The 72,089-nt window shown below is 37.8% G+C and overlaps 2 protein-coding genes across 7 annotated transcripts; both read right to left on the reverse strand.

The window, feature by feature from the left end:
- Positions 1 to 898: 898 nt before the first annotated feature.
- On the reverse strand, positions 899 to 34,122 carry GTF2A2 (general transcription factor IIA subunit 2). Of its 3 annotated transcripts, none has more exons than XM_082847786.1 (5): positions 33,655 to 34,122; positions 8,521 to 8,641; positions 7,462 to 7,566; positions 3,724 to 3,850; positions 899 to 1,203 (listed from the first exon to the last, which is right to left on the reverse strand). In XM_082847786.1, exons 2-5 carry the CDS (start codon positions 8,590 to 8,592, stop codon positions 1,178 to 1,180), a joined length of 330 nt encoding a protein of 109 aa, XP_082703912.1. In that variant the 5' UTR covers positions 8,593 to 8,641; positions 33,655 to 34,122; the 3' UTR covers positions 899 to 1,177. The 3 variants fall into 3 exon arrangements, with proteins under 3 accessions (XP_082703912.1, XP_082703910.1, XP_082703911.1); XM_082847784.1 differs by lacking the exon at positions 33,655 to 34,122 and adding an exon at positions 31,077 to 31,223; XM_082847785.1 differs by lacking the exon at positions 33,655 to 34,122 and adding an exon at positions 31,070 to 31,153.
- On the reverse strand, positions 8,567 to 56,863 carry BNIP2 (BCL2 interacting protein 2). Of its 4 annotated transcripts, XM_082847748.1 has the most exons (13): positions 56,717 to 56,805; positions 50,151 to 50,257; positions 48,962 to 49,029; positions 48,302 to 48,478; positions 46,289 to 46,465; positions 42,617 to 42,719; positions 41,814 to 41,945; positions 40,341 to 40,427; positions 40,125 to 40,223; positions 39,359 to 39,394; positions 36,695 to 36,742; positions 33,655 to 33,706; positions 8,567 to 8,641 (listed from the first exon to the last, which is right to left on the reverse strand). In XM_082847748.1, the coding sequence occupies exons 2-12, from the start codon at positions 50,198 to 50,200 to the stop codon at positions 33,697 to 33,699; spliced, it is 987 nt and encodes a 328-aa protein (XP_082703874.1). In that variant the 5' UTR covers positions 50,201 to 50,257; positions 56,717 to 56,805; the 3' UTR covers positions 8,567 to 8,641; positions 33,655 to 33,696. The 4 variants fall into 4 exon arrangements, with proteins under 4 accessions (XP_082703874.1, XP_082703875.1, XP_082703876.1 ...); XM_082847749.1 differs by lacking the exon at positions 39,359 to 39,394; XM_082847750.1 differs by lacking the exons at positions 8,567 to 8,641; positions 33,655 to 33,706; positions 39,359 to 39,394 and having other exon boundaries at positions 36,184 to 36,742.
- Between the last annotated feature and the right edge of the window lie 15,226 nt (positions 56,864 to 72,089).

A 72,089-nucleotide genomic window follows, 5' to 3' on the forward strand; every position in this document is an offset into this window, starting at 1 on the left:
ATTTTGCTGACGATTACTGCCAACTCTATTATCTCTCAGCAGAGTGAGAGTGAAAGGACGGCTTCACATTGAAAGGGTTGAACTGGGAATGACCGCAGGATGGGGCTGTAAAAGCCTACTTCTACTAAATGATAAATGTTCTCCCTCTGTGACATTTTAGAAATGCCACTTTTTTCATCATATATTCCTAGATTGACAAAGGAAACTTTTTCCTTCAAGTACACAAAGATACGGGATACATTTAATAGGACTTTTTTTTTTTTTTTTTTTTTTTTGCAGTACGCGGGCCTCTCACTGTTGTGGCCTCTCCCTTTGTGGAGCACAGGCTCTGGACGCGCAGGCTCAGCAGCCATGGCTCACAGGCCCAGCAGCTCCGCAGCATGTGGGATCTTCCCGGACTGGGGCACGAACCCGTGTCCCCTGCATCGGCAGGTGGACTCTCAACCACTGCACCACCAGGGAAGCCCTTAATAGGACTTTTTATTGAAAGTCTAATAACTGGTAAGATGTAGAATATTCTAAAAAATGAAACCTGACTCATTGAAAGTCTAATAACTGGTAAGATGTAGAATATTCTAAAAAATGAAACCTGACTCATATGGACAATTTAAGAAATAATTTACATGTAAAGACTACATGTTTAATTTTTCCTAGTTGAGTTCTACTTAGATTTTTCACACCAATAATTACCCTTGGTTTTGTACTTAAGTTCTAGTCTGGAATTTTGGTCTTGCCCCTGCTAATGCTTCATCAGTTAAACTAACAAACAATTGATAGAAACTAACTTTACTGAAATGAATGCATTTTCTAATTTCCTTTGCAAGGAACACGGTGCTCTGTCAAAATGCTTATCTAGTATCTCCATATTGCTCAGTAGCTCTAGCAGTTATTACTCACATTGAGTTTTAAAATGAATTTATTAAAGAATGGTCTTAGGAAGGCCACAATGTTTGATTTGTCATTAAAAAAAAGTTCTGTTTCTTCATGCTGTATAATAAGGTAATGTAACAAGGTACAGAATTATAAGCTTCTTTCTACTGGAATTCTCTGATAGTACGGCACAGTGTAGTCATTTCTGCAATGCTAGAATAAATTAAAAAAAAAGTCTCTTCTATGCTTCTCTTCAAAAAGCGATGAACAATAACAGGATGGCATTAAAAAGCCATTTTTTTCCTATTCATTCTGTAGTATTGGAGCCAGTATCTAGGAAACAGAGGAGAGACACAGTAAATTCAAGCAGCAACTTAAATTTAAATATGTTGAGAAAAATCTTTCTTTCAAAAGTAAAACAGGAAGTAATGGTGGTGAAGAAGGGGACACAAGGGTGGAAAAGAAAAGCTGACCACAGTAATATCTTGTGCACGTAAATGTCTTTTTACCTCTGCCTTAAAAGGCAAGTTAACGCTTAGTCTCCACATTTATGTTAAGAGAAATCAAGTTATACTACATTTGGTTCATACAGCTGCTATACTTTTTTTCCAGTCCTCTACTGTCCACAAATTTAAGACCACAAAGGACTATAACATAGAACAGAATTGTTTTAATTCCTGGTGAGAAAAAGACCAAAATTCTAGCCACTATCAATCACTTTCTCTGCTTCTCTATTTGGAATTGAACTTTATTTCAGAAAGCTGACTTTTAGAAGAAATGGGCTTATTTTGCAGTAGTACTGCATTTATCTGGCTACTAAGGAATGGTATTAATTATTAAGCTTCTACCTCTAAATGCCACAACTATTTATACTTTAATGATTGATTGTATTTTCTGCTGACACGAGTGCATGGAACACAATCTAAGCTTTTCTTGAATACTCAACAATCGTTTCTTTGAAGAACAATGACTGAACAATGACTGTACTGTGCTGTAAGTGGGGCAAGTTCCTCAGAAGCCACTGCAGTAGGTAAGGCTGATTTGTACTTTATATACACTGAAGTGTGAAAAAACAGACAATCTTATATCTTTAAGAAGCAAGAGAAATACACTCTAAAGACTACCTCTAAGTAAAATACATATGTTTACACGGACTCTTTGATATTATTAAGCTTGCTGAGGGGCCTTCACTGACTTTTTGGTTCTTAGCTGTTTCAAATGATTGATCGATTGATACTCTACTAGTCTACATCTGTGCTGTCCAATGTGGTAGCTACTGGCTAACCACATGTGGCTATTTAAAGTTAAGAAAATTAAATAAAAATTAAAACATTAAATTTCTCACTTGCCCTAACCCATTTCAAGTGCTTAACAGTCAGATGTGGCTATTGGAGAGTACAGACAGGAAACATTTCCATCAGCATGCAAGTTTTATGAACAGTACTGATCCATATCATTATTAACTCATTTTGATAGTGGTCTAGAAATTATACATTAATGCTTAAATTCTATAGTCTAGTAAAAATCTGAAAACCTAAGGGTTATAAGGGTACTATTAGCCTAAACTATAAGAAAGACATGAAAAAAAGCATACATTTATCTGACATACAGGAATGTTATCTGTGATCCAGGAACTATAAAATTATAAACATAGATTTTTTGTTGTTGTTACAGCAAAGAACAAGCTATTTGGTAATTATATAAAAAAGTCATCTTAAAGTTCTTAGAATGATTATCCCTAGTTAACCTTCCGAAATGAAATGTATGAGCCACTGTAACATTGCTAGTTTCAGAGACTCTGACATCTGGAAGATATGATTTCTTTAAAAAGGGATAAAGGTATATAATTCTAGGCGGCTATCAAAAATCAGGTTTAAGAGAACAGTTAATGACTTATGTGTAAAAAATTATATATTTGCAAATGAGTACGTGCATACATATATTACTGTAAAGATATGTATAAATAAAGACTAGAAGGTTTCACATTAAAATATTAAGTGATATGTTATCTCCAGATGATGTTACAAATGACGTTTTTCTTCTGTGTGGTTTTCTGTCTTTATAGCTTTTCAGTGATAGGGCATTTCTTTGAAACCCAAAACACAAAAACCAAAAAACCTAACCTACAACCTGAGAAACGGAGGGTCCTGCTTTCTACATTTCTCTTTCTCTTGCTTTTCAAAATTCCCCTTCTTGGAAAGTGACAGTATTCTCTATTTAATTTCAGGAATAGCTGCTTTAAACACAAATTGTTCAGATTACAAAGTAAAAGTAAGTATAATTTATATATTTAAAATTCAATTAGTAAAAAGAAAATAATCATGGAACAGAAAGCAGAGAAGTTCTTAGGTTTGCTGTAAAAATATCTGCATGTAACAGATCAGAGGACTAGATATTTACCATTATGACTGATAAGGCTCTTATGGTTATTTAAAGTCTTTTAAATAATCATTTTTAAAATGTATAGGTCTCCAACGAAACAGAAACCATAGGATAAAACTGTTGAAATTAAACACTTCATTAAAGAAAAAGAAAAGCTTTAGAAACACTTCAACTCTGCAACTGAAATAGGGAAGAAAAGCTTATTAATATGCTTCCCCCCCGACCCTGCACACAAAGTCAAGCTGTGGAAGTAGTCTATGTGTCATATGAAATGTTTATACCTAAAGTTAGTAAGAGGACTATGTGAGATCTGGAATCCAGAATCTAGCTGAGAAAGAAGCCTGGTCTCTCTATCTGGGAGTGGATCACTGGCCATTTTCTCCCTTAATGTCAGATGAAAGTTTTCTAAAGACTCATGAAAACAAGATTTCAAGTAGCTTTGCTTTCACAGTAATTAGGGCAAACACTTACTTTTACCATCACAGGCTACAATTTTCACTTTATCCACTTTAATAAGTTCTGTCACCTCTCTGAATTCAACATCATTCAATACAAAAGTCCACACATTATCGCAGAATCTGTATGTATTTAGAGAGCCCTTTAAAACAAAACATTTAGACAAACCATGAAAAGTCATTTTTTTCCCCCTCACATTTTTCTCCAGACAATTTAAGAAAACCTAGCTACAAGTACATAATTCTCAAAATAGGATGAAAATTAAGGAAAATCTTAAGCAAGCAATCTTAAGTGTTAATCACTTAAAGAAAAAAATTCTAGATAAATTTGCTAAGGGAAGAGTTAAAAAATATTTTAGTTAGCAGACTACTTTCAGCACTGGAAAAGCCTGCAAATTACTTACCTGAAATCTTAAGAAAAATTGAATGGAAATCTGAATCTGTATTTCTACTGCCCTCATGTGGCTAAATTATGGAAATGCATTTGAATTTTTTATATAAATACTTTCAAAAAATACTTTTTAAAAGCAACCAATTTTACTGTGTATGTTGATTCTCTGAATTTGTACAAAAGCAGGGAATCCCTAGAAACATTCATTTTCATCCTGTGACTTATAGCTCAGATGAATTACTGTATTAGCCACTAAAATTACAACATTATTGTCCTCTGCAACTCACATTCTTATAATTAATACCTATTCCTCCTAAAAATTTTATCTGAACATTAAAAGGAACTTTTTGCAAGGGTGGACACCAACAGAATATAATCAAAACCTGAGAGATATATACATGCACAAGTATTTACATATGAAATTTAGTATTCAATGAGACATTTATATGCCTTCAGAAAAAAAAATTCAGCACAAAACTGTTCCCTGCAGTGTTACTTGTAATATCAAAAACTGAGTTCTCATTAATGGCTTAAGTTAGAATGATTATGGGAATTATAATGGCTATGAATGAATAAATTTAATATATATGAATAACTACTATTTCTTAGACTATACTAGGCACTGAGGATACAACGGTAAGCAATCCACATATGATCCAATTTAATATATATGAATAACTACTATTTCTTAGACTATACTAGGCACTGAGGATACAACGGTAAGCAATCCACATATGATCCCTGCCATCCAAGAAGCTTAGGTTAGCAGGGGAGATCACTGAAACAAGTAAATACATAGTGTAACAGTGCTATGAAAGATTGTCACTGGGTACAATGGGAGTACGGTAGAGGCATCCAAGTAGGACAGAGAAAGCTTGAGTCCCAAAGAATGAAAAAGAGTCAACGGAAAGGTGGGACAGCAGAAAGGAAGACAAACACTTGGAATGGGAGTACGGTAGAGGCATCCAAGTAGGACAGAGAAAGCTTGAGTCCCAAAGAATGAAAAAGAGTCAACGGAAAGGTGGGACAGCAGAAAGGAAGACAAACACTTGGAATGGGAGATAGTAAGTTCCTGAAAGGAGAATATGACAGGAGGTCCTAAGGTGAAAGAGATCATGGAAAACCTTGGGAAAGCTTTTCCGTATTGTGAGGGCATTAGGACGTCAATGAAGGATTTCAAGCAGAGGAGTAACATGATGAGATTTGCATTTTGCATTTTTGGTGATAACATGAACAGACTAGAGGGGAGTCTGACTGAAGGAAGGAGAGAAGCTAAGAAGCCGATAGCTTTTAGCTGGCTGAATCAGACAGGTGAAAGTGGCTGGGCGATAACAGAGGCAAGGGGGTCCCGGGAAGTGGAGAGATTTTAAAAGGTAGATCTGTCAACGCTTGATAACCAACCGGATACGGTAGGGTGGGGAACAGAGAAATCTTTGATATTCCCAAGTTTCTGGCTTGTGTAACAACGCATTCATAGAAAAAACTGGTTTGGGGGAAAGTTAAATTTGAGTTTCAGCTACATCTTACCATATCCAATAAGCAGCTGGAGTGTAGAAGCAAGCATGGGAGCATATCAATTTTAAAGCCAAGGACTGGATGAGATCATTCAAGGAGAATATGTGGAGCCCTAGATAACCCTTAAGGAAAACCAGCAATTAAGTGATACAAAGTAGCCTGAGAAGAGGGGCCAGAGAATAGAAGAAAAAAGCCAAAATAGTAAGATTTCAAGGGAAGTATGCGTTTCAAAAGAGACTAATCAATAGTATCACTAATTATGCATTAGATTTAGCAATAAATAACTTGGCAAGAGAAGTTTCAGTGGAGAGGTGGGAGTAATGCATAGAAAATCACTCAGGACATATTAAGTAAAAAGATGCAGAGTTGTAAATGTAAAAAAAAAAATTTTTTTTAATTAGATCTCTTCCTTGACTATAGTTTGAGCCGTTGGAAGGCTGAACAACCAAATGCCAACCTCAATGTTCATTTCTGGCTTGTGTATAATCAGAGATCTTATAAGTGTGTGGGTTACTGTCATATCCAGTTAGTGGCAGATGTGTCAATGACTTGAACCAGGCAAGTCACTGCTATTTATGATTAGCATGTGAACATTCAACTATGCTGAAATTCTGTTCTTTATATTAAAAATTTCCTTCTATATGATAGATAACATGTGGCTAAACTGTATCTTTAACGCACCTCTAATAAATACATATATTTTTTACATATATCTACTGAATAACACTTTTTTACAGTTAATTTACCTTTAGCTAAAGAGATCCAAACTAGAAACCTACAATAATACAACTAGAAGACCACTCAGGCCTTGTGAATCCTACGACTCTGATAAGTAGTCAAACAAATTTTCTACATGGGCAAGTATGTATCAACATGGATCAATTTAGAATTAAAGGATCAGGTTCTGAATGACAAAGTAGGCACATTTGTATGTATGGTTGTACAAAAAGGAAGCTTTGCCAGCATTATTACTGTTAAAAATTCAAGAATCCACTGATAAAATTTTATAAAGCCACGTTTTACTCCAGATAATTGTTAGGCATGTGAAAATCATGTGACTTATTTATATGAACATAAAATACATGCAGATTTTACCCCTTCACTAAAATAAGTCAAACGGGGCCTGTCTTCTTTTGCCCTGTATACCCAATATCCAGAACAATGCCTCGTATTTAATAGGCATTGAAATGTTCGTTGAATAAATGATAAATTTTTCTTTTGTGCTTTTCATCACAAACTAAAACCAAAAACCCCAAACACTGATGTTCTCTTAAATGCAAATTAACATCTATATTCTTTTCATTTGTTGATTTTCCTATCTTGTAATCTGAATTTACCATCGAATTGAGAAAGACAGTTTTGTTCAGTTTGGGATTACTGTTCAAAGTACAAATGATTCAAATGAGACCAAGCTACCAGAAGAGACCATTATCTGCCAACAGGTCAGGTCTCTAAGAGTACGTGGGCGGCAACGTGAAGTTTCTAGAAATAACTCTGAACTTCCCTGGTCAGAGTTTAAAAAACATAACTGATCCTTAGAGATTACTCTCACTTACCTTCAATCCTGCAGATAATGTTTCAGACATTTGAAATCTCAGTAACTCTTCAGGGAAGGTAGCCAAACACACATAGGCTGATTTGTGAAAAACAATGGAATAAGAATCTAAAAACAACTCTGTATCTAACATTAAGTGGATGAACTTAGTATACAGATTTAAACATCAAGCAAACAAGTTCCGAAGTTTGATTAAGCCATCTCTTTTTATGATTAATAAATATGTAGGTGTCCTAAAAAGCACTATTGTAACAACCATGGTGCAGCTTCTAGATTTAAGAAAATATCCTTACCCTGAAATTGACTCGGTTCCTGACCCTCTGTGCCAACGCTGAATTTATAGCCTTATCAAACTGAAGTAGAACTTGAAGGGCAAGCTGGGGGGTAATCTGTTGAGACTGAGAAAAAATAAAGGTCATGAATCTTCTTAGAGAAGAACATTAAAGAAAAAATAAAACAAAAATACATGAATTATAGGGCTTCCCTGGTGGCACAGTGGTTGAGAATCTGCCTGCCAATGCAGGGGACACGGGTTCGAGCCCTGGTCTGGGAAGATCCCGAGCCCTGTCTGGGAAGATCCCACATGCCGCAGAGCAACTAAGCCCGTGAGCCACAACTACTGAGCCTGCGCGTCTGGAGCTTCTGCTCCATAACAAGAGAGGCCGCGACAGTGAGAGGCCCGCACACCGCGATGAAGAGCGGCTCCCGCTCGCCACAACTAGAGAAAGCCCTCGCATAGAAACGAAGACCCAACACACCCAAAAATAAAATAAAATTTTTTAAAAAGCTAAAAAAACAAAAAATCATGAATTATCATCTAAAATTTAACTGAGGTTAACCAGAGCCTCTAAACTAGAATCCCTTAAACTAGAATCCCTTATTCTTTTTGCCATAACTGACAACTAAGAAGCAAAGGCTGACAATATTTTCTTGCATTATCTTGACACAAACATAATTTTGAAAAGAAAACATGCAGTGATGTTACAACACCAGGACAAAACTTTGTCTACCACTCCTTCACAGTATCTGGAAAGAAGTGTTCGATAAATTGAAGGAACCAAGTTTCTTTTAAATAAAAAACTTGGGACCAAATAATACGTTAAAAAAAAAAAGTCTAATCTTATCAAAGCTCAAAATATATGAAAATAAATGGAAATATGAGGTTTACATAAAAAGGTTAATTTTCCTAAAATTAAAATATAAATTCAAAATTCTAATTTAAATCTCAAGACTTGTGTTAACTTATCCAAAGTTATCTCAAAGCTATGTAGACCATGCCATTCTCATAAGTATGAGAACAAGAATTATTATAGATCCATCTAAATAAAAATGTTAATTTTTTACTCCCTCACCTGTATAAGCTCATCGAGGCTCTCCTGAAGACTGTTTCCCAAAGTGGTATTTCTGTACAACTGATATGCCATGGCTTAGGAGGGAGAAATTCTTTTTCTTATTCAGGCTTGCATTGATATCCTAAAAATTTAATATGAAAGTATTAAAAAAATTATAAATTACATATGTAACACAGTCTACTTCATATTTTCTAATATATACTATTAGCATACTATATAATAACTGAGGAATTGCAAGGAATAGTTAAAAATAGTTTTTCTATATATTTTTTCTATTATTTCGACGTAGGCATTTATACTCCTTTGTACAAAGTATAGATATATATATTAAAATGTACATCTTTACCATTTCTTTCAAATATCTACCTTTTGACCTAGTCTAGAATTTACCATGTACCATTCTTTTCTACTTACTGTCAAGTCACTGATCCAGACAATCTTCAGCTCACATTTGAATGCCTTCCCCTTCATTTTCCTGTTCTCTTAAAATTCAGTATTTAGAGTGCCTACCCAGAAGATAGCACTGTGACAGGTACCATGGAGAGGAAGATAAAGAAAGATACACTTCTGACCCTAAAAAATTTATACTTTAGAAAACGTAACAGACACATAAAAAAGTTAGAGAATAAGAAATGTGATAGAGATTATATACAGTTATTATAAAGGCTGCCTGTGGACTGAATGAGTTGGCTCACAAAAGCTTCCTGATTCTTCAAGCTAGACTTTAGCCAAGCAAAGGAGGAAAGTCATCTTAGGCTGAAAAAATAAATAGAATGAGTAAAGCCATAGAAGGATGAAATAATACAGTCTGTAGACAGAACTATAAATTGTTCCATATTAGGGTATAGGTATGAATAGGAAGTGGTAGGAGATGAGGCTGAAAAAGATGACATGGATGGATTTGTCAGGAGAGGTGCCAGGATTGTATAATGCAGGTAATGGGGAGCCCCTGAAGCTTTCTAGACAGGAAAGGTCAGACAGATGGGCAGCAATGTAAACAATGTACTCAAGTGCAAGATTAGAAAGAGATGAGGGCTGGAAGAGGGTGCCAGTAGCACATATTCAGCAAATACTGAGCTTTTACTACATGTCACGTATTAGATACCTGACCTCATGGCACTTTCAGTTTGAAGATGGACAGAAGGAGACAGGTGTATTCAGGAGTAAACATCAGGGAAAACTCAGCAAAAATAACAGTTATCAGTCTTCACATTACACACCTAGTGAGCATTTGATACACTTGATCATGTCTGCCTTCTTGAAGTCTTTTCTTTGGCTTCTGGGACCCCACACTCAGTGTTCTCCTCCCACCTCACTGGATAGTACTGTTTCTTGTTTCCTTCTGTTGGTTGCTCCTCAGCAATCTAACTTCTAACTAACTACTTGAGTGCCCCAAAGCTTCTCATGTCTTCTCTATATGCTTTACTCCCTTAGTTACCTCATCTAGGCTTATGGCTTTTTAAATATGTTCTATTTATCTGCTGATGATGTGCAAACTTACATTGCCACTCCTGACCTTTTATATGCCCGTGTTGCCATGTATAAAACTGCCTACTTGACACACTGGATGGAAACATAAAGTGGTAGATCAAATTAAATTTGTTACAAACCAAATTCTGGATACTCCTCCAAACCTTTTCTGCCCTCGGTTTGTCCACCTCAATTAACAGTAAATCTAGTCTTCCAGTAAGACGGCCCCAAAACCTTATAAGTCAAATTCTCTCTCACCCTGCATGCAATCTGTCAGCCAATCCTTTCAGTTCTTCCTTCTGAATATAACCAGAATTCAACAACTTTGACCATCGCCACTGCTAGCACTAAGTCACCATCAACCTGTCACTAAGATTTATGGTGATAGCCAAGTAAGGCGTATCCTTCTTTCTACCCTTGTCTATCCCACCCCTGCCCCCAGAGAAGCCACGCTGAGCCTTTTAAAACACAAATAAAATCACATCACTCATCTGTTCAAAACCTCCCAAGGCAGCATCCTATCTCAGAGTAAAAACCAAGGTCCTCCTAATGGTTTATAAGGCCTGCATGATCTGGGCCCCCCTCCCACCACTACCTCTCTGAACTTGACTTCTTCCACCTACTCCCTCATTCACTCTGCTTCAGCCATACTAGTCCCTTGCTCCAATATGGCAAGATGTTCTTGCTTTAGGGCCTTTGCACTGGCTGTTCTTGCTGTTTCAAATGTACTGTGCAGACACCTGCAGGGTTTACCTCTCATCCGATTCAGATCTCTGCTCAGATGTCACTTCATCAGAAGTGACTTTCGTGACCAACCTATAAGAAAGAACTACCTCCCTTCTCCTTTACACTGCTTTATTTTCATTTATATCACTAATCGAAGCTGACATATATATGCTTATTCTATTTCCATCCACTAAAACAGACGTTCCCTCAAGATAGGACTTTTGCTCAGTTATATATTTACCATCTAGAACAATGCCTAGTATGAATTCAATAAGTATTTGTTAGTGAATAAATAACCTGGTGATATGTCAAAATGCGAATATCAAACTGTATTGCACTTAGATACATTTAGAATAGGTTTTCTACTTTACTGAGGAAAGTGAAGCAATGAAAACTTCAACTCTCAAAACTACATCTAACCACCTACCAATATCTACACCCACATACTCTGCCTGTCACTATAGTCAAACTATCCATGCTGTTACCTAAAAACAATCCTTCTAATTGTGGATCTGGTCCTATCCCCCCTGTTACAGACAGGGTATTTTTCCAACAATTCAATTATTCCTTCTATCCCTATCAAATTTCCCATCTCTACGGATCCTTCCCATCAGCAAACAAACAGGCAGCACTTCTCCCATCTTAAAAAAAATAGTCTCAACTCGCTTCTCTGGCCAGCTACACTCTATTTCTCTATTCCTCTTTGCAGCAAAAACTCCTGAGTTGTCTGTACTCACTGTCTCTCTTTCCTTTTCTCACATTTTCTCTTAAACTCACTCCTTATACAGTTTTGCCTCAAGCACTCAAATGAAACATGGTGAAAGTCACCTGTGGCAATGCTAAAACTAATAATCCTCAATTCTTAGTTCTCACCAGACTTAATCATTTGACATGGCTGATTACTCCCTCCTCTTTGATAAAGGATCTTGGCTTAGCTTCTGGGACAGTACACTTTTTGGGTTGTTCTCTTAAACGCACTGGTTCATCCTTCTCAATATTGTTTGTTGGTTGAGGCTCTTCTCCCTTAACTCTTAATGTCACAAGACACCGCTTTGGTTCTCTGCTTTCCGTCTACACTTGTTCCTTGGTGATATCGCTTTGTGTCATGGTTTTACATACCATTGCTGATGATTCCCAAATTCATACACTAGAACCGACCTCGCCCTGAACTCTCACTCCTGGATCCAGCGCCTACTCAACATCTCTATGTGCTGTCCTTCCCATCTCCGTTGATGTAACGCCATACCTCTATGGGCTTAGGCAAAAACCTTCGAAGTTATTCCCGACCACCCCTCCCTACCCCCAGTCTGGCCATCTTACCTCCACATCCAATCCCTAGCATAACCTGTAAACTCTACCTTCAATATGGATTCAGAATCCAACCATTCCTCACCATGTCCATTGTTATCACCCTGGTATGTGCCACCATCACCTGTCATTGGGATTCCTGAAATGCTTCCTAACTGCTTTCCCTGCTTCCATGCTTGCCCCCGAGATTCTAATCCCAATTCAGCAGTCAGGTGATCTTTTAAAACACAGGTTAGAACATATCTCTTCTCTGTGCGAACCTCCCATGGTTTCCATTTCATTCAGTCCTTACAATAATCTGGCTACCCATTATCTCACTGACCTCATTTGCCATCTCCCCCTTGTTCTTGCCCTTCTCCAGACACACTGGCTTCTCCTTGTTTTTCTTAGAACATGACAGACACGTTCCTGCCTATGTAAGCCTTTGTAAAGACTGTCCTTTTCACCCGGAATGCTCTTCTCCCAGATATCCTCTTGTTTTTCTTAATTCCTTCAAGTATCGCACATACTTAATGAGGCCTAAACAGACCACCACATTTAAAACCCCAACTCCCACCTCCACTCTGGAACTGCCCAATCCCCCTCACCCTGCTATGTTTCTTTGATGGCACCATCACCTTCTAACATGTTATACAGTTTCCTTAGTTTATGTTTATTTTCTGCATCCTTCAACAGACTGTACGACCTTACCAGGACAGGGACTTTTGTCTGTTTTTGTTCACTGAAGTAAACCAGGCGTCTAGAACAAACACTACCTGAGACGTTAATAGGAGACAATGAAATATTTGTTCAATAAATAAATGAACACAAAAAAATCAGTTAGTAAAATGTATGTGGGTAGCTGAGGGGGGATAAAAAGGGCAAGAAGGGGTCCCAGTAAGAAGATATAAACTTGACAAAGTGAGAGTACAGAATCTTGTGTCCTGCCCATTTAACAAAAGTCTTAGAGTTACCAGAAAATAACTATAAGTTAATAATGAATTATCAGAAAGAGAAATAAGCCCATTTACGATTGCATCAAAAAGAACAAGATACTTAGAAATAAATTTAGCCAAAGAGAAATAAATTTAGCCAAAGAGATGAAAGACCTGGACATCGAAAACTATATGACAATGATGAAAGAAACTGAATATGACACAAATGAACAGCAAGAAATTCCATGCACGTGGACTTGAAGAATCAGTATTATTAAAACATCCATACTACCTAGAGCAATCTACAGTTTCAACACAATTCCTATCAAAATTCCAATGGCATTTTTCAAACAAATAGAACAAACAGTCCTAAAATATATATGAAACCACAAAGACGCCAAAATGCCAAAGCAATCTTGAGAAAGAAGGACAAAGCTCGAGGCATCATGTTTGCTGATATCTAATTCTATCACAAAGCTATAGTAATCAAAACAGTACATTACTGCCATAAAAACAGATGTTAGATGAATGGAATAGAATAAAGAGCCCAGAAATAAACTTACACATGTACGGTCAAGTAATTAACAACAAAGGAGGCGAGAATGTACAATTGGGAGGGCTTCCCTGATGGTGCAGTGGTTAAGAATCTGCCTGCCAATGCAGGGGAACGGGTTCGAGTCCTGGTCTGGGAAGATCCCACATGCCGCGGAGCAACTAAGCCCATGCGCCACAGCTAACTGAGCCTGCGCTCTAGATAGAGCCCCCCGCGCCACAACTACTGAGCCTGTGTGCCGCAACTACTGAAGCCTGTGCGCCTAGAGCCTGTACTCTGCAACAAGAGAAGCCACTGCAATGAGACACCCGCGCACCGCAATGAAAAGTAGCCCCTGCTCGCTGCAACTAGAGAAAGACCGCGTGCAGCAACCAAGACCCAACACAGCAAAGGAAGGAAGGAAGGAAGGAAGGAAGGAAAGAAGGAAGAAAGAACAATGGGGAAAGGACAGTCTCTTCAATAAAGGGTGCTAGGAAAACTGGGCATCCACATCCAAGAAAAAAGACACTGGACCATTATCATACACTATACACAAAACTGAACTCAAAATGGATTAAAGGCTTGAAATGTAAGACCTAATACCATAAAACCCCTAAAACTCCTAGAAGAAAACATAGGTGGTAAGCTCCTTGACACAGGTCTTGGTGATGATTTTTTGAATCTGACACCAAAAGCAATAAAAGCAAAAATAAATAAATGGGACAGGATAATACTAAAAAGCTTATGCACAGCAAAGGAAACCATAAAAAAAATAGGCTACCTACTGAATGGGGAAAAATATTTGCAAATCATGTATCTCAAATAGGCCTGATATCCAAAATATATAAAGAATACATAAAACTCAATAGTAAAAAAACAAACAATCCAATTAAAAATTGGACAGAACATTTGCAGCAACATGGATGGACCTAGAGATGATCATATTAAGTGAAGTCAGACAGAGTAAGACAAAATATCATACGATATCACTTACATGCGGAATCTAAAAAATGATATAAATAAACTTATTTACAAAACAGAAATCAACTCACAGACAGAAAACGAACTTATGGTTACCAAAGGAATTGGGGAGGGGAGGGAGCAGGGGATGAATTAGGAGTTTGGGATTAACATATACACAATACTACATATAAAATAGGTAAGCAACAAGGACCTACTGTACAGCAAAGGAAATTATACTCAACATCTTGTAATAACCTATAAGGGAAAAGAACTTGAAAATACATATATATTTATAATATATGTATAACTGAATCACTTTGCTGTACACTTGAAACTAACACAATGTTGTAAATTAACTATACTTCTATAAAAAAAATTGGGCAAAGGATGTGAACACTTTTCCAAAGAACATATACAGATGGCCAACAGGTATATATGAAAAGCTGCTCAACATCACTAATTATCAGGGAAATGCAAATCAAAACCACAGTGAAATATCACCTCACACCTGTTAAAATAACTATTATCAAAATGACAATTAATAGCAAGTGTTGGTGAAGATGTGGATTAAAGGGAACCCTTGTGCACTGTTGGTAGGCATGCAAAATGTGGTGCAGCCACTATGGAAAAGTATGGACGTTTCTCAAAAAAGTAAAAGAGAACTCCCATATGATCCAACAATTCCACTTTGGAGTACTTATCCGAAGAAAAAGAAAACACTAACTGGAAAAGATATATGCACCCACATGTTCACTGTAGCACTATTCACAATAGCCAAGATATGAAAACAACTTAAGTGTCCATCAAAGGATGAATGGATAAAGAAACTGTGGGATGGGAGACAAGATGGCAGAGTAGAAGGACATGGGTTCACCCCCTCTCACAAAAACACTGAAATCACAACTAACTGCTGAACAACTATTGACAAAAAAAGACTGGAACCTACCGAAAAAGATATCCTATATCCAAAGACAAAGAAGAAGCCACACTGAGATGGCAGGATGGGCACAATCGCAATAAAATCAAATCCCATACCCAATGGGTGGGCGATCCACAAACTGGAAAATAATGATTACCACAGAGGTTATGTCATAGGAGTGAAAGTTCTGAGCCCCACATCAGGCTCCCCAGCCTGGGGGTCTGGCAATGGGAGGAGGAGCCCCCAGAGCATCTGGCTTTGAGCGTCTGTGGCGTTTGACTGCAGGAATTCCACAGGACTGGGGGAGACAGAAACTCCACTCTCAGCACACACAAGGTCTTGTGCACACCAGGACCCAGGAGAAAAAGCAGTGAACTCACGGGATCCTGGGCCAGACCTACCTGCTGGTATTGGAGGGTCTCCTGTAGAGGCAGGGAGCAGCTGTGGCTCACTGCAGGTACAAAAACACAGGTGGAGGTAGTTCTGGGGAGTACTCATTGGTATAGGCCCTCCTACAGGCCGCCATTTTCTCACCAACAGTTGGCCCCACCCAACACCCTCTAGGCTCCAGTGCGGGGACACCTCCGGCCAAAGAACTGACAGGGTGGGAACACATCCCACCCATCAGCAGACAGGCTGCCAAAAGTCATCCTGAGCCCACAGCTGCCTGCTAAACACACTTTTTTTTTTTTTTTTTTTTTTTGCGGTATGCAGGCCTCTCACTGTTGTGGCCTCCTCCGTTGCGGAGCACAGGCTCCGGACGCGCAGGCTCAGCAGCCATGGCTCAAGGGCCTAGCCGCTCCGTGGCATGTGGGATCTTCCCTGACTGGGGCACGAACCCGTGTCCCCTGCATCGGCAGGCGGACTCTCAACCACTGTGCCACGAGGGAAGCCCTAAACACACCTCTTGACACAGCCCTGCCCACCAGAGGGACGAGACCCAGCTGCACCCATCACTGGGCAGGAACCAGTCCCTCCCACCAGGAAACCTGCAAAAGCCTCTTAGATCAGCCTCATCCACAAGGGGGCAGAAGCAGAAGCAAGAAGAACTACAACTCTGCAGCCTGTGGAACAGGCCCACAATACAGAAAATTAGACAAAATGCAATATTGGAGAAATATGTCCCAGACGAAAAAACAAAATAAAGCCCCAGAAGAACAACTAAAAGAAGTGGAGATAGGCAATCTACCCAAAAAAGAATTCAGAGTAACTATGGTAAAGACGATCCAAGATCTCGGAAAAAGAATGGAAGCACAGACCTAAAAGATGCAAGAAATGTTTAAGAGCAAGCTAGAAGATCTAAAGAAGAAACAAACAGAAATGAACAATAAAATAAGTGAAATGAAACTACACTGGAAGGAATAAATAGCAGAATAAATGAGGCAGAAGAACTGATAAGGGAGCTGGAAGAAGGAATGGCGGAAATGACTGCCACAGAACAGAGAAAAAAGAATGAAAAAAAATAGGACAGTTTAAGAGACCTCTGAGACTTTGTTAGATGCACCAACATTCACATTATGTGAGTGCCAGAAGGATAAGAGACAGAAGACACCTGAGAAGATATTTGAAGAGATTAATAGCTGAAAAATTCCCTAACATGGGAAAGGAAAAAGTCACCCAAGTCCAGGAAGCACAGAGTCCCATAAAGGATTAAACCCAAGGAGGAACACGCCAAGACACACAGTAATGAAACTGACAAAAATGAAACACACAAAAAATATTAAAAGCAACAAGGGAAAAGCAACGAATAACATACAAGAGAATTCCCATAAGGTTATCAGTTAATTTTTCAGCAAAAACTGCAGACTAGAAGGGAGTGGCAAAATATATTTAAAGTGATGAAAGGTAAGAACCTACAACCAAGAATACTCTACCCAGCAAGGCTCTCATTCAGATTCGACAACAAAATCAAAAGCTTCACACAGGCAACAGCTAAGAGAATTCAGCACCACCAGACCAGCTTTGCAAAAAATGCTAAAGAAAGTTCTCTAGGTAGACAAGAAAAGGCCACAATGAGAAACAGGAAAATTACAAATGGAAAAGCTCACTGTTAAAGGCAAACATACAGTAAAGGTAGGAAATCACCCACACACAAATATGATATCGAAATCAGCAATTCGATATATCAAAAATATGATATCAAAATCAGCACAAATACAGGATATGGGAAATACATTTGAAATTAAGACCAGCAACAGAAAACAATCTTGTTTATATATAGACTGCTATATCAAAGCCTCATGGTAATCACAAACTGAAAATCTACAATAGATACACACACAAAAAAGAAAAAAGGATCCAAACACAACACTAAAGTTAGTCATCAAAAGAGAAGAGAACAAAAGAGGAATGGGAGAAAAAAGACCTAAAAAAAAAAATCCAAAAACAATTAAGAAAATGGCAATAAGAACATACATAAAGATAATTACCTTAAATGTAAATGGATTAAATGCTCCAACCAAAACACAAAGACTGGATGAATGAATACAAAAACAAGACCCCGTATACACACAGTCTACAAGAGATCCACTTCAGACCTAGGGACACATACAGACACAAAGTGAAGGGATGGAAAAAGATACTCCATGCAAATGGAAATTAAAAGAAATCTGGAGTAGCAATACTCATATCAGATAAAACAGACTTTAAAATAAAGAATGCTACAAGAGACAAGGAAGGACACTACATAATGATCAAGGGATCAATCCAAGATATGACAATTGTAAATACATATGCACCCAACACAGGAGCTCCTCAATATATGAGGCAAATGCTAACAGGCATAAAAGGGGAAATCAATAGTAACACAATAATAGTGGGGGACTTTAACACTCCAGATTGATCAATGAACAGATCATCCAGACAGAAAGTCAATGAGAAAACACAGGCCTTAAATGACACATTAGACTTAATTGATATTTATAGAGCATTCCATCCAAAAGCAGCAGAATACGCATTCTTTTCAAGTGCACATGGTACACTGTCCAGGATCGATCACATCTTGGGCCACAAAGTGAACCTCAGTAAATTTAGGAAAACTGAAATCATATCAAGCATCTTTTCTGACTACAACGCTATGAGATTAGAAATCAACTATAAGAAAAAAACTGTAAAAAACACAAACACATGGAGGCTAAACAATATGCTACTAAACAACCAATGGCTCACTGAAGAAATCAAAGAGGAAATCAAAAAATACCTAGAGACAACTGAAAGTGAAAGCACGACGATCCAAAACCTATGGCACGTAGCAAAAGCAGTTCTAAGAGGGGAGTTTATAGCACTACAATTTTACCTCAGGAAATAAGAAACATCTCAAACACCTAAAGCAACTAGAGAAAGAAGAACAAACAAAACTGCAAGTCAGTATAAGGAAAGAAATCATAAAGATGAGAGCATAAGTAAGTGAAATACAGATGAAGAAAATGACAGAAAAGATCAATGAAACTAAAAGCTGGTTCTCTGAAAAGATGAACCTGATAAACCTTTAGCCAGACTCATCAAGAAAAAAAGGGAGAGGGCTCAAATCAATAAAATTAGAAATGGACATAGTGAGAGAATGGCATGGACATATATACACTATCAAACGTAAAATAGATAGCTAGTGGGAAGCAGCCGCATAGCACAGGGAGATTATCTCGATGCTTTGTGACCACCTAGAGGGGTAGGATAGGGAGGGTGGGAGGGACAGAGACGCAAGAGGGAAGAGATATGGGAACATATGTATATGTGTAACTGATTCACTTTGTTATAAAGCAGAAACTAACACACCATTGTAAAGCAATTACACTCCAATAAAGATGTTAAAAAAAAATGAAAACTGAGAAGTTACAATGGACACCACAGAAATACAAAGGATTGTAAGAGACTACTACAAGCAACTATATGCCAATAAACTGGACAAATTCTTGGTAAGGTACAACTTTCCAAGACTGAACCAGGAAGAATTAGAAAATATAAACAGACCAATCACAAGTAGTGAAATTGAAACTGTAATTAAAAACTTCTAACAAACAAAAGTCCAAGACCAGATGGCTTCAGAGGCAAATTCTATCAACCACTTAGAGAAGAGCTAACACCTATCCTTCTGAAACTATTCCCCAAAATTGCAGAGGAACACTCCCAAACACATTCTATGAGGCCACCATCACCCTGATACCCAAACCAGATAAAGATACCACAAAAAAAGAAAATTACAGGCCGATATGACAGATGAACATAGATACAAAATTCCTCAAGAAAACACTAGCAAACCAAATCCAACAACACATTAAAAGGATCATACATCATGATCAAGTGGGATTTATGCCAGGGATGCAAGGATTCTTCAATATCCACAAATCAATCAGTGTGATACACCACACCAATAAATTGAAGCATAAAAACCATATGATCATCTCAACAGATGCAGAAAACACTTTTAACAAAATTCAACACCCATTTATAATAAGAACTCTCCAGAAAGTGGGCATAGAGGGAACCTACCTCAACATAATAAAGGCCATCTATAACAAACCTACAGTTAACATCATACTGAATGGTGAAAAGCTGAAAGCATTTCCTCTAAGATAGGAACAAGACAAGGCTGTCCACTCTCACCACTTTTTTTTTTTTTTTTTTTTTTGGCAGTACACGGGCCTCTCACTGTCACGGCCTCTCCCGTTGCGGAGCACAGGCTCTGGACGCGCAGGCTCAGCGGCCATGGCTCACGGGCCCAGCCGCTCCGTGGCATGTGAGATCCTCCCGGACCGGGGCACGAACCCGTGTCCCCTGCATCGGCAGGCAGACTCTCAACCACTGCGCCACCAGGGAAGCCCTCTCACCACTTTTATTCAACATAGTTTTGGAAGTCCTAGCCATGGCAATCAGAGAAGAAAAAGAAATAAAAGGAATCCAAATTGGAAAAGAAAAAAAAATAAAACTGTCACTGTTTGCAGATGACATGATACTATATATAGAAAATCCTAAAGATGCTACCAGAAAACTGCTAGAGCTCATCAATGAATCTTGTAAAATTGTAGGACGCAAAATTAATACACAGAAATCTGATGCGTTTCTATACACTAACAATGAAAGAGCAGAAGGAGAAATTAAAGAAACAATCCCATTTACCATCGCATCAAAAAGAATAAAATATCTAGGAATAAATCTGCCTGAGGCAAAAGACCTGTACTCTGAAAACTATAAAACGCTGATGAAAGAACTTGAAGATGACACAAACATATGGAGAGATATAACATGTTCTTGGATTGGAAGAATCAACATTGTCCAAATGACTATACTAACTGGGACAATCTACAGATTCAATGCAATCCCTATCAAATTATCAATGACATTTTTCACAGAATTAGAACAAAAAATTTCACAATTTGTATGGAAACACAAAAGACCCCGAATAGCCAAAGCAATCTTGAGAAAGAAAAATGGAGCTGTGGGAATCAGGCTCCCTGACTTCAAAGTGTGCTGCAAAGCTGTAGTAATCAGAACAGTATAGTACTGGCACAAAACCAGAAATATACATCAATGGAACAGGATGGAAAGTCCAGAAATAAACCCATGCACCCATGGTCAACTAGTCTATGACAAAGGAGGCAAGAATATACAATGGAGAAAAGACTGTCTCTTCAGTAAGTGGTGCTGGGAAAACTGGACAGCTACATGTAAAAGAATGAAATTACAACTCTCTAACACCAGACACAAAAATAAACTTGACATGGATTAAAGACCTGTATGTAAGACTGGATATTATAAAACTCTTAGAGGAAAACATAGGCAGAACACTCTCTGACATAAATCACAGCAATATCTTTTTTGACCCACCTTTTAGAGTAATGAAAATAAAGACAAAAATGAACAGGTGGGACCTAATTAAACTTAAAAGCTTTTGCACAGCAAAGGAAACCATGAACAAAACAAAAATAACCCAGAGAATAGGAGAAAATATTTGCAAACGAGGTGATCTACAAAGGATTAATCTCCAAAATATCCAAACAGCTCATGCAGCTCAATATACAAAACAAAGAAAACAATCAAACAATGGGCAGAAGATCAAAATGGATGTTTCTCCAAAGAGGACATACAGATTGCCAAGAAGCACATGAAAAGATGCTCAGGATCACTGGTTATTGGAGAAATGCAGATCAAAGCTGCAATAAGGTATCACCTCACACCGGTCAGAATGGGCATCATCAAAAAAATCTACAAACAATAAATGCTGGAGAGGCTGTGGAGAAAAGGGAACCCTCCTACACTGATGGTGCACCCACTATGGAGAACAGTGTGGAGGTTCCTTAAAAAACTGAATATATTGGGCTTCCCTGGTGGCACAGTGGTTGCGAATCTGCTTGCCGATGCAGGGGACACGGGTTCGTGCCCCGGTCCGGGAAGATCCCACATGCCGCGAAGCGGCTGGGCCCATGAGCCATGGCCACTGAGCTTGCGCGTCCAGAGCCTGTGCTCTGCAACGGAAGACGCCACAACAGTGAGAGGCCCGTGTACTGCAAAACAAAACAAAAGTGAATATAGAGCTGCCACATGATCCAGCAATCCCACTCCTGGGCATATAATTGGAGAAAACTGTAATTCAAAAAGATACATGCACCCCAGTGTTCATTACAGAATTACTTACAATAGCCAGGACACAGAAGCAACCTAAACGTCCACTGACAGAGGAGTGGATAAAAAAGATATGGCACATATACAATGGAATATTACTCAGCCACAAAAATAGAATGAAATAGGGAGAGAGGGGGAAGATGGCGAAAGAGTAAGACACAGAGATCACCTTCCTCCCCACAGACACATGAGAAACACATCTACACGTGGAACAACTCCTACAGAACACCTACTGAACGCTGGCAGAAGACCTCAGACCTCCCAAAAAGCTAGAAACTCCCCCACGTACTTAGGTAGGGCAAAAGAAAAAAGAATAAACAGAGACAAAAGAATAGGGACGGGACCTGCACCAGAGGGAGGGAGCCGAGAAGGAGGAAAGGTTTCCACACACTAGAAGCCCCTTCACGGGCAGAGACTGCGGGTGGCAGATGGGGGAGCTTTGGGGTCGCGGAGAGCGCAGCAACAGGGGTGCAGAGGGCAAAGCGGAGAGATTTCCGCACAGAGGATCGGTGCCGACCAGCACTCACCAGCCCGAGAGGCTTGTCTGCTCACCCGCCAGGATGGGCGGGACTGGGAGCAGAGGCTCGGGCTTTGGTTGGAGCACAGGGAGAGGACTGGGGTTGGCGGCGTGAACGCAGCCTGCATGGGGTTAGTGCGCCACGGCTAGCCGGGAGGGAGTCCGGGAAAAAGTCTGGACCTGCCGAAGAGGCAAGAGCCTTTTTCTTCCCTCTTTGTTTCCTGGTGCTCAGGAGAGGGGATTAAGAGCACTGCTTAAAGGAGCTCCAGAGACGGGCACCAGCCGCGGCTAAAAGCGCGGACCCCAGAGACGGGCAGGAGACGCTAAGGCTGCTGCTGCCGCCACCAAGAAGCCTGTGTGCGAGCACAGGTCACTATCCACAGCCCCCTTCCGGGGAGCGTGTGCAGCCCACCACTGCCAGGGTCCCGGGATCCAGGGACAACTTCCCTGGTAAAACGCACGGCGTGCTTCAGGCTGCTGCTGCGTCATGCCGGCCTCTGACGCTGCAGGCTCACCCCGTGCTCCGTACCCCTCCCTCCCCCCGGTCTGAGTGAGCCAGAGCCCCCGAATCAGCGTCTCCTTTAACCCCATCCTGTCTGAGCGAAGAAGAGACGCCCTCCAGCGACCTACACGCAAGGCGGGACCAAATCCAAAGCTGAACCCTGGGAGCTGTGCGAACAAAGAAGAGAAAGGGAAATCTCTCCTGGCAGCCTCAGGAGCAGCAGATTAAATCTCCACAATCAACTTGATGTACCCTGCATCTGTGGAATACATGAATAGACAACGAATCATCCCAAATTGAGGAGGTGGACTTTGAGAGCAAGATTTATTATTTTTTCCCCTTTTCCTCTTTTTGTGAGTGTGTATGTGTATGCTTCTGTGTGAGATTTTGTATAGCTTTGCTTTCACCATTTGTCCTAGGGTTCTATCCATCTGTTTTTTTTTACTTAAAAAATTTTTTTTCTTAATATTTTTTTATTTTAATAACTTTACTTTACCTTATTTTATTTTCTTTTATCCTCTTTCTTTCTCTCTCTCTCTCTCTCTCTCTCTCCCCCCTCCCTCTCTCTCTTTCTTTCTTTCTACTCTTTCTCCTTTTTATTCAGAGCCGTGTGGATGAAAGGCTCTTGGTGCTGCAGCCAGGAGTCAGTGCTGTGCCTCTGAGGTGGGAGAACCAATTTCAAGACACTGGTCCACAAGAGACCTCCCAGCTCCACATAATATCAAACGGCGAAAATCTCCCAGAGATCTCCATCTCAACACCGGCACCCAGCTTCACTCAACGACCAGCAAGCTACAGTGCTGGACACCCTATGCCAAACAACTACCAAGACAGGAACACAACCCCACCCATTAGCAGAGAGGCTGCCTAAAATCATAATAAGTCCACAGGCACCCCAAAACACACCACCAGACGTGGACCTGCCCACCAGAAAGGCAAGATCCAGCCTCATCCACCAGAACACAGGCACGAATCCCCTCCACAAGGAAGCCTACACAACCCACTGAACCAACTTTAGCCACTGGGGACAGACACCAAAAACAACGGGAACTACGAACCTGCAGCCTGCAAAAAGGAGACCCCAAACACAGTAAGATAAGCAAAATGAGAAGACAGAAAAACACACAGCAGATGAAGGAGCAAGATAAAAACCCACCAGACCTAACAAATGAAGAGGAAATAGGCAGTCTACCTGAAAAAGAATTCAGAATAATGATAGTAAAGATGTTCCAAAATCTTGGAACTAGAATAGACAAAATGCAAGAACATTTAACAAGGACCCAGAAGAACTAAACATGAAACAAACAATGATGAACAACACAATAAATGAAATTAAAAATACTCTAGATGGGATCAATAGCAGAATAACTGAGGAAGAAGAACGGATAAGTGACCTGGAAGATAAAATAGTGGAAATAACTACTGCAGAGCAGAATAAAGAAAAAAGAATGAAAACAACTAAGGACAGTCTCAGAGACCTCTGGGACAACATTAAACGCACCAACATTCGAATTATAGGGGTTCCAGAAGAAGAAGAGAAAAAGAAAGGGACTGAGAAAATATTTGAAGAGACTATAGTTGAAAACTTCCCTAATATGGGAAAATAAATAGTTAATCAAGTCCAGGAAGCACAGAGAGTCCCATACAGGATAAATCCAAGGAGAAACACGCCAAGACACATATTAATCAAACTGTCAAAAATTAAATACAAAGAAAACATATTAAAAGCAGCAAGGGAAAAACAACAAATAACACACAAGGGAATCCCCATAAGGTTAACAGCTGATCTTTCAGCAGAAACTCTTCAAGCCAGAAGAGAGTGGCAGGACATATTTAAAGTGATGAAGGAGAAAAACCTACAACCAAGATTATTCTACCCAGCAAGGATCTCATTCAGATTCGACAGAGAAATTAAAACCTTTGCAGACAAGCAAAAACTGAGAGAGTTCAGCACCACCAAACCAGCTTTACAACAAATGCTAAAGGATCTTCTCTAGGAAAGAACCACAAGAGAAGGAAAAAACCTATAATAACAAACCAAAAACAATTAAGAAAATGGGAATAGGAACATAAATATCAATAATTACGTTAATTGTAAATGGATTAAATGCTCCCACCAAAAAACACAAACTGGCTGAATGGATACAAAAACAAGACCCGTATATATGCTGTCTACAAAAGACCCACTTCAGAACTAGAGACACATACAGACTGAAAGTGAGGGGCTGGAAAAAGATATTCCATGCAAATGGAAACCAAAAGAAAGCTGGAGTAGCAAATGTCATATCAGACAAAATAGACTTTAAAATAAAGACTATTAGAAGAGACAAAGAAGGACACTACATAATGATCAAGGGATCGATCCAAGAAGAAGATGTAACAATAGTAAATATTTATGCACCCAACGTAGGAGCACCTCAATACATAAGGCAAATACTAACAGCCATAAAAGGGGAAATCGACAGTAACACATTCATAGTAGGGGACTTCAACACCCCACTTTCACCAATGGACAGATCATCCAAAATGAAAATAAATAAGGAAACACAAGCTTTAAACGATACATTAAACAAGATGGACTTAATATTTATAGGACATTCCATCCAAAAACAACAGAATACACATTTTTCTCAAGTGCTCATGGAACATTCTCCAGGACAGATCATATCTTGGGTCACAAATCAAGCCTTGGTAAATTTAAGAAATTTGAAATTGCATCAAGTGTCTTTCCCGACCACAATGCTATGAGACTAGATATCAATTACAGGAAAAGATCTGTAAAAAACGCAAACACATGGAGGCTAAACAATACACTACTTAATAACGCAGTGATCACTGAAGAAATCAAAGAGGAAATAAAAAAATACCTAGAAACAAATGACAATGGAGACACGACAACCCAAAACCTATGGGATGCAGCAAAAGCAGTTCTAACAGGGAAGTTTACAGCAATACAATCCTACCTTAATAAACAGGAAACATCTCGAATAAACAACCTAACCTTGCACCTAAAGCAATTAGAGAAAGAAGAACAAAAAACCCCCAAAGTTAGCAGAAGGAAAGAAATCATAAAGATCAGATCAGAAATAAATGAAAAAGAAATGAAGGAAACGATAGCAAAGATCAATAAAAAAGCTGGTTCTTTGAGAAGATAAACAAAATTGATAAACCATTAGCCAGACTCATCAAGAAAAAAAGGGAGAAGACTCAAATCAATAGAATTAGAAATGAAAAAGGAGAAGTAACAACTGACACTGCAGAAATACAAAAGATCATGAGAGATTACTACAAGCAACTCTATGCCAATAAAATGGACAACCTGGAAGAAATGGACAAATTCTTAGAAATGCACAACCTGCCAAGACTGAATCAGGAAGAAATAGAAAATAGGAACAGACCAATCACAAGCACTGAAATTGAAACTGTGATTAAAAATCTTCCAACAAACAAAAGCCCAGGACCAGATTGCTTCAGAGGCGAATTCTATCAAACATTTAGAGAAGAGCGAACACCAAGCCTTCTCAAACTCTTGCAAAATATAGCAGAGGGAGGAACACTCCCAAATTCATTCTACGAGGCCACCATCACCCTGATACCAACACCAGACAAGGATGTCACAAAGAAAGAAAACTACAGGCCAATATCACTGATAAACATAGATGCAAAAATCCTCAACAAAATACTAGCAACCAGAATCCAACAGCACATTAAAAGGATCATACACCATGATCAAGTGGCGTTTATTCCAGGAATGCAAGGATTCTTCAATATACGCAAATCAATCAATGTGATACACCATATTAACAAACTGAAGGAGAAAAACCATATGGTCATCTCAATAGATGCAGAGAAAACGTTCGACAAAATTCAACACCCATTTATGATAAAAACCCTCCAGAAAGGAGGCATAGAGGGAACTTTCCTCAACATAATAAAGGCCATATATGACAAACCCACAGCCAACATCATCCTCAATGGTGATAAACTGAAACAATTGTCCACTAAGATCAGGAACAAGACAAGGTTGCCCACTCTCACCACTCTTATTCAACATAGTTTTGGAAGTTTTCCCCACAGCAATCAGAGAAGAAAAGGAAATAAAAGGATTCCAAATCAGAAAAGAAGAAGTAAAGCTGTCACTGTTTGCAGATGACATGATACTATACATAGAGAATCCTAAAGATGCTACCGGAAAACTACTAGAGCTAATCAATGAATTTGATAGAGTAGCAGGATACAAAATTAATGCACAGAAATCTCTGGCATTCCTATACACTAATGATGAAAAATCTGAAAGTGAAATCAAGAAAACACTCCCTTTTATCACTGCAACAAAAAGAATAAAACATCTAGGAATAAACCTACTTAAGGAGACAAAAGACCTGTATGCAGAAAATTATAAGACACTGATGAAAGAAATTAAAGATGATACAAATAGATGGAGATATATACCATGTGTTTGGATTGGAAGAATCAACATTGTGAAAATGACTCTACTACCCAGAGCAATCTACTGATTCAATGCAATCCCTATCAAACTACCACTGACATTTTTCACAGAACTAGAACAAAAAATTTCACAATTTGTATGGAAACACAAAAGACCCCGAATAGACAAAGCAATCTTGAGAACGAAAAACGGAGCTGGAGGAATCAGGCTCCCTGACTTCAGACTATACTACAAAGCTACAGTAATCAAGACAGTATGGTACTGGCACAAAAACAGAAAGATCAATGGAACAGGATAGAAAGCCCAGAGATAAACCCACGCACATATGGTCACCTTATCTTTGATAAAGGAGGCAGGAATGTACAGTGGAGAAAGGACAGCCTCTTCAATACGTGGTGCTGGGAAAACTGGACAGGTACATGTACAAGTTTGAGATTAGATCACTCCCTAACACCATAGACAAAAATAAACTCAAAATGGATTAAAGACCTAAATGTAAGGCCAGACACTATCAAACTCTTAGAGAAAAACATAGGCAGAACAGTCTATGACATAAATCACAGCAAGATCCTTTCTGATCCACCTCCTAGAGAAATGGAAATAAAAACAAAAATAAACAAATGGGACCTAATGAAACTTCAAAGCTTTTGCACAGCAAAGGAAACCATAAACAAAACCAAAAGACAACCCTCAGAATGGGAGAAAATATTAGCAAATGAAGCAACTGACAAAGGATTAATCTCCAAAATTTACAAGTAGCTCATGCAGCTCAATAACAGAAAAACAAACAACTCAATCCAAAAACGGGCAGAAGACCTAAATAGACAGTTCTCCAAAGAAGATATACAGACTGCCAACAAACACAAGAAAGAATGTTCAGCATCATTAATCATTAGAGAAATGCAAATCAAAACTACAATGAGATATTATCTCACACCAGGCAGAATGGCCATCATCAAAAAATATACAAACAGGGCTTCCCTGGTGGCGCAGTGGCTGAGAGTCCGCCTGCCGATGCGGGGGACACGGGTTCGTGCCCCGGTCCGGGAAGATCCCACATGCCGTGGAGCGGCTGGGCCCGTGAGCCATGCCCGCTGGGCCTGCGCGTCCGGAGCCTGTGCTCTGCAACGGGAGAGGCCACAACAGTGAGAGGCCCGCGTACCGCAAAAAAAAAAAAAAATCTAGAAACAATAAATGCTGGAGAGGGTGTGGAGAAAAGAGAACACTCTTGCACTGCTGGTGGGAATGTGAATTGGTACAGCCACTATGGAGAACAGTATGGAGGTTCCTTAAAAAACTACAAATAGAACTACCATACGACCCAGCAATCCCACTACTGGGCATATACCCTGAGAAAACCATAATTCAAAAAGAGTCATGTACCAAAATGTTCACTGCAGCTCTATTTACAATAGCCCGGAGATGGAAACAGCCTAAGTGTCCATCATCGGATGAATGGATAAAGAAGATGTGGCACATATATACAATGGAATATTACTCAGCCATAAAAAGAAACGAAATTGAGTTATTTGTAGCGAGGTGGATGGACCTAGAGTGTGTCATAGAGAGTGAAGTAAGTCAGAAAGAGAAAGACAAATACCGTATGCTAACATGTGTGTATGGAATTTAAGAAAAAAAAATGTCATGAAGAACCTAGGGGTAAGACAGGAATAAATACACAGACCTACCAGAGAATGGACTTGAGGATATGGGGAGGGGGAAGGGTAAGCTTGGACAAAGTGAGAGAGTGGCATGGACATATATACACTACCAAACGTAAAATAGATAGCTAGTGGGAAGCAGCCGCATAGCACAGGGAGATCAGCTCGGTGCTTTGTGACCGCCTGGAGGGGTGGGATAGGGAGGGTGGGAGGGAGGGAGACGCAAGAGGGAAGAGACGTGGGAACATATGTATATGTATAACTGATTCATTTTGTTATAAAGCAGAAACTAACACACCATTGTAAAGTATGGATGGACCCAGAGATTGTCATACTGAGTGAAGCAAGTCAGACAACGACAAATATCATATGGTATCACTTATATGTGGAATCTCCAAAAATGGTACAAATGAACTTATTTACAAAACAGAAACAGAGTCACAGATGTAGAAAACAAATTTATGGTTACCAGGGGGAAAAGCGGGAGGCTAAATTGGGACATTGGGATTGACATATACATACTACTATATATAAAACAGATAATAAGGACCTACTGTAAAGTACAGGGAACTCTACTCAATACTCTGTAATGACCTATGTGGGAAAAGAATCTTAAAAAAAAAAAGAAGTGGATAGATATATGTATAACTGATTCACTTTGCTGTGCACCTAAAACTAACGTAACACTGTAAATCAACTATATCCTCCCCCCCCAAAAAAACCCCAAGAAGACACATGCACTTTTCTTTCACTGCAGCATTATTTACAATAGCCAAGATACACAAACAATCAAAGTGTCCATCCAGGGATGAATGGATAAAAACAATGCGGTATATAGAATGGAATATTATTCAGACATTTAGAAAAACGAAATCCTGCCATTTGGGACAATGTGAATGGGCTTTGAGGTCATTACACCAAGTGAAGTAAGTCAGAGAAAAAAAACACCACATGATCTCACTTACATGTGGAAACTAAAAAAAGAGAAGAAAATTAAGCTTATAGATAGAAAATTGGGGGTTGGGGAAAAGGATGGGTGAAACTACAAACTTGCAATTATAAAATAAGTAAGTCATGGGGATATAATGTACAGGATGGTGACCAGAGTTACTAATATTGCATTGCATATTTCAAAGTTGCTAAGAGAGTAGATCTTAAAAGCCCTCACCACATGAAAAAAAAAATTTTTGCAACTATGTTTGGTGACGGATGTTAACTAGACTTATTGTGGTGATCTTTTCACAATGTATACAAACATTGAATCATTATGCTGTACACCTGAAAGTAATGTAGTTAAGTTATATGTCAATTATACCTCAATAAAAAATAATTTTAGAAATAGCTATGTTATTTAAATGTTTGTTCAAATTACTTGCTTTAATAATCTCAGATTTCTAAAAATTCCTTGTGAAATGTTTAATTCTTTCAGATGTGGTATGAGCCACGTAAATTTAGTACTACTCCATTTTGCAGTTTAGAAAATTAAAGTAGAAGGCTCCACATTCGGAAGTAACCTCACAGTCCTAGTCTTTCTTGAGCAAACCATCCAGTTTAAATTCATTCCGGTACGAGTTCACATGAGGTTGGAAAGCGGACTTCAAGCACCGAAGACACACAAGAATGAGACACTTAAGAAACGGGCCGCCCCCCCGACGCAAGCCCGCCCCGACACTGGGGGGAAAAAAATCACCATGTAGGCTTTAAGACTTTCATCTGGCTAAAAATACGGTACTGGGCTGAAGACCCCTGCCCCCAGACCCCCCACCCTCCGGACTGTTCACATGGCGCCCCGAGTACAACAAGCCTCCCGGCCGCCTCCTTTTCCTTCCCTTCCCACCCCGGGAAACGCCGCGAGGCCATCCCGGCAGTGAAGTCGGTAACGGGCCGAAGCCAGGCCGAAAAGGCCCTCGCAGAAGACCCAACGGACGCAATGCCTGCTCTGCATGGTGGCAGGGAGCGCGGGCAGATTCACCCAGTACCTGTGGAAAAGGCGCTTCCCGCCTCGGAGGCAACAGAAGTGGTTCGGCCAGGAACCCAGCAAGAGATACCTACTCCGCCAGAGATACCTACTCGCCAGAGTACCTCTCGTTCCGCCGCAGATAAAGCGGCGCTGGGTCGGCGTCCCGGAAGCACTCGCCGAAGCTGGAAATGACGTAGGCCCGTGAGCCCCGCCCATTCCTGCTCCCGCCAGCCACTCAAGTCTTGCGAGAGGGGAGGGATGTGAAGAGAGGAACGTGGGGCCGCAGCTTTCAAGCTTCAGACCGCTAAACAGGTGTAGCTCCCAAGTAATTCACCAGGTTCAGTAAATCGTTAAGAGAATTACAATTTTACAGACTCTTCTCCACTGTTAGACGCACAATTAGAAAATGTAAGGCAGTCACATTTTATGCCGCAAGTGTGTTCAGCGTAATACTGTTGAAGACCCAGTAATACAGAATTGAAGCCAAATTCTGAAAAGTTTATAGCCAAGTATTTCTTAACGAAACAGGGCGGCAATTCATTTAACTCTGCAAGCGTTTAGTTTGTGAATCACAGAATTTTAATTCGGGAGAATCTGTATTTAAAATTTATGCTTAATGCAAGACAAATACTTCAGTTTGTATTTGCGTTTACGTAATCCCAAACGGTATTTCTAACTGGATTAAAGGCAGCAGTAATGTGCACAGCTGTTTGCCGTTAAGCAGTTGAACAGTGATTAAGGAGTAAATGCAAAACAACTGCAACCAACTTGAACCTCTGCGCAGGTCCACAGAGTAAACAGGTTATTTTTTATGCCATGTTTTCAGCCACTTATTGAACTGATTTCATTGGTGGATTCCCCATAACTAAAATAATTCTAAACTATGAAATACAAAGTGTGCTTATAGTTAAGATGTTTAAAATTGAAGCAGGATGAACTCTTCACCCCCTTGAATAGGAAGCAGCACCCAAACTACAGAAACAAAAGGTTTAAAACTATTTGAAAAGCTTACAAGATAAACTTTGTAAAAATTCAGTAGTGAAATGGGAGACAGAAAAATGTGACAAATGAGTCAAAACCAAAACTTTCCAATTAATTTATTTAAATTCATTAACGTTGCAAAAATACGATGTGCAACAAATCAGGACAAGTTATTGTATTCCTAACAAGTCAGAGAAAAAGAAAATATTACATCTTCTTAGTAAATCAAGACCAACCTTAGTATTTCTTACAGGGACCACATCAACATCTTGCACACACAGTCTTCAGAACTGAATTTCTCTCACTGTAAAAGGAGAGCACTAGGCTATGCAACATTATCTGAACAGCGATAAAATGATCACAGTACATTAACTGTGTCTAAATGACAGCATGTGAATTTATGGTAAGAAAAATGTATTAATCTTTGAAATATATATCAAAGTGCATTAGTGTCTAACGAACTCTGAATTGTGTTCCATGTGCCCCAAGGGCTGTGCAAGTCAGTGCCCTGAACACCACAAATATTTACTAGCTAGTTTATGTAAATAAACTGTTTAAGGGACATAACTTCAGAAAATTCAAATACAAAAAGTGCAGTAGAGTAGCTAATTAGCATTATTTTCCAAGTTCCTCCTTAGCTACACTGAATGTGAAAACGCATAAAAGTTTCAAAATGCAAATGTTTTAACCTCTTGTAGAATGTCTTATAAAATAGAATTAGAAAGATATTATAATAATTCTTTAGTAACATGAAAGCATTAAACTTTGATTTTCTTCTGGTGTTTGATGTGTTATATTAAGTGCTTCATGTAAACTTTTCATAAAAGTAGTTCTCAAAACTTAAGAAATTAAGTAGATCTATCATATATAGCTGCAACAAAGTAACAGTTCTGTTCAAATTTTAGTGTCACTCCTTGCTGGTCAACACATTATTTTCAATTACCATTAAGAATTTTAAAGGATCACATTACTGGGACTCACCACTGATATGATTCTAACTCATTCAGAATCTTGGGATGGGAAGAGGGGGATGAAAGACTTTCCAGGTAATTCTTCCTTACTATTAGAACACTGAGAATCTCCCACTTCTCTTACCAGCTGACCTTCTCATGCAAATCTAAGTCCTTAACTCTTTCTCCCAGCAACTCAAATTACGCAATCCCTGTTCCTACAAGATAAACTCTAACAGAATAGTTGGTCTAACTTTTAAGTACATTAATTCCTCTAGCTATCCCACCCTTCTGACATTTGTGATCCACTTCTCAAATAGCTATATAGGATGAGAAAAAATAGGCATGAAAACAAAACAGAATGTGGTAGCCATAACTACCTATTTTCAGTCTATTTCCTCCTCCTCCTGTAGGAGCAATGTTAGCAATTTTCCACATATCACATGGGGAAAAGGATGAAGCTACTGTCACCTTATATACAACTTTACCAATCTCATTAGGAAACTGGACATATCCTAATGCTAATTTTTAACTATCAATTGAAGAAATCTAAAAAGCCCCTTCTCCTTTAATTCAAACACTTTCAAATTCCCTGAGCAATCACGTAAAAACAGCCAGAGTAACACAGTCATTTAAAAGAAGACTCTCAAAAAGCAGATTCCTTACCTTTTTAAATTCTGGAATTGCAGTTGAAGAAAGTCTAGCAACCTATATATACCTGTCAATCAGCAAATTTCAGTATTCAGTATAGTTACTAAAGAGTGATGTCCATTTTGGAACAATACATTAAATGTTTACCAGCTATGTCAAAAGTAACGTAACCCTACACTTTAATCTGAGCATTGTAATTGCTGACCCTCCCTGTTTAAACTTGCTTTTGTATGAAGAGACAAAGCAGAGGAAAATATGAATTTTCATTGTAAGTATTACCAGCCTTTGCCCCCTTCACTCCACAGTCTTATTCACATATTCTGTATGTAGCCTGCAGGTCTTCCTGATTGATACAAGAAATGGTACCAACCGCTGCCATGTACAGCACTCCCCTTAACAAGGACACATTCAGTGGAATCTTAGCTAACTCATTATCCCTTTATAGTTTTCTTTCTCTTACTTCCTTGTTTTGTTATCTTCCTTTCCAGGTCCTGCTAGGACCTACTTGGAATCATACTTCTTTATACTCCCCCCACCCCCAGTTAAAGACTATTAAGCTTAAACTGTGGGATCAATATAGTATCTTCCCTTGGTGCTAATAAGGAATATGACCAAGGAGAACACAATCAGATTACTTTATAAGAGAAACTTTTGACTAAAAAGAGGCACTCAGAACCTAAACACAACAAAAAATAGTGGCATAAGCATCAAATTAAACAAGTTAGAACCATGATCCCAGCAGAAAGATAAAATAACACAATTATATGTACTTTCACCTCAATCACTAATGCAAAATTAAAACTGAATGATATGGGGAAAATGTCACATAGCTAGTAATTACAAATAACCAGTTTAATAAATGCTTTTCCTCTGACCTACTTGTTATGATCTTAAGTCTCACAGCTATGAAACATGGGGCATGTCCCTATACCAGATTTCATCAAGGTATAGGTTAGAACAGGTATTCTTTTAAATCTAGTGATTCACAGCACATCCCTTTGGTTATATCCCAAATGGTATCACTGTTCCCTCTAAAATTTAATGTTCTGATAGAATATAGGCTATCTCTACTTTAAAAAAATATGTAGGAAAATGCACCACTTTTGCAACGAGTTGTATCTATAATCAGGGACAATGCTTGCAAATGCAAAAGTCAATAAACAGTAACGTGTTGAAACTGAAGAACTGGGTACTTAATGTGGAGGAAAGCCACCTATTTAAAAAGCTCAGCCAGGTTTGACTGAGACACAAATTTATAGATGAAAGACTACTTTTACTGATGAAAGGTCACTTAAAGCACTCTACAAATATAGACTCTAATCACAATTAAATTCAATATGATCTTTTATTCGTAAATTCAGAAGGAATGCCTGAACTGTTACTGTTAATTTGCTTTTTGAACACAAAGTATTTCTAAGATCTGAGCAAGCAATAATGGTTTTAGCTTTATTGACTATAGTGACATTAGTTCAGGATCTGCCTACAGCAGCTGGATCCAAGTGAAGTCAGGAGGCTGCTAAAGAAAGTCTCATCCTGGGAATCCTCCAGCATCTGCCATAATTGGACTTGGGTTACTGTGTCAAGTTTATGACTGAGGAGGACAAAAAGTAAAGGAAATTCTCTTTTGTAATAGAAAACTTTACACTAAAAACAGCAATGATAAAAGCCAGTCTAGGATAGAATAAATCCTAGAGGTTTAGCTCCTGCACTTCAATTTTACTACTCTTTTGTAAATTGCCTTATAAGAAGGGCTGGAGTGTGGTGTGACCCTTAAATCAGGCAGGTACTAAGTTTACCAAATGTATAAGTCACACAAGTATATGACACAGTATTAGACCAACCTGTTGTTTTTGAATGATTTTGTGGGTAATTAAGTTCTATCTGGGGCATAAATACAATTTCAATGCAGAGTCAAGGTACTTACCAAATTAAACAAGGAGTTCATATGCTTACACCAAACGCAAAACACCATAATATGATGATGCTCTAAGACTTACAAAATAACTTAATTTACAGTACTGTCAACATAATTCAACAGAAAATGGGAAAACACACCTTATCTGACTGGGTCAAACACCTGATATGAAAGTATTTTGGTAAAGTGCCCACATTGAAAGTAGTTAAAAAAGCAGCCCCTATTTTCTAAAGAAAAGTAGTGACAGTGAATAACTCATCACATTCTCTGAATATTACACTGCACTCACACCAATTCAGGAGAGTGATACCCTGGACACACAGCTTATTTCACATTAGTGAACAAACCTACAATTTTTATGAAGTTCTGACTTTTGGCCAGAAGATAAAATGTCTGATATATACATATATACAAGCCCCAATTCTTAACCTCTTAAATTCTCTAATTCTAAAAATGGCTTTTTGACTTGTCTTAATGTTTTAAAAAAAAAGTGTGCAATACACTTGTATTTGTGTCTGAATTAAGAAATAAATGTTAAGTGAGAAAAAAACTCAGAATGGTACTAATCTACTTAGATTATGTATATGACCTTTGGGTATTCATGAGAACCAGTTTAACTGTCTCTCACCTTATGAGCATATTTTCTAAGTGACCCAGGAAGTGTATTTAACCATTTACAAAAACAAATATTTTAACATGCATTTTACAAAATCATGGTCTTATTTACCTGCATATTCTTCCATAAGAAAGGTATACATTAAAAAATACTGCTCAAAAACATAAAAATATATATTATCTCTTTCCTTTTCCATTTAGGCATATAAATATTTTACTGAAGAAAATGCATCATTTAATAAACAAATGCAAAAACTGCTTTATATAAAGTGTGGTTCTCTGCTATTTAGCAATATAAAATATAAAATGATTACAATATAATTAGCTAGTAAAGAGCTAAATTCAAGAGATCTGCAAACCAGTACAGCAGTGAACAGTCCCTTATACAAAAGTCCATTAAGAAAAAGTCAAGTCAGTTTTGTAACAGGTTACATAAAAATCAGGACCAATAAATGCATTATAAATGCAAAAAAGCACTGCTTCATCAGCACATTCTTCAGTGTTTGGACTAGATGCCAAACTTACTGTTCACTTTTCGGTTCATCTTGTTTTCCATTAAGCTCTTGATCAACTCTATTTAATGAAAAACAATATAGATAATAAGATATCAGCAAATGAACAATTCTCTTTCTAAAAATAATGGCTGATTTTACCATAGATTATTATTCTGTTATAAACAAAGCTTTGCAAAGAAGCAGACATAGTAAAAAGGTTACCAAACATTTTCCCAACCAGGAAAGATAATTTTTAAAGGCAAGAGGACACTGGCAAGAATGTGATTATTGTTTTTTTTTTAAGATTGTAAGATACTTTATATACAAATGCATATAAACTTTATTAAAAGTTCAAATTACAACAGGCATATTAAAATGTTGAACTGTAGCATGGCTGAGGCAGGGAGCTAAGTGATCTGAGTGGCAGGAAAAATAATTCCCTCAAAAATGATGTTGTTAACTGAAATATTTAAATGCCACTAATGCCATCAACTGATCAACTTTTAAGTTCAGTGGTAAAAGTACATATTTATGGATGCCATAATTATTCTCCAAAATTTATTGGTACACTTAGAATGTGAATACTTTTTATTTATCTTGATAGTAAGAAGCCACAGAATTTAATAATCAGAAGTATCTAGATGTAGATTAAAAATATGATTGGATCAGGAGTGGGATGCATAGAGATCACATCAAAATTTAGGCAAGTGGGGATTAGAAGAATTATGTAATTACCACACAAAAATTATAGACAACCCTTCACAGATAATGTACAACAATCTCTTACTATTATACTTGTATATTTATATTTGTAGTAGTTTGAATCACTGATGGAGGAGAGTTTAAAACAACTTGGTATGATATATGAAGATACTTTTCACACTTGTTTCCATTACTACAATCACCTGAACATTAGTGAGTCAGACCTAAAAGCCTTGGCCTGTGGTAAAGCCAGATTAACAACATTTTAAAATATTTTTTATATTGGTAACAAAAATCTGAAAGGTACATATTCTTGATAAGGCATGCAAAACACATCAATCTTTTCAACATGTGAAATATCGGTATGAACTAATTTCATAATCACTTTATTTTTAAACTCTGTTCAAATATTTTAACAATCAACATCTACCTGGCTACACTTGCACTGAGTTATTTGAAACAAACATCTAAAACATTTAAAACTGCTATATTTCAGCACACTCAGTTTTGAACCCTTATCACCAGTACTCATAGAAATTTCACCTTGGGTAATAAGCTCCCCCATGCAGTTTCTGTTAACTTGGTTTTAAAAACATGCCCTTCTATTTTTAAAACTTGAGTGTTACCCTTTTCAAGCTGACAAGGATTTATTATTTTTCAAGGCTAAAGAAACTCTGTACAAAAACTCAGAAGTGCCTAAAAGATATATGTAATGATTCTATTTAAGATTAAATGAAACGAAAGTAAAAAAAAAAAAATCAAGATAAAATAATATTGGTAGGTTTCAAACAATACATTTAAATAAAAAGTACAATTCTACTTTTTTTCTGATGCCTAAGTTACTTAACTAAGAATTTTGTAAAAAGGCACAACATAGCAGATTTCATCAACAAAGGCAATTCATTTTGAAATCCATGAAGCAGCTGGCTTCAAAATACTCTACAATTATAGACTACATTTTAAACTTCAGCCTCTTATCTGGCAAATTCACACCAATGTCTTGAGAGGAACGAGAAATTAGCAAGATTTAAAATCACTGTCCTTATCTCTATCTTAAAATGTTTAGCGTAAAGTGTCACATAGAAATGTAAAGCTATGACTCTATCACATGGTCAACTGAATTCTTGCTCATCAACAGAGCCAAAATGTGTTCAAAGTTAAGAATATTCCAGCTCCAGTTCCTTACAATGGTCCAAATGATAACTACATACAAATCTCTCATCTTAACTCTTATGAGACTGTATCAATCTGTTTTGCTAATTTAGTTGTTAATATTTTAAAAATCCATTAACAAGTTAGATCTAAATCCTATAATTTTCTAAATTACTATATAAAATGGTAACTATTTTATACACTTGCCTTTCATCTTCTATGCCAAGATATTAACAGATGACAGTTTGTTATGCTCAAAGCAGAAGTATTCAAAATTAAATTAAAGATGGAAAGCAGAGTGTTTTAACTATTAAATGGTACATTGAACTTTTAGGTATTTTATCACATGTAGAATTTGACTAGTTAGCAGGCCATTTAAGCATACAAGAAAATCAATGTTGGTTAGCCAAAGAACATGTGCATTGCAAATATAATCATCAACCCCAGGGGGGAAAACTGATACATTAAAAAAGTGCACAAATATTTCAAAAGCGCAACTTAGAGATTTAAAGTATGGTGAAACTGGTAAGGTATTATAAGTAGTTGGTTTTCCAAATAGTATTCTTAGGAATTTACTGTCAGTATTTATACCAAAAGCAGGGAGGAGGAGGTGTGGTCTTTATTTTGTAACTGAGATTATTATGGTGTTAAAATAGAGTGAATCCAAGCCATACTCAGCATCAGGAACTTTGGATTCACTCTACATTTGAATCCTGGGGTATATTTATATTTACAAATGCTATTATCTTTGTCTACGAGCTAACCAACCAATAAGGAAGAGTTAGTCTGTGCAATGCAAATGGACTAGTCTAGATGCAACCCAGTCAAGGTGTGCATATACCTTTTCTGTTTCTTTTTAAACTTTTCTTCTTCATACCTTGGTAGGGAAGAGTTATTTTAGTAAACATACATGTTATGAAGATGAACAAAAACTCAAAAAAAGGCACTAAAAATAAACTCAAAAGTTTGCAGGCAAACCCAAAAATATTTAACATACTATACAGGAAGTCAGAACTGACTTAAGAAATGTGGTTTTGACACATTCAACAGACTAAAACATCACATTAATAGAACAAAGAAACATTTTTCTATATTATAGCACTGTGATACTCAAGTATTTATGTTAACAGTCTTCTACCAATTCCTTTTAGAAGTTAGATAAGTGAATTTGGTAAACAGAACAAACTCCAGCCACTGGAAAGTATTAAGATTAGACAGATATAAATATTTTACTTCCCTAATAATATTATTTGATGCCATGACAAGCTTACTCAAATTTGGAGACCAGCATGTTCAAGTCTGGAGAATGTTCCTTAGTACTAACCAATCAAGAGACCATCTCTTAAGACTGTAACTATCTTTAAAAATATAAATGAACCAAACCAGAAACAATTCCTCCTACTCAACTGATAGCCTGAAGAAAATGGTGACTTATGGGGAAAGTGTTGGAAAGTGTCTTCTTCCCCCTTTTCTTTGTTATAAAAACAAGAGCAGTTATAAAATAATTATAATATATGAAGGGAGAAAGAATGGGTACTGAAATATTTACCTCTTGCACATCAAAATATAAAGATCCAATACAATTAAAAAAATGAAACAAAACATACTGTTTTATGCATTCTGGTATTCCAACATATTCCATGGGGACAAGTTCCGCTAGTTCTGCCAAATTAAAGACGTATCTAATTTTTTGGCTGAATTTTGAGCTATGGAAAGAAATAAAGATAATTACCTTAATATTTCTGACCAACAGAACTGACAAGAAATTCATACAAGGAGTCTGTGGGGGTTTCTTTAAGAGTCAATGGTTCTCAGAAAATTACCTAATAAATGGTCTTGTAACAGCCAGAAGTGTTCTGATAAACCAAGAGGGATGTACAATAATGAGAGACTTTAGGTTTTTCCGTAACCTGGAGTTTAAAAGAAAAAGAAAAATTTTAAAGTTCTACAAATTCTAATGCTAGAAGAAAAGCTAAGACATCAGTAAGTATGTGCAAATCTATACAAAAAATTGAAAAAATCCTCATTCAAGAGCTGTCATTTGGATATGATATTCCTAAAGACAACAAAAGATAACAAACAAAAGAAAATGCACTCCTGAATTCCAATGGTCCTTCCCACTGCCACAAAATGAACTCTACTTCATTTGCCTAAATTTATGTTCACAGTGTAGCCTGTTATTAAATGTCTCCTAATATACATTCACTTGTCTTCAAGACTGTCAACCAGGGGTAGAAGCCAATACTGAATATAAAAGTAAGCTCTTTTCATTTTTCAGGATGGAGGGGAAACTGTTATTAATTTCTTCAACACCATGAAAGGCACTGGGCAGGCAGAAAGGTGAGAGGAGAGATCACCACAGGAACAGGCAACATGAATCAGATCTAATGTATTCTTATGGAGTCTAAAATTTTGATTAAAAGTTAAAAGCATTATCCTAGGGCTTCCCGGGTGGTGCAGTGGTTGAGAGTCCGCCTGCCGATGCAGGCGACACGGGTTCGTGCCCTGGTCCGGGAAGATCCCACATGCTGCGGAGCGGCTGGGCCCGTGAGCCATGGCCGCTGAGCCTGCGCATCCAGAGCCTGTGCTCCGCAACGGGAGAGACCGCAACAGTGAGAGGCCCGTGTACCGCAAAAAAAAATAAATAAATTAAAAAAAAGCATTATCCTAGACAACTTAAAATGATGAAATAAAAACTGCTGTTTTTATCATCATATTTCACACTTACAGTGATGACTAAGTATTAAAAAAAAAAAAATTACAAGAACCAGCCAATGTCATGTTCAGGTATGAAGAGAAACCTGTTACTGGATCTGAGTTGATTAAACCTAGTTTGAATTAGCTGTGGTCAAATCAAACCAAATAGAGGATCAAAATTCCTTTCGTTAGCATGGATGACTAACTCCCAAGAGAATACATTTCTCGAACTCATTCCAAAGAAAGATTACATCTTAACTAACAAAATATAGTTTTGTATATAGTTAATAAGCATCTTAACTAACAAAATATACTAAGCACTATAAATGAGGCAAAATCCAGAATGTAATAAAATAGGAAATGTACTAAATTCTCCATCCTTTCCCAAAATGTAAATTATAGGAAAATGTTTGATGTGGTACAAAGGAGAAATAAAGAGCTATTTCATAAGTTTGAAAATAGAAACTTGTTATGAAATTAATAAATGTAATTTCTGAAGAAATACATGGTGACTTTAAGTGGCAACAGAAATAAAATTTAATCTAATAAGGACATAATAAACATTATTCAGACTAGCTTTCCACTTGCATTTACAATACCTTCTATCAATTTGTTGATAGCATTTCCTGAGCCATCCCAGACTGGGCATTTTTCTTCGAGTTGTTGCACCATTTAAATAAACGATCATGTAGTTTTCTGCTACTAACAGCTCCAAAGTGCCAATAACGTACCTGTACAAATAAAGTCTTAGAAACACTGCTATGCAGAACCAAACCAGCTTATCCAAATAACGCAATTCCCTTCCCTCCCCTTCAGTGAGAGCAAAAATTTAAAATAGCATTAGTTGGTATTATGGTTATTTAAAGAAAAAAAGTTCTTTTCTTTTAGAAATACATCTTAAAATGTTTATAAATGATATGATGTCTGGGATTTGCTTCAAAATTATGCCATGGGGAGGTATTTGTGGGAATAAAGTATAAACTGATAATTGTGGAACTGGGTGATTGTTAAACAAAGAGTTAATATACTTCTCTCTGCCTTTGTATATGTTTGAAATTTTCCCCAGTAAAGCACTTAATGTGTCCTCAAGTGTAAAATGAAGTTGGAACACATAATCTGTAGTATCTCTTCCAGTTTTAAAATGACAATTCTTCTGTTGAGTTGGAAAATGGATAGTTTTTATAATGCCAAGGGATAGACGTAAGGAATCAGAACTAGGATTATTTATATTGGGTTGGCCAAAAAGTTCCCTCAGGTTTTTCTGTAACATCTTACAGAAAAACCCGAATGAACTTTTTGGCCAATACAATAATTTCTACCCAGCTAAATAAAGTTCTCTTCCTTAAACTGGAGATCTAATGTACTCAATTCTGTCCAAACATTTTTGTGATGATCTACTTACTTAAAGAGATTGTCCATCAGGTATCTATAGTTAGGTTGACCACTTTCAGGCATAAAACAGACAGCAAACACAACAATGGCATTTAATCCATCCCCATAATATCCTGAAAAAGAAACCAACATGATTATACTCTGAAGATGTTTCAGGGGATATCATTTATGGTTGATAAATTATAGTGGTGCATGTTCCACACATTTCTGAATCAAAAAGTATGGGTTTTTTTGTTCTGACCCTGTATAGTCTTACAGAGCTCTTTAAATCCTCTCTTCTCAAAAAGAGAACAATAAAATTTCAAGAGGAAAGAGTGGCCATAAAAACCAGAAACCCACTTAAATTAGCATACTCAGAAAGCTGCCTTATTTTAGCAAGTAGATAATAATCCAACCAGATACAACATCTGCAATAAAACATTCTTATGCAACTTCTGCTTAAAGTAGTTGCTCTTTAAAAAATAGTTTTACATTCAACGATGTCTAGCATTTTGTAGCTTTTAGGGTATTAAAAAGAAAAGATTATGTCTGACCTAAGTCTAAGTGAAGAAAAACAGCACTAAAATATACGTTTTAATTACAATCTCTAAAATATAAATGTTTTAATTCTCATATAGATATTAAGCTGTAACCAGCAACAAATGCTTCCGCTTTAATTTTCATTCCTATTGTTTACAAACATGCACTAAAAAGGAACATTTCAAGTACATTAGAATATTCACTACCTTTCTTAATCCCTTAGTCACAAAACACCTTGTGGTAACTCAATAGGATAAAATGGCCCTAATTATGTTCTCCTAAAAAAATAAAGTGCTATTTCTCAAAAATATTAGGTTTAAACAATGAGGCAGTCTCACAACTTGCTTCCAATGAACTAGATGAATTAATACATGTCTGTGGACTTCGTGATCCATATTATCCTGTTTTCTTCACTGAGTAAGACTAAATTAGGCAGAATAATGTAACTGCAAATATTCAAGAGATTTGCTTTCAGATGAATGAAGACTACAGAAATAAACAGAATGCATTTGGCAGAGAGTAAATTAAGCAGAAACGACTATGTGAAAAAACCAATCTGCTTGACCTATGTGGCCCCCTGTCCTGAATTAGGAGGATTTCAGGTAGTATGACATGCTCTATAGAGTTGTATTTTGACTACCACTAACATTCTGGTGCTATTTACACAGTGACTATGTAAACTTCTACATACAAGACAGTCAGACTGATAGATGTTATAACTGCACTTCATAGCTTTTCCTATTTGACTTGTAAATTTCTTAAGGAACAAAGCCTTATTTTTATATATTCCATAAATATGCAAAGTGGGTGTTCCAAAAAAAATGTGGAATGAACTGTCTACTTTGTGTTAAAGCTAAATGATTTGTTCAGGGTTTTAAGGCAAATTAAGATTCATATTTTAAAGGGCCAGGTTGTATTTATAAGCGCAAAAGAGTATAAGAACGTTCACAGGGGACTTCCCTGGTGGTGCAGTGGTTAAGAATCCATCTTCCAATGCAGGGAACACGGGTTTGATCCCTGGTCCTGGAAGATCCCACATGCTGCAGAGCAACTAAGCCCATGCGCCACAACTACTGAGCCTGCGCTCTAGAGCCCGCGAGCCGCAACTACTGAAGCCCCCGTGCCTGGAGCCCGTGCTCCACAACAAGAGAAGCCACCACAGCGAAAAGCCTGTGTACTGTAACGAAAAGTAGCCCCCACTCGCTGCAACTAGAGAAAGCCTGCGCGCAGCAACGAAAGAAACCTGTGTGCAGCCCAACACAGCTCCCCCCACCGCCAAAAACAAATGAATGGCAAAGACAAAAAAAAAAGTGTTCACAGCAGTTTTAATCATAATAGCTCAAACTGGAAAATAACTCACAAGGCCATCAAAATAGTGATGGATAAGCAAACCGGCAGTAACAAGGAATGAACTATGGATACATGCAACAACATGGATAAATGTCAAAATCATTATGCTGAGTGAAAGTAGACAGAGTGTAAACTATGATTCCAGTTACATGAAATTCTTTAACAAGCAAAACTAATCACGGGGTAGGCATTAGAATAGTGGTTATTGGAGAGAGGGTATTCATTGAGAGGGAGAACCAGAGAATTTTCTGGGGCAATGAAAATGTTCTGTCTGTCTGGGGGTGTAGATTTTAAGTGTATATAGTTCTATGGGCATTCATCAAAATTCAGTGAACTGTACACTTAAGATTAGAGCATTTCTTGTGAAATAAGTCAGACAGAAGAATGACAAATACTGTATGTCACTTGTATCTGAAATCTAAAATAGCTGAACTCACAGAAACCGAGACTAAAATGGTGGTTACCAGGGGCTGGGGGTAAAGGGGAGATGTTGATCAAAGTAAAAACTTTGAGTTAGAAGATGAATAATTTCTGGGGATTAATGTACCAATAGTGACTATAGTTAACAATACTGTATTATGTACTTGAAAGTTGCTAAAAGAGTAGACTAGACCTTAAATGTTCCCACCACAAAAAAGAAATGGTAATTATGTGATGTGATACAGGTGTTAGCAAATGCTATGGTAGCAATCACTCGCAGTATATAATGTGTCAAGGACTTTCCTGATGGTCCACTGGTTAAGAATCCGCCTTCCAGGGACTTCCCTGGTGGTCCAGTGGTAAAGAATCCACCTTACAATTCAGGGGACTTGGGTTTGATCCCTGGTCAGTGAAGTAGGATCCCACATGCTGCGGGGCAATCCGCGTGCCTCAACTAGAGAGTCTGCGTGCCGCAAACTACAGAGCCCATGTGCTCTGGAACCTGCGTGCCACAACTACAGAGCCCAGGCGCTCTGGAGCCTGCTCACCACAACTAGAGAAGAGAAAACCTGCACGCCACTGCTAGAGAGAAGCCCACGCACTGCAACGAATGATCCCGCGTGCCACAACTAAGACCCAATGCAGCCAAAAATAAACAAAATAAATAACAAATAAAACTTTTTTTAAAAAAAAGAAAGAAAAAGAAAAAAAAGAATCCACCTTCCAATGCAGGGGACGCATTTTCAATCCCTGGTTGGGGAATTAAGATCCCACATGCCGTGGGGCAACTAAGCCTGCGCGCTCTAAAGCCCACATGCCACAACTGAGCCCGAGGGCCACAACTAAAGAGAAGCCCACATTGCAACGAAAGAGCCCACGTGCTGCAACAAAAGATCCCACGTGCCGCAAGTAAGACCCGAGGTGGCCAAATAACTAAATAAATATTAAAATTAAAAGAAAATATATATATAACATATCAAATCAACATATTTTACACATTAAACTTACACACTTTGTCAGTTTTATCTCAATTAAGGTAGAAAAAAAAGGAATATACAAATGCTACAAAAAAAGGATTAGAGTAGCTCACTGTATATAAATTATAAATGGATAAAAAAGGGAGAAAGTCCCAGTTTAGGGGTGTCTAGGGATAAGGGTGGAAGGAGACAGTTTTCACCGTACACTCTTACACCTTTTGAACTTACTGTATGCACGTGTTAACAATTTTTAAATGTTGGCTTAGCCTTTTACTTCAAACCTGTTACATTTCTAAAAGAACATGATGTTTATTATGCTTTCAAAATTATGTAATACCTCAAAGGAGAGATTCTCTTAAGCATTCAGATTTCTGATATTGTATTAAAAAATCTAAAACATCTTTGGTAACCATTACCTCCATGGCTAATAACTTTTTTATAGGGTTCAATTGCTTTCATATCAACCCTGTGGTCCTGTTCTCCAATTCTGAACATGCGCCAGCGTCGTCCATCTTCTTTTTCCTCTGCTGCTGTATATTCAGTAATCGAGCCTTTCCTAATAACTTCAGTAGTCTTGGGTTTTGGAAGATCATCTGTCAAAATAAAAGGTTTTTGAATCACAGATTGTTATTTATAAAATAAAAATCAAATTACATGTTAACCACTTTACTATCGAATTAGATTGTTCAGAGAATTTTTTTTATTGTACCTTCTGTGGAATTTTATTTATTTTTTAACTTTTTATTTTATATTGGAGTATAGTTGATTAACAATGTTGCGATAGTTTCAGGTGTACAGCAAAGTGACCCTTTTCCCATTTAGGTTCTTACATAATACTGAGCAGAGTTCCCTGTGTGTGGAATTTTAAATATTTCTTCTGTAATAGAGGAAAAGGCTTATTCTTGATAAAAGGCCATTTTGTTTTTTGGAAATCATGGTTCTTTAACTTTTTTTGAATTGCTTAATTCAGAAAGGACCTAATCGCAGTACAACGTACATCCACAAATTCAGAAACGTTAATTCACACAGCCATCAAAATCTTAGTACACTGGCCCTACAATGCCTTTCCAGATTCTATTTACAACACTGTCCTTGACAGACAGCTACCACTATAGGTTACTTAAAGCAACTCTCTGGGAGCCAATGTTTTTTGTTGTTGAGCACATAAATTATTCCCCAAACATTATAATACCAGATAGAAAGTGGTTAACGAGTCAATGATTATTTCTCATTTGATCAGTCTTATAAAGCAGAAAATTATTCATAATATTCTGAAGTGTACATGCAAAAGTCTATTTTAAATTGACATTAGTCAAAGCACAAGCACCAATGATTAGGTATAATTTACATTTTAAGATTGCACTTTAGCTGATTTTTAATGAAGCAATGATTTTCGAAATTTTAGTATCATAGTCCTTACCAAAAGATGGGGGAAGGGGAAACCTACTGTATGTTAGTTGTTTGTTTCCAAGACAAAGCTGTTAACGGAAAATATCCTTCCAGGAAATGACTACAGCAGCATTAAAGAAAGAAGAGACAAAACACATAGGCAGAAAACTATTTCAGTATCTTTATAAAATATTGCTTATTACCGGATTGAACATTGAACCAGTGAAACAGGGAAGAAAAAAGGAACAGAAGATAACAGCACATTAAGGATCTTACTCTTTACTGCAGATAACATACCTAGTGATAAACACTGCTTTGAAATAAAAATCACTTTAAAGATGAACTAAACATATATAAATTATTAACAACTATAAAGATACTGTAGACAGCAATTATCTAATTAAAGAAAGCATGCAAAGCAAAACACATGCCAATTCCTTTCAATTCCAAATAACTAATGATAAAGAATATAAGGGTGGAGGCTAGGAGAATACATTAATTCAAGGTAGTTGTTTACAAAGTGCAGCACTATCAGGCAAACCTATTTTAAAAAAAAAACATCCTCAAAAAAAAAACACTCCCTTCAGAACTCCCTCTCTGCAAATTCTTAACTACTTTTAGCACATTCCCTAAAGCATAAGTTTCTTCAAAGCTTTTCTTCTTAGTTATCTACTGAATAAAAGAACATGCCATAATTATCAAGCAATATTGGGAGCAACATGGAAAAACGTACGTTTACAGCATTGGGCAATTAAGAAAAAAATAGAGCCACATGTGTAATCTACTATAAACAGTTTTGAAAGCCATCGTATTCAGTGTTTAGCCGAATTTCATATCTTTGCAACAAATATATGAACTTTAGAAAGTATAACATTTCAACAAAATCCCTTAGCCACTGATTTTTTCAACAAAATCCCTTAGCTGGTTCATGATCAAGTTTTAAGTTTTTCCAATTATCCTAATATGAAAATGCTACTATGTACGTATATAAACACGAACATTCATTAATAAAAGTCAGGTAAAAATAATGAAACTCTTACCTTCCCACTCAAATTCATTACTGTCCTCCGATGGTGTATCTAAGTCATCTAAGTCAATCTCCCCGCTTTCATCCAAATCATCTGACCACACAGAGCCATCACTAGGATCCAGGGTTAGGCTAATGTCAGGAGCCATTAGTTTCTTTCTCACTTTATTGCCATTAACTTCTAGTGAGCCTGGAATGGGTAAAAAAAAAAAAAAAAAGTGAAAGATATATTTAGAAAAAATGCTTAGATGTATAAACTGAATAAGAGAAAAACTTTAATCACTTTATTCTTGAGAAAATAACATTAATTAAACACAATTCCAAAGCACTTATTTACAAACTCTGGATTTTGATCACTATTGCTTCTGTATCACAGCAAGATGACACATCTCAGCAAGGATATGCCTTTTTAAATAACAGCAGCAGACCTTATAGTCACCTTTTACTATTAAAAACGATCTCCTCTCACCCCTTTATGGTTGAAATTTCTAAAACCCAAAGGTATATTTCTGGAAAGTATTCCAAAGCAATCCAAAAACGCTTTCCTAAACATTCAAATTACCCTTTGGCACCCTATGATGGAATAAAAACTGAGTATATTTTTTATCTTGACAAAGAAATGTGTTCAAAAAATAGCACAGTTAAAGTCTATCACTAAGTGTCAAGTTCTTACCAGGCTGACTCTCTGGTCCAGTTACAGCTAATATATCTGCTTCAATACTATCATCTTCCGGTAAAGGTCTAGAACACACAGACACAATTTTTAACCCAGAAATTTAAAAAAAATTTTTTGAAGTTCAAAGATCTATTAAAATAGCTTATAGAAACAATTATGTGGAAAACTGAATAAACCAATGTTTCTTAAGGTTTAGTAATTTACAAACCACTGTCAAAGAAAATTTTCAGACTGTCTGAATTGACTGACATATTTACATAAACAACACATAAAAGTAGATATATATTCCTTATGTAACTGCTCTTAAATACAACTACAAAACAAATTAAAAAATCATTAATCTACAAAACAAATATATTTCAAATGCATGAATTTAATGTGATGCATGATACAATGCATAATGAAGCTGAATTGTCACTCACAATGGGAATATGGTAATGATGATTACATATTTTGAGCTCTGCATTTATTACTTTTATCATGCTATGCTATGCAATGACTCAGTACTCTCACCAGCTGTCCATATTCCAACTGCTAAGGAACCTTCTTATGCACTGGGATGGTCTTCTGACCAAGATGGCATGGAAGCATCACTTAAATATAAAGTCTGCCTTTGCTCTTTTTCTCTTAACCCAACTGGTGCCAATACAATTGTAAACACAAATGCAAATGTGTCAAGGTAGCTCGCCAGATAACCTAGAAAGCTCTTCCTTGGTTACTTAACAAGCTTTTTCTCAAAATAAAAGCATACAACTTAACAATTCCTATAGACTTCTAAAGACCATCTTCCCCTAGAAACCCCTCAGACTCTTATTACCAGTATTAAATGAATACTTTGCAACACTGGGTTTCTTTAAGAAGCCTGATATTCATTTAGTAAGTCAGCAATCCCCAACCTTTTCGGCACCAGGGACCGGTTTCATGGAAGACAATTCTTCCACAGACAGAGGGGCAGTGGGGGGATGGTTCAGGCGGGAATGCGAGTGATGGAGCGGCACTGAAGCGGCAGATGAAGCTTCACTCACTCTCCCTCCGCTCACCTCCTGCTGTGTGGCCGGGTTCCTAACAGGCCACAGACCAGTAGTGGTCCGTGGCCTGGGGGTTGGGGACCCCTGTAGTAAGTGACATCTCAATAAAGAAACTGTGAAGTTTTGTTTACTTGTTTTCATTTAAAAGCATTGCTCACATTGGAAAATCTTCATCTTGCCATTCTTCCTTAAGTTCAACACCTTCCATCCTCAGCCTGGACTCAATGTCAACTACAAGCTCCTGATAACCCAGAGAGCCAAGGTCCTGTAAAAAACGAAAAAAAAATTTATAGGCTTATTTTTCACTTTATCTGCTGAAAAGATGCAATAATCTTATACCTTAGTTCATACTTCCACCCTGATCATGAAATAAATTTAGTTGGTTGCAACTACAACTTTTTTCCCCCAAGAATTAGAACAGAAAACAGAGTGTATATATTCCAGTAATTACTGTTTGTAATAAGGGTATTGTGCAGTGAAGTACCTGCTTCCATTTGCATATATGCATGTGTGCCCCAGGACATGATTTAAAATTTATTAGGTACTGTAAATTATGTAAAAGCAATTTGCGGAATGGGGGGCACAAATAATAAAAGTAAATAAATATATGCTCTATTCTACACCCATAATTAAACTTTCTGTCCTTCGGAGAGAGGTTAATTCTAGAAATTGAACACTAGGTAAATAGCATTTACACTCACTTGATTCAGCAGAGTCCAAGTGGTGTGCTGTCTCTTATATTACTTCTCTATAGTTCCAATGACATAATTCCTGAGCCACTTAAAGAAGGCTATTCAGTACCTGTCCAGTAAATGAATTATGCTACGTTCTGATTTGCTTCATATCTATAACAAGCTTTTCTCATGTAGTTTAGCATGAGTTTTCAGACACTGAATTTGGTGAATATTTCTATTCACGCAACTCCATGTTTTAACTTAGTTTCAGTTTTTCCAAGAAAGGATGTGGGTGTTACTATCCTCAGTTTACAAAATGAAGGATCTAGAGTTTGGTATGGTTGATGGAATAAGAAATACAGGTTTAAGTATATTATTTAAGAAGTCGTTAAGATCAACTGGTTAACAGTGCAACAAAAATCGTGACAACTTTAGGGGGCAAGAGGTATAAACGGAATATTTAGTTCACTTACATTAGAGTAAGTCAATAGATGTCTAAAGTTATCTTTTAAAAACGAAGTAAAACATAGATGTCTTAAGAGATAGAAAGTATTACTAGTTATCACTAGCAGTTTTAAAACAAAGTTAAAAGTGGTTGACAACAGTGGAAGAAGAAATAAGGTGGGAGGGGGAGAAGATGCTATTCATGGTAAATCCTTCTAAATTATTTAACTTTTAAAACCATGTATGTATAAATTGTGGTCATATTTTATGGTTGCCTTATCTGCTGTGTCATTACAACATTCAAAAGATACACAAAGTTGTACCAAAAAACCATTATGTTCCAGAACAACAACAACAAAATTACATTGGAAATTTTCTAAAGTGTTAGATTTCACATAATAAACTACATTCATATCTCTGCCAAGACTGGGAGGCTCTTTTCCCAGTTTGAATTCTTACTTATGCTCAAGAGATTTCAAACATTCTCAAAAGGTCTAAATTGTTGAGGAACCACTTGCAAATAGAAAAAAGCAAATGCTGTCTTTTCTTCACCAACATGTTTGCTGGGAAAAGTCAGTTAATTTATACATAGGAGTAAGGCATTTTTAATTCTCCGGGAAAAACTGAGCCAGGCAATTTTGAGAAATGAATGGAAAACACACTTAAAATATAATAATCTTGACTTATTTAGCAGTTTCTCTGCTTCTGATACATAACCTATAAAGTAATCTGACACACCTTCAAAGACCACTTCATAGACTGTTCTCTGACAGCAACTCTTACTCTCTGTAGAGAGGAAAACAAACAAAAAAGGGATACCTACTTTAACAAATAATTTTCTATTTAGAACACAGAATTATTAGAAAAGACCCCCAAATTATGATCAATAAAACCCAAATACTTAATACTTATTACTCTAGAATTCATGTTCAAGTGAGAGTGCAGCATTCTATTACTTAAGGTTGAAAACTGACAGTCTATTCCAACTTTTATAACTTTTTTTCTTTTTTGGCTGCATTGGGTCTTCATTCCTGCGCACGGGCTTTCTCCAGTTGCAGTGAGCGGCAGCTACTCTTCGTTGAGGTGTGCGGGCTTCTCATTGCAGTGGCTTTTCTTGTTGCAGAGCAAGGGCTTCAGGAGTTGTGGCTCACAGGCTCTAGAGCGCAGGCTCAGTACTTGCGGCACACGGGCTTGGTTACTCCACGGCATGTGGGATCTTCCCAGACCAGGGATCGAACCCATGTCCCCTGCACTGGCAGACGGATTCTTAACCACTGTGCCACCAGGGAAGTCCCTCAACTTTTAAATTCATTACACTTCTCAGTGTTTTTTCAAATCTTTGATACTCACTATGAAGTGAATTAATGTTTTTTCCTAGATTTAATAATCAGAGCTTTCATTATTTAGTTTCACATTTTTACTGGGTGTTGGAAAAATAATAGGATGTTCTGAGTGTTTTTTTCAAATACCCCACATACTCAGAAAAACATTTAATATTTCAAAAATATAAGCGGTGACTGGAAGTTGCTACCACTATACTCCCAACATCTAGCACAGTGTCCGGCACATAATGGGTCTTTAAACATTAGTTAAATTTAAAAATAAACATTTAATTGTAAGGTTTAACACTGAATAGTAACCATTTGTTTTGCTCAACCTGTTAAGTTTTTTTTTCTAATTAAACTACATAAATAGTCTCCCTGTTTAGTTTTACCCCTCAAAAAGAGTAGTGAAAATATTTGGGGCAACCTACATACAAGCAGTGTCTATTTCTGTTGGTAAAATTATTCCTTGTTTGTAAGAGAAAATACATACCCTGTGAAATTCTAAAAGATAAACCATGTCTTTTAGCTGCTTTACCACTTGAACAAGTCAACCACGTGAAAATACTTCTCTAGACACAGGCAGCCAGTCTGTCAGCTCATTTAGCTGATTCATTCAACTTTTACTTTAATATCATTGAGTCATGTGATGTTAATACACCCCAGCATATGGACATGGATATTTAGTTTGGGGATAATTAATTAAGCTAGTTAAACGAAACCTAGGAGGAGAGAGAAATACAGATTCACTCTTAACCATTTCATCACAAATTTTAGGGGAAAAGTACACTAGGTAAAGTTTAAATGACAGAGAGAGGACTGTTCTTAGAAGCACATTATCAGCAGCTGTAAGAACAGGAAACAAGACAGGAGCAACATAAGCACAACTACTCTGAAGGAAATCAGGATGCTGCTGATTCACAAGTTAATCGTGGCTGTTTCCCGTTTTTTGTTCATTGATTTGGTAAATCAGAATGGGGAAGTAACACTTTAAGATGCCAACTGTTAAAATAACCAAATGCAACAGGAATACCCTGATTTCTCAACAAATGTGTGGTAGTGGTGGTACATCATTACTTATGCCAGTTAGCAGTGGAGGTCACAGAGACAAATTCAAAAACAGTAGCTGACCTCAGTGAGGTGCGGTGGTAAATTCAACCAGGATGAAAACGGGGATTTCCCCATGCAGCCTAACAATATAAGCAAGAATTGAATATTAAGATCATATTTAGAACTGCCTGAATTATAACTTACAATTTTACATGACAACTTTACTATTATGTAGTTTAACCTAGATGCTGGAATAGGTGCTAATAACCAACATGTATGCTGAAATCAATCTGGCAAAAGGAAATGCTTAGGCAAGGCTTTCACATCCCCATTTAAAGGAAAAGGCTTCATTCTAAATATTTATGTTCACTTTTTCCTGTGAAGCTGGCAATGCTGGTAGCACTACAAGAAAATACTTTAGGCCCAGCCTATGTGTTTAGGAAGGTCACCAAAACACCTGTAAAAATCCTATATGCTTGTCATTGTTTCCTTGAGAGCAGAGTCATGCAGGTTTTTAAGAATGAAATGACACAAAGATATCATATCGCCTCACACTTTAGGACGGCTATTATCTAAAAGACCAGAAATAACAAATGTTAGCGAGGATGAGGAGAAAAGGGGATCCTTGATGGGAATGTAAACTGGTGCAGCCACTACGGAAAACAGTAAGGAGGTTCCTCAAAAAATTAAAAACAGAACTCCCATATGATCCAGCAATTCCACTTTTGGGTATTTATCGGAAGAAAATGAAAACGTTAACTGGAAAAGATATCTGTACCCTCACATTCACAGCAGCATTATTTACAATAACCAACATATGCAAGCAACCTAAGTGTCCATCGATGAATACACACACACACACACACACACATACACACACGCACACAAAGGAATATTATTCAGCTATTTAAAAAAAACTCTGCCATTTGCAACAACATGGATGGACCCTGAGGGCATTATGCTAAGTAACATAAGTCAGACAGAGAAAGACGAACACCATATGATCTCACTTATGTGTAGAATCTTTAAAAAAAAAACCCAAAAAACAAAAAAACAGAAAAAAACCCAACCCCCCCAAAACCAAGCTCATAGATACAGAGAACATACTGGTGGTTGCCAGAGGTCGTGGGGTGGGAGGTGGGTAAAATGGATGAAGGGGGTCAAAAGGTACAAACTTCCAGCTATAAAATAAGTCAGTCCTGGAAATGTAATGTACAGCATAGTGAGTATAATTAATAAAAATGTATTAGATATATACAAGCTGCTGAGAGAGTAAATATTAAAAGTCCTCATCACAAGAAAAAAAAATTTGTAACTAAGTGTGGATGTTAAGTAGACGTATTGTGGTGATCATTTTGCAATATATTCAAATATCGAATCATGATGTTGTACACCTGAAACTAAAAAAATGTCATGTCAATTATATATCTCAATTAAATGTGACACCCTATCAGAAATGTTAACACAAAATTCAAGAGAAATTACAATAGTGCTGTTTCTCAAAACTGTGACAATAAAGCACAGGGTAATTATTCCAACTATACAAGGTACATTATATTATCAGTATGCAGAACGTACTGGAAATGCTCTGAGACCTTTAAGAAGATTAAAGTCTAAAAACTGATCTGTAACACTTTTCTGTGGAGTTACAAATATTGGATGTAACATAAAATTATAACTTTGGAATATTATTATCATCACATTATACTAGCACTCTGCTTTATAGGATGCAAACTTCACATGGCATTTTTTGATCCACTATCAGCCAAGGTTAAATTATCGGATCTGGCTACACATATACTTCCTTTTTTAGATGCCTTTCTCCACTACTGCTCCTTCTACGAGCATTACACCAGAAGGAAGAGAACTACTTTCCTAAAGAGTGCTTTTCCCCTTTACTAACCACTTGTACATCCATCATCCCATGCGTCCCACCCAAAAACTTTGTGTCGTATAAAACACTGATGTTATTACACCCATTTTATCTTATATATGAGGCAAATAACACTACATTCTGGTTTCCAGATTAGACCTAGACTGTTTCTAATACAGTACACCGCCTCCAGTTCACTGGCAACTTTCTACAGAATAAGCCTGCAATGCCAGATATGGCTACACTTAGCTTCAAAGGTCCTGTAATGCCTAAAGACTACAATAGCACAGACTTATGATGATCTAGTTCAAGCCCCATGTTTGCAGAAGTGGACCTGTCATACTTCCTGTCTAAACCCAACAATATTAGGCTGCAATAGAGGAGATCATGAAAATCAAAAAGATTGTGTGGAGAAAATGTAAAATGATAAGAACTAAGGAGAAGATATGCAAAATCGTAAGAAAATAGTCTGTAGGGTAACTAGACACGGTAACTTCAGTTATAATTTTGAGGAAACAACACCCATTTACAAATGGCAGAAATTCTTATATAATTTTAGAGAAAAAATAGATTTAAAAAATTAAGTAATTAAGCATTAGGAGAAATAGCCTTTTTTTAAAACTCCGAAAAAAAAAACCCACCACCAAAACACAATCACACTTCATTAAACTAACTACATGCAAGGCGCTTCGACTACCTAGATGACAAAAGCCGTGCTCTCAAAGAGCTGCCCAGAACAGGGAAGACCAAGGGGGTTTCAAAGCAACGTATCAGACCCAAATACATTTCTGATTTAATAGGAGTTGCTCTAGTAGATCTCCAGGGGCATCAAGAAACTCAAACCACTTTTGCCAGGTACGGAAGTAAAAGGCAGTGTCTGAATCCACGCAGGAACTGGGCTTTTCACATATCAAGGTCCATTAAAGCCCTGATTACAGATGCCGCTTCCGTGTCTATATTCCCGGAGGATGTGGAGCACATTAGACATCCAAGTTTCTTTGTTCTGCACCAGGACCAACGCTGGTGACAAACAAGGGACCAACGTGCCCCCAGAGTGGGGGATGTGCAGAGGGGCAGAGAAGAGAGCACCACCCCTACAAACGGAAAAGGGGTGGGAGAAGGGGGGACGCAAGGGTGGCAAAAAGCAATCAGAAGCCTGGCCAAGGGCGGGGGCCTAAGCGGGGCGGGGATCCGGGAAGTGCCTCCGGGCAGTTTCCGCGGCGCCTCCTACAGCGGATACCGCTCTGTGCTTCCCTTGTCGGGCGGTCCGGGATACGCGCCCCTCGGACGTCCCCCCCGTCCACCCCAGGACTGTTCCCAGCTCAGACCCGCCGTGCCCAGCCTTCCCGACTCGCACTGACCCCGGAGGAACCCTTGGCCTCCTCGTCTTCTTCGCCCCTCCAGGCCGGCGACGCAGGGCTGACGGCCAGGTCGCAGAAGGTAGCGCCGAGCGGAGCCCGCTCCCCTCCGACGGTGAGACCCGGGCCCGGTCCCTCAGCCACAGCGGCAACAGCCGACCCGGATGCAGAGAGCTGCTCCGGAGGAAGTGACAACATCCCGACCTTCTCCAGACGCCGCAGCTGGCGGAAGCCGAGGCGGAGCCGTGGCGTCTTCGGGAAGCCTCAGGGCTCCTTCTCCCGACCACACCCTCAGCCGTTGGGTGGAAGGCAGGGAGGGAGGAGCTAATGCCTGCGCGCAGGCGCCCGCGACTTGGCCCGCGGGGCTGTCAAGCATTTCTGTCCGGCGGGCGACCTGTTACACAACCCTGCGGCCCTTGAGAGGCTACCGGCGCTTCCTCGCCCGGCGCAGGACCGCCGCCCTCGAGTCTCAAGGAGCCATTTTTATATTCTTTATGTTTGCTTTACTGATCATTATGATAGCGCTCTATAATAAAATAGATGCAAAAAGAGGAGGAAAAATATCAGATGTCTCACTGGGGAAGTTAACCTCAGAAGAAATCCTTAGAGTTTGGTAAAATTGTCCCGGGCGAACAGCTTTATATATATAACAGTGCTTTTCAAATTGTTACCAGAAAATTGGGTTCACCTCTTAGAGGGAGTTGAGCCAAAAGACAACCAAGGTAAAGATCAGGAGAAGGAAGTATTTATTACTGGCACCAAATAAGGAGGAAGCTGGGGAATCTCTCCCAAAGCAGTGTCTGCCAAGCAGAGAACTTAGGGAAGTTTTAAGCTAAGGGTTCATGCACAGTCATGAAGGGGCTTGAGCAGAGGAGACTGCGGCATAGAATTGGGGTAAAGGTTGACGGAGTCCAAGCTTTAGTTGACTGAAGTCACTTGAGGCTGAGAAAAGGTCAACATCATCATCTCTTAGGTTCCAGTTGATCTGGTGGTTGAGTGCTTCCGGCTAATCTTCACCATTGAAACGGAGCTGGGAGTCTTCACAACTGATGTATTATCTTTGCTATTGTTTCTTCTCTTGCCAGATAACGGTCATTTGTTCTTTTGTTCCTTTAAGATCCTTATTACTGACACCTGTTCAATGGCAAGCATTGTGGCCAGGCTTGGATCACAAAATGGCTTAGGCCTAAAATGGCTTCTCTTATGTCAAAAAAGCTGGATCTAGTTCTTTTTCTTCAGGGACCCGCTACCGTATCTGCTTACAAAAGTATATGTAGAGAACGATCAACTTATTATTTTTACAAATTTCCAATTAATTGTGGACCATGCTTTGGTAAGATAAAAAATTAGAAACATTTTATCATTAGTCAACAGCCATAAAATTACCTGCAAAATTGCCGTAAAGTTTCCTAAACACTTATTCTCAATTTCTGTACTACCTATCTCGCTGTGGACCAGTAACAAACAGTTCTCTGAAGGGCTCAGATCAATGGGCCATTATTTTGAGTAGCAACACTGCTCTACACCTTCAAGGAACTAAGATTAATTTGGAGAATGTAATGATCCCTCTTAAATCCCAAACACTAAATCCCTGCAAAGGCCCAGCAGTCAACCCTTTGGGTAAGGCATTATGGAATGGTGGGGTTTGAGGGAACTGAAAAGCTCAAATATTTAAATCATTGACCCAAAATGCAGCTCGCGGGTTTACATTGCTTTGGCAACATTTACCGCTAGCAGGGGGTTAAACTCTCTGTGTCTCATCTATAAAATAGGGAAAAAGTAATACCTACTTCATAGGATCTTTGTGACATAAAGTCCTATGTATATTGGAACAGTGAACAGCTTTGGAATTATATATGTGTTAGGTATTATTATTTTCCTCCTATCAATTTTGTTAAATAGCTGGCACAGTGAACAAACAAAACTGATCAACTAATAAACAGAGGGCTTTTTAAAATAAGTGTATTTATTTAATTTATTTTTCGACGCATTGGGTCTTCGCTGTGCACGGGCTTTCTCTAGTTGTGGCGAGCGGGGGCTACTCTTCGCTGAGGTGCGCGGGCTTCTCATGGCGGTGACTTCTCTTGTTTCGGAGCAGGGCTTTAGGCGTGCGGGCTTCAGTAGTTGTAGCATGCGGGCTCAGTAGTTGTGGCTTGCGGGCTCTAGAGCGCAGACTAAGTAGTTGTGGCGCATGGGCTTAGATGCTCTGTGGCACGTAGGATCTTCCTGGACCAGGGCTTGAACCCGTGTCCCCTACACTGGCAAACAGATTCGTAACCACTGCACCACCAGGGAAGCCCTGGTAAACCGACCTTTAAACAACTTCTTGGGCCATGCCCCTAGACAACAATTTCATCTTCAGTTAGATTTTTCATAGTTCCATGTCCTGCAATGAGTAGTATTCTCCACAGGGTGGCAGAAAATGATTTGAAATCGTATACAGTTATGTGGTTTTGCAATCTTTAGTTTCTTTTTCATTTCACTAACTTTATTGTTTAAATAAGTTTGGTCAGTATTTGCTTTGTTTTTGAGTAAGCCATTCTACTATTTGACTTTTTAATCCCCATCTCATGAATTATCTATTCTTATTGCTGAAACATTAGAAACTCAGATAAGGCAAGCAGGGTAGTCACTATTATCACATTTATGTATATCCTTTCAGATTTTTGTATACATATAACTATAAAAATAGCATATATTTTATAAAAATAAAATACCTAACAGTTTATAATCTCATATTTTCTTTTCATTTAAAAATATATCCTGGGGACTTCCCTGGTGGTCCAGTGGTTAAGAATCCCCCTGCCAATGCAGGGGACACAGGTTCAAGCCATGGTCTGGGAAGATACCACATGCCACGGAGCAACTAAGCCCGTGTGCCACAACTACTGAGCCTGTGCTCTAGAGCCCGCGAGCCACAGCTACTGAGCCCGTGTGTCACAACTACTGAAACTCGCGTGCCTAGAGCCCATGCTCCACAACAAAGAGAAGCCACTGCAATGAGAAGCCCGTGCACCGCAATGAAGAGTAGCCCCCGCTCGCCGCAACTAGAGAAAGCCCGCGTGCAGCAATGAAGACCCAACACAGCCAAAAATAAATAAATTAAAAAAAAAAAAAAGAATCTGGCTTGCAATGCAGGGGACACCTGTTTGATCCCTGGTCAGGGAACTAAGATCCCACATGCCACAAGGCAACTAAGCCCGTGCGCTGCAACTACTGAGCCTGTGCTCCACAACTAGAAAGAAGCCCTGCACCGCAACAAAAGACCCTGCATGCCACAACAAAGACCCAATGCAGCCAAAAAATAAATAAATATTTAAAAAATATGTCCTGAATTCCTTTTCAGGTCAATATGTATATTTCAACACCATAATTTTTATTATGGATAATTTATGTACTAACAAGTCCTTATTGAACATTTAGGTTGCTCAATTTTGGATACTCTATGCACTGTTAAAGCCAACACTGCATGGAGTATCCAAAAGGTCAGAAGCATAGGACTCACTTATTTTCAAACAATATACTAGTTATATTTTCAAATAATATGCTCAATATATTTTCCTTCAACTTTTAGGTGAAATACCTTGAAGCAATGGGTTCAATTATTAATCTGAAAAAAGAATAATAGACACTATTCTCCCTGTGTTTCCAAAATTTTGGACAACCTTTAGTGTATTGTTACAATCACTTGTTTTTCCTATGTGGCTCCTTGAATAGGCAGATATTTAGACTCTTAACAATTGGAAAATAATTCAGAGGTGCCAACTAAAGAACGTTGCTAGCCATGTGGTCCTACAAGGATTGAGTCATTAGCCATTACAGTTGCTGACTTTTAACACACTCTGAAAGGAGTTCAGGGCAGAGATCAGGAATGAGGCACTCTGTGCTAAAAAAAAACTAGCAGAACAGGCCTTTAGATAATTAGATTATTTTCAGGAGAAATTTTTTATGAACGTGGATTGTTGCATCTGCCTATACTTAGAAAAGCACTAAAACCTTTAAGATGTGTGTTCCTCATGATTAGCAGCAAACTTCTCCCAAGATGTGTGCTTTGTTGCACATACCCCCTTTGCCAAAGTCACATGTATACTGACCTCCCCCTTTATCTCTTTGGAGCAGTTTCTCAGAGCTATCTGAAAGGCCGTCTCCCAGGCTACAGTCTTCAGGAAGACACTGAATAAACTCTACTAGCAACTTTTACATTGTGAGCTTTTTTAAGTCCACAAAGGAAGAAAGTGTGTCTTCCAGACCCTAAGCAGAAAGTGATACATTTGGGAAGTGATACATTAGCTCAGAGCCACCATCAATCTTTTCCTTTGTGGTTTCTGGTTTTGGTGCTATGTTTAAATAGGCCCTCCTCACCCTAAAATTATACAAGTAGTCATAGTTGTTTAGAGTTCATCTTTTTAAAAAATACGAACATTAAATCCAATTGGAATTTTGTACATATGCTTATGATATGAGGTAGGGAATCTGATTTTTACTTTACTGACGAAATATTCCACCTAACATCATTTATTAAATAATCCAGTAATTTTTTAAACTTGACTAGGACTCAATCAAGTGAATGTTTACCTTCAAAGTTATCATCTAAGGCAATGGTCCCCAGCCTTTTTGGCACCAGGGACTGGTTTCATCAAAGACAATTTTTCCACAGACCGGGGTGGGGCAGGGATAGTTCAGGCGGTAATGCGAGCAATGGGGGGTGGCAGATGAAGCTTCGCTTGTCGGTCATTCACCTCCTGCTGTGTGGCCCGGTTCCTAACAGGCCGTGGACCAGTACCGGTCTGCAGCCCAGGGGTTGGGGACCCCTGATCTAAGGTTACCCACCTAGTTCAAGTATCCATTCACAAACATTTTGACAAACCTTTGTATCCATTCACAAACCATCACTGGACAAACCTTTATTGGACAATATTGTGAGTCCTGAGGGTTGGGCCCTGAGGGTACAGATGAAAAAGACACAATGTTTGTCTTCAAGAAACTCATAGACTAGTCAGGGAGAAGGGCAAATGAAGACCGTAAACAATTTGGTGGATTGAGGTGATGTTGGTACTTCCAAGGTGCAGCTAAATAGAAGGGAGCTAAACAGATTGGGGGTGGGGGAGTGGAAGGTAGGGTCAGGAAAGGAAGACTTTCTGAAAGAAATGATATTGACCTTAAGAATAAAAGGAGGATCTTCCAAGCAGAGGGAATGGCATATGCAAATGCATGGAGTCTTCTAGGAAGTGCCCACTGTTCATCATGACTAGAGCACAAGCAGTGAGATAAGCAGGTATGAATGACTAGCAACAATAATAAGTAATTAAAGGCCAGATTAAAAAGGGACTTTTTGGACTTCCCTGGTGGTCCAGAAGTTAAGACTCCACCCTTCCAATGCAGGGAGCACGGGTTTGATCCCTGGTCAGGGAAGTTCCGCATGCCGCAGGGTGCGGCCATAAATAAATAAGTAAATTTTTTAAAAAGGGATTTTTTCCTAAAAATAGGAATATCATATGATCCTGCAATCTTACATCTGGGTGTATATCTGAAGAAGAACATAATTCGAAAAGATACATGCACCCCCATGTTCATAGCAGCACTATTCACAATAGCCAAGACGTGGAAGCAACCTAAATGTCCATCAACAGAGAAATGGATAAAGAATATGTGGTACATATATACAATGGAATATTACCCAGCCATTAAAAAGAATGAAATAGTGCTATTTGCAGCAACATGGATTATCATACTAAGTGAAGTAAGCTAGACAAAGACAAATATCATATGATATCACTTATATGTGGAATCTAAAAAAATGACGCAAATGAACTTATTTATAAAACAGAAACAAACTCACAGACATAGAAAACGAACTTACGGTTACCAAAGGGGAGAGGGGGAAGGATAAATTAGGAGTTTGGGATTAAAATATACACACTACTATATGTAAAATAGATAACCAACAAGGACCTACTGTATAGCACAGGAAATTATAGTCAACATCTTGTAATACCCTATAATGTAAAAAAAGATATATATGTATAAAAAACTGAATCACTTTGCTGCACACCTGAAACTAACACAACATTGTGAATCAACTATATTTCAATAAAATTTTTTTTAAGTAAAAAGGGATTTTTTTAATACTAAGGATTTATTCAAGCCAATATAATGAACGACATAGAAAAGCAATCAATTATCACTTTATAATTACCCTCCAAAAGAAGAAATTGAAACATGTCCTACACGATGGCAGCCTCGTTAAGATAAGTCCTAAGAGAACAACTCTGAGAGGGATAACACTCATTGGAATATATACTTTAGTATGTGTGTTACTTTGTCATACTTCATATATCAAAACAAAAGCACTCAGTCAAGATGGACTTAAGAGGTGCTGTCCCTGTTCCACCCCCACCCCAACCTTGGACCACAGGTCAGATGAGGGGTGATGAAGAAGAAGACATCTGAGACAATGCTAAGAAAATGCTTGTGTAAATTCAAATTTCAGAAGACATAATGTACATTAAACAAAATTCTTGAAGGCTGCTGCACTCTCCACTGTATAAGTTTATAGACAGATTGTTATTCTTGCTTATGAGCATATAAATTCAATGATGTTTGGCAGCTCACTCATAATTTTGAAAAAAAAATGAAGTATCCTTTTTACATGGGCTGAAGATGTCTTTGCTGGTTGAGCTTGAGGGTAAAACCGGATACAATTATATATTCAGTTAATTATTTATAACTTGAGTCTGAAATGAATGTGTATATATTTTTCACTTATTCACTTTATAAAATTCAAAACTAAACCCAGCAGCAGTTTTGTCTTTGGCATGGTGACAAGTTTCTTTTCTACAGTGAATCAGTAAAAGAAATTGTTCCAGAGAGAATTTCTGCTTCCCTATTTCAGAAAATTCAAACTGGACTGCATACATATATTACACCTCACTCTTGAGTGATGCTTCCACATCCCACAGGATAGGTACGGGGACGCAGCAGCACACATTCCTACGAAATATTTTCACACGAAGAGTTAGGTTAAGGCCATGTTAGAGGAAAACTAGGCTTATTTACTGGACAATTTTAGTCCGCAGGATTTTAAGGATTCAACTCATACAGGGAAATAGCTAGGTTATGGGTTAAAGTCATGTGAGAATAAGAGTTCAGATCTACAGCTCGGTGCTTTGTGACCACCTGGAGGGATGGGATAGGGAGGGTGGGAGGGAGGCAGACACAAGAGGGAAGAGATATGGGAACATATGTATATGTATAACTGATGCACTTTGTCATAAAGCAGAAACTAACACAACATTGTAAAGCAATTATACTCCAATAAAGATGTTAAAAAAAAAAGTTGAGATCTAGACACGGTCATGTTTGTTGGGGATGATAGGAGATGTGCATTTCATCCAGCAGAAGTTAGGAAAGACTAGTACTACCTCACTGATCAAAACTAATAGTGTGAACAAAGCTTCAAGTCCATATTCAAGTCCTCTGTGAAGATGTTAATGCAGTGTCATAAAAGAAATGGCAAATATGAGTTAAAAACTATCTGACAGATACATTTTATAATATAAAAGCACAAAATTTGGCAAAATCACGGCAAAAAATAGATTGGAGATCGTGATTCACATTTGGAAAGAAGATGATGGACAGAGATCCACCTACCCTGAGATGTTACCAAAAAATCACTCCACTTATTAATTAATGCTCTTGCAAAAGTATGAGACATAGTATTACCATGCTTGGTTTATTACTAAAATAAACATTAATTTTGAATAGGGAAGTTGATTTTACTCTTCCTTCTCTCCTTTAAGATATGAAATGTTAATAGCAGTATGACCATCTATAATTAGAAACATACAAAAAAGTAATAGCCTCCAATTACAAAAAGCAGAGTTTGACTGATGATGATGGTGATGATGTTCATTTTTACCAATGACAATGCTTTTCTAATTCTTTATGGGCTGGGTAAAGAAAAGTGAGAATTGATAACTAAAGTGAACTGTCCCACAGCCAATTACAGTTCCTGCATCCAGATTAGCACAAAATTAGATATAGCATTGTCATTCAACAAAGCATTAACAATTTGTTCTGCACCTTTAGAATCAAAGTACAATTTTACTTGTTTCAAGAAGACAAGTAAGTGCATTTTAAAATACACAAACTATTACTGGGTCAACTGGGAATTTCATTCTATTTAACAAAATGAGGCACTAACATGGCTCTCTATGTAAGGCAAATGCACTTTTTTTTAATTTTTATTTTTTTATACAGCAGGTTCTTATTAGTCATCAGTTTTATACACATCAGTGTATACATGCCAATCCCAGTTGCCCAATTCATCACACCACCACCCCTACCCCCCAGTGGCGTTCCCCCCTTGGTGTCCATACGTTTGTTCTCTACAACTGTGTCTCAATTTCTGCCCTGCAAACCGGTTCATCTGTACAATTTTTCTAGGTTCCACATATATGCGTTAATATACGATATTTGTTTTTCTCTTTCTGACTTACTTTACTCTGTATGACAGTCTCTAGATCCATCCACGTCTCAACAAATGACTCAATTTCGTTCCTTTTTATGGCTGAGTAATATTCCATTGTGTATATGTACCACATATTCTTTGTCCATTCGTCTGTCGATGGGCATTTAGGTTGCTTCCATGACCTGGCTATTGTAAATAGTGCTGCAATGAACATTGGGGTGCATGTGTCTTTTTGAATTATGGTTTTCTCTGGGTATATGCCCATGAGTGGGATTGCTGGATCATATGGTAATTCTATTTTTAGTTTTTTAAGGAACCTCCATACTGTTCTCCATAGTGCTGCTTCAATTTACATTCCCACCAACAGTGCAAGAGGGTTCCCTTTTCTCCACATCCTCTCCAGCATTTGTTGTTTGTAGATTTTCTGATGATGCCCATTCTAACTGGTGTGAGGTGATACCTCATTGTACTTTTGATTTTCATTTCTCTAATAATTAGTGATGTTGAGCAGCTTTTCATGTGCTTCTTGGCCATCTGTATGTCTTCTTTGGAGAAATGTCTATTTAGGTCTTCTGCCCATTTTTGCATTGGGTTGTTTGTTTTTCTAATATTGACCTGCATGAGCTGTTTATATATTTTGGAGATTAATCCTTTGTCTGTTGATTCGTTTGCAAATATTTTCTCCCATTCTGAGGATTGTCTTTTCATCTTGTTTATGGTTTCCTTTGCTGTGCAAAAGCTCTGAAGTTTTATTAGGTCCCATTTGTTTATTATTGTTTTTATTTCCATTACTCTAGGAGGTGGATCAAAAAAGATCTTGCTGTGATATATGTCGAAGAGTGTTCTTCCTATGTTTTCCTCTAAGAGTTTTATAGTGTCTGGTCTGACATTTAGGTCTCTAATCCTTTTTGAGTTTATTTTTGTGTATGGTGTTAGGGAGTGTTCTAATTTCATTCTTTTACATGTAGCTGTCCAGTTTTCCCAGCACCACTTATTGAAGAGGCTGTCTTTTCTCCATTGTATATCTTTGCCTCCTTTGTCATAGATTAGTTGACCATAGGTGCGTGGGTTTATCTCTGGGCTTTCTATCTTGTTCCATTGATCTGTTTCTGTTTTTGTGCCAGTACCATACTGTTTTGATTACTGTACCTTTGTAGAAGAGTCTGAAGTCAGAGGGTCTGATTCCTCCAGCTCTGTTTTTTTCCCTCAAGACTGCTTTGGCTATTCGGGGTCTTTTGTGTCTCCATACAAATTTTAGGATTTTTTGTCCTAGTTCTGTAAAAAATGCCATTGGTAATTTGATAGGGGTTGCATTGAATCTGTAGATTGCTTTGGGTAGTACAGTCATTTTCACAATATTGATTCTTCCACTCCAAGAACATGGTATATCTCTCCATCTGTTGGTATCATCTTTAATTTCTTTCATCAGTGTCTTAGAGTTTTCTGCATACAGGTCTCTTGTCTCCTTAGGTAGGTTTATTCCTAGGTATTTTATTCTTTTTGTTGCAATGGTAAATGGGAGTGTTTCCTTAATCTCTCTTTCAGATTTTTCATCATTAGTGTATAGGAATGCAAGAGATTTCTGCATTAATTTTGTATCCTGCAACTTTACCAAATTCATTGATTAGCTCTAGTAGTTTTCTGGTGTCATCTTTAGGATTCTCTATGTATAGTATCAGGTCATCTGCAAACAGTGACAGTTTTACTTCTTCTTTACCAATTTGTATTCCTTTTATTTCTTTTTCTTCTCTGATTGCCATGGCTAGGACTTCCAAAACTATGTTGAATAATAGTGGTGAGAGTGGACATCCTTGTCTCGTTCCTGATCTTAGAGGAAATGCTTTCAGTTTTTCACCGTTAAGAATGATGTTTGCTGTGGGTTTGTTGTATATGGCCTTTATTACGTTGAGGTCCGTTCCCTCTATGCCCACTTTCTGGAGAGTTTTTATCATAAATCGGTGTTGAATTTTGTCAAAAGCGTTTTCTGCATCTATTGAGATTATGATATGGCTTTTCTTCTTCAATTTGTTGATGTGGTGTATCACATTGATTGTTTTGCACATATTGAAGAATCCTTGCACCCCTGGGATAAATCCCACTTGATCATGGTATAAGATCCCTTTAATGTGTTGTTGGATTCTGTTTGCTAGTATTTTGTTGAGGATTTTAGCATCTATATTCATCAGTGATATTGGTCTGTAATTTTCTTTTTTTGTAGTATCTTTGTCTGGTTTTGGAATCAGGGTGATGGTGGCCTCATAGAATGAGTTTGGGAGTGTGCCTTCCTCTGCAAGTTTTTGGAAGAGTTTGAGAAGGATGGGTGTTAGCGCTTCTCTATATGTTTGATAGAATTCACCTGTGAAGCCATCTGGTCCTGGACTTTTGTTTGACGGAAATTTTTAATGACAGTTTCAATTTCATTACTTGTGATTGGTCTGTTCATATTTTCTATTTCTTCCTGGTTCAGTCTTGGAAGGTTATACCTTTCTAAGAATTTGTCCATTTCTTCCAGGTTGTCCATTTTATTAGCATAGAGTTGCTTGTAGTAGTCTCTTAGGATGCTTTGTATTTCTGCGGTGTCTGTTGTAACTTCTCCTTTTTCATTTCTAATTTTATTGATTTGAGTCCTCTCCCTCTTTTTCCTGATGTGTCTGGTTAATGGTTTATCAATTTTGTTTATCTTCTCAAAGAACCAGCTTTTAGTTTTATTGATCTTTGCTATTGTTTTCTTTGTTTCTATTTCATTTATTTCTGCTCTGATCGTTATGATTTCTTTCCTTCTGCTAACTTTGGGTTTTGTTTGTTTTTCTTTCTCTAGTTCCTTTAGGTGTAAGATTAGATTGTTTGAGATTTTTCTTGTTTCTTGAGGTAGGCTTGTATTGCTGTAAACTTCCCTCTTAGAACTGCTTTTGCTGCATCCCATAGGTTTTGGATCATTGTGTTTTCATTGTCATTTGCCTCTAGGTATTTTTTGATTTCCTCTTTGCTTTCTTCAGTGAACTCTTGGTTATTTAGTAACATATTGTTTAGCCTCCATGTGTTTGCGTTTTTTACGTTTTTTCCCCTGTAATAGATTTCTAATCTCATAGCGCTGTGGTCCAAAATGATGCTTGATATGACTTCAATTTTCTTAAATTTACTGAGGGTTGATTTGTGACCCAAGATGTGATCTATCCCAGAGAATATTCCATGCGCAGTTGAGAAGTATAATCTGCTGGTCTTGGATGGAATGTCCTATAAATATCAATTAAATCTATCTGGTCTATTGTGTCATTTAAAGCTTGTGTTTCCTTATTAATTTTCATATTGGATGATGTCCATTTGTGTAAGTGAGGTGTTAAAGTCCCCTACTATTATTGTGTTACTGTCAATTTCCTCCTTTATAGCTGTTAGCAGTTGCCTTATGTATTGAGGTGCTCCTATGTTGGATGCATATATAATTGTTATATCTTCTTCTTGGATTGATCCCTTGATCACTATGTAGTGTCCTTCCTTGTTTCCTGTAACATTCTTTATTTTAAAGTCTATTTTATCAGATATGAGTATTGCTACTCCAGCTTTCTTTTGATTTACATTCGCATGGAATATCTTCTTCCATCCCCTCACTTTCAGTCTGTATGTGTCCCTAGGTCTGAAGTGGGTCTCTTGTAGACAGCATATATATGGGTCTTGTTTTTGTATCCATTCAGCGAGCCTGTGTCTTTTGGTTGGAGCATTTAATCCATTCACGTTTAAGGTAATTATCGATATGTATGTTCCTATGACCATTTTCTTAATTGTTTTGGGTTTGTTTTTGTAGGTCCTTTTCTTCTCTTGTGTTTCCCACTTAGAGACGTTCCTTTAGCATTTGTTGTAGAGCTGGTTTGGTAGTGCTGAATTCTCTTAGCTTTTGCTTGTCTGTAAAGCCTTTGATTTCTCCATTGAATCTGAATGAGACCCTTGCTGGTAGAGTAATCTTGCTTGTAGGTTCTTCCCTTTCAGCACTTTAAGTAGGTCATGCCACTCCCTTCTGGCTTGTAGAGTTTCTGCTGAGAAATCAGCTGTTAACCTTATAGGAGTTCCCTTGTATGTTATTTGTCATTTTTCCCTTGCTGCTTTCAATAATTTTTCCTTGTCTTTAATTTTTTGCCAATTTGATTACTATGTGTCTCAGCACGTTTCTCCTTGGGTTTATCCTGTATGGGACTCTCTGTGCTTCCCAGACTTGGGTGGCTATTTCCTTTCCCATGTTAGGGAAGTTTTTGACTATAATCTCTTCAACTATTTTCTCTGGTCCTTTCTCTCTCTCTTCTCCTTCTGGGACCCCTCTAATTCGAATGTTGCTGTGCTTAATGTTGTCCCAAAGGTCTCTTAGGCTGTCTTCATTTCTTTTCATTCTTTTTTCTGTATTCTGTTCCGCAGTAGTGAATTCCACCATTCTGTCTTCCAGGTCACTTATCCGTTCGTCTGACTCAGTTATTCTGCTATTGATTTCTTCCAGTGTAGTTTTCATTTCAGTTATTGTATTGTTCATCTCTGTTTGTTTGTTCTTTAATTCTTCTAGGTCTTTGTTAAACATTTCTTGCATCTTCTTGTTTTGCCTCCATTGTTTTTCCGAGGTCCTGGATCATCTTCACTATCATTATTCTGAATTCTTTTTGTGGAAGGTTGCCTATCTCCACTTCATTTAGTTGTTTTTATGGGGTTTTACCATGTTCCTTCATCTGGTACATAGCCCTCTCCCTTTTTATCTTGTCTATCTTTCTGTGAATGTGGTTTTTGTTTCACAGTCTGCAGGACTGTTGTTCTTCTTGCTTCTGCTGTCTGCCCTCTGGTGGATGAGGCTATCTAGGCAGATGCATTTTTATTTCATACAAATATAAGCATGAAAAGGCTGTATTATCTAGCTCACTATTGTGATGTGCTAAATGTTCTGGAAACATATTTCCCAAAATACTTTACCTCCTAAAAGTACCTCAACTGAGGGAATCTAGGTGATTATTTATATTCTGAAACATTGGAACTCTGTAAATAAGTAAAATGTACTAACTCAATTTTTAAAATGAATTTCAGTAAAACCGAGGAGACAATATTAATATTGTAACATTCTTTTTCACTTACACAGTTCCCTTATACTTAAAGACAAATGCCTTTCTTCTCATATAATTACTAAAGCACCAAATTAAGAAAAAGAACACTTTCTAAGATGGACCTAGAGTCTGTGACACAGAGTGAAGTAAGTCAGAAAGAGAAAAACAAATACCGTATGCTAACACATATATATGGAATTTAAAAAAAATATAAAGGTTCTGAAGAACCTAGGGGCAGGACAGGAATAAAGACGCAGATGTAGAGAATGGACTTAAGGACACGGGGAGGGGGAAGGGTAAGCTGGGACAAAGTGAGAGAGTGGCATGGACATATAAACATTACCAAATGGAAAATAGATAGCTAGTGGGAAGCAGCTGCATAGCACAGGGAGATCAGCTCGGTGCTCTGTGACCACCTAGAGGGGTGGGATAGGGAGGGTGGGAGGGAGATGCAAGAGGGAGGAGATATGGGGATATATGTATATGTATAGCTGATTCACTTTGTTATAAAGCAGAAACTAACACACCATTGTAAAGCAATTATACCCCAATAAAAATTTTTTTAAAAAGAACACTTTGTAGTTTCAGGTATTTATAGAATGGGGAGAGATGAAATGACAGAAGTTTAGCATGAATTATCATCTTTAAAAGATCTTTAATCTCTAAAATTCTAGAGTATTAACCCTTCAGCAGATTACCCATTAATATGAGGACCTTTACATATATATATATATATATATATATGAGGTGCTATTCCATCTGACAATGACCTTACCCAGGCACTATGTACAAATACTATATCTAATATGTCTTGTGTGTAGTCTGGGATATGAGAGAGTGTAGGGGTGAATTTGAATCAATATGATGACTAATGACTGAAATTGCATTATTAGTCTTTCCTTAATTAGCTAATGGCACTGATTCATGTTAGAATGCAATTATTTTTCATAGAATGGCTTAATACATAAACCTTATGCTAAAATGGAAGGCTAGGACTGGATTGGGATTAGGAGAGGCATTTTAGTCCTTATTCCAGTACAGTCTCTGTGACCTTGGGCAAGTTACCTATGTCCCCTAGAACTTCAGTTTCCTTGTCAGTAATTTATGAGGTACCAGAGACTCATTTTTACCTAATTTAGCATTTTGTCTGAAGCTGGGCTTATCATTTCATTAAATTTTAGGAATTCACTAAAATGTTAAGTGGATATTTAAGTACAAACATCTGAAAATGACACGCCTTACATGTTATCATCTATCTTTTCTAAAAATGGCATAAAAAAAGAAGACAATCCAAATACATACATAAAACCCATGCCAGGTGATAGGAAAGATACTGTAAAGAATCTGAATATTTGCCAGGGATATCGGTATTTACAGTTTGCAGGTTTGCACAATACAGTAGACAGAGCCTTGAACTCAGAATCAGCAAATTTCCATTGAAATTCCAACTTGACCATTGAATTTGTAAGTCTCCCCCCTTCCCTACCCACCCCGCCCATGTAATATGCACTCTCTAAGACTAGGAAACAGGCAACAGCAAATGAAGAAATAGATGGTAGTCTCAGGGAGTCTTAGGAATTGCCTTGAATTGATATTTATTGTTTAAGGACCATTCTGAAAATGAGGAGTTGCTTCAAAGTTTAGTTTATAGGCATGCCTCTTCTTAGAATAGTTTTTGCTTCAGTTCTTTATTTGATTGGAGGTACAGAAAACACATGCTGCAATGAAATCACTTGAAACTTGTTTCTCTTTTTGATCTTAATAATTCGTTCTGTGTTTTGACTACTAAAAAAGCCATTCTCTAGCAAACCAATATCATGGCATAGCTATCTATTTT

Source organism: Leucopleurus acutus (assembly GCF_964270905.1).
Source record: "Leucopleurus acutus genome assembly, chromosome: 1".
NCBI lineage: Eukaryota > Metazoa > Chordata > Mammalia > Artiodactyla > Delphinidae > Leucopleurus > Leucopleurus acutus.

What these genes read in the sequence shown, in the direction of transcription:
- GTF2A2 (XM_082847786.1), bottom strand. Translation starts at nt 8,592, where the DNA reads ATGGCATATCAGTTGTACAGAAATACCACTTTGGGAAACAGTCTTCAG. An exon ending in GCCTCGATGAGCTTATACAG is followed by an intron (nt 7,567 to 8,520) that starts GTGAGGGAGTAA and finishes ATTTTTTCTCAG; the next exon opens with TCTCAACAGATTACCCCCCA. An exon ending in GGAACCGAGTCAATTTCAGG is followed by an intron (nt 3,851 to 7,461) that starts GTAAGGATATTT and finishes TTTGTTTTAAAG; the next exon opens with GGCTCTCTAAATACATACAG.
- BNIP2 (XM_082847751.1), bottom strand. Translation starts at nt 50,200, where the DNA reads ATGGAAGGTGTTGAACTTAAGGAAGAATGGCAAGATGAAGATTTTCCA. An exon ending in CAAGATGAAGATTTTCCAAT is followed by an intron (nt 49,030 to 50,150) that starts GTGAGCAATGCT and finishes TGTGTGTTCTAG; the next exon opens with ACCTTTACCGGAAGATGATA. An exon ending in TAATGAATTTGAGTGGGAAG is followed by an intron (nt 46,466 to 48,301) that starts GTAAGAGTTTCA and finishes TTATTTTGACAG; the next exon opens with ATGATCTTCCAAAACCCAAG.